Source organism: Coregonus clupeaformis, chromosome 24, assembly GCF_020615455.1.
Source record: "Coregonus clupeaformis isolate EN_2021a chromosome 24, ASM2061545v1, whole genome shotgun sequence".
NCBI classification, from domain to species: Eukaryota; Metazoa; Chordata; class Actinopteri; order Salmoniformes; family Salmonidae; genus Coregonus; species Coregonus clupeaformis.
In genome coordinates this window covers 47,300,695-47,372,783 of record NC_059215.1, presented here as the reverse complement: position 1 = coordinate 47,372,783, position 72,089 = coordinate 47,300,695, and the positions used below count along the sequence as shown (strand labels likewise).

The 72,089-nt window shown below is 41.9% G+C and overlaps 1 protein-coding gene, 2 long non-coding RNA genes and 1 other non-coding gene across 4 annotated transcripts; 3 read left to right on the top strand and 1 right to left on the bottom strand.

Moving 5' to 3' along the window:
- Positions 1-27,475: 27,475 nt before the first annotated feature.
- LOC121537748 lies at positions 27,476-42,211 on the top strand. The gene is made up of 4 exons (XR_005995125.2): positions 27,476-27,744; positions 39,656-39,753; positions 41,134-41,253; positions 41,625-42,211. It is a non-coding gene; the product is annotated as an uncharacterized LOC121537748 (long non-coding RNA).
- Positions 42,212-44,563: 2,352 nt separating this feature from the next.
- LOC121537747 (pancreatic progenitor cell differentiation and proliferation factor B) lies at positions 44,564-52,929 on the bottom strand. Its single transcript, XM_041845358.2, has 5 exons — positions 52,761-52,929; positions 50,500-50,588; positions 49,600-49,677; positions 47,216-47,315; positions 44,564-45,119 (listed from the first exon to the last, which is right to left on the bottom strand). The coding sequence occupies exons 2-5, from the start codon at positions 50,552-50,554 to the stop codon at positions 44,999-45,001; spliced, it is 354 nt and encodes a 117-aa protein (XP_041701292.1). The 5' UTR covers positions 50,555-50,588; positions 52,761-52,929; the 3' UTR covers positions 44,564-44,998.
- A 1,038-nt stretch (positions 52,930-53,967) lies between these two features.
- trnae-cuc lies at positions 53,968-54,039 on the top strand. The gene has a single exon. It is a non-coding gene; the product is annotated as a tRNA-Glu (tRNA).
- A 6,753-nt stretch (positions 54,040-60,792) lies between these two features.
- Positions 60,793-61,545, top strand: LOC121537361. Its single transcript, XR_005995047.2, has 2 exons — positions 60,793-60,984; positions 61,096-61,545. It is a non-coding gene; the product is annotated as an uncharacterized LOC121537361 (long non-coding RNA).
- Positions 61,546-72,089: the final 10,544 nt, after the last annotated feature.

Here is a 72,089-nt window from a genome sequence, read left to right as displayed (position 1 = left end):
TCTATACTATACTGTCTATACTATACTGTCTATACTATACTGTCTATACTATACTGTCTATACCATACTGTCTATACCATACTGTCTATACTATACTGTCTATACTATACTGTCTATACTATAATATACTGTCTATACTATACTGTCTATACTATACTATACTGTCTATACTATACTGTCTATACTATACTGTATATACTATACTGTCTATACTATAATATACTGTCTATACTATACTGTCTATACTATACTATACTGTCTATACTATACTGTCTATACTATACTGTCTATACCATACTGTCTATACTATACTGTCTATACTATAATATACTGTCTATACTATACTGTCTATACTATACTATACTGTCTATACTATACTGTCTATACTATACTGTCTATACCATACTGTCTATACCATACTGTCTATACCATACTGTCTATACTATACTGTCTATACTATACTGTCTATACTATAATATACTGTCTATACTATACTGTCTATACTATACTATACTGTCTATACTATACTGTCTATACTATACTGTCTATACCATACTGTCTATACCATACTGTCTATACTATACTGTCTATACTATACTGTCTATACTATACTGTCTATACTATCCTGTCTATACCATACTGTCTATACCATACTGTCTATACTATACTGTCTATACTATACTGTCTATACTATACTGTCTATACTATACTGTCTATACCATACTGTCTATACCATACTGTCTATACCATACTGTCTATACTATACTGTCTATACCATACTGTCTATACTATACTGTCTATACTATACTGTCTATACTATACTGTCTATACTATACTGTCTATACTCCCTATACCATACTGTCTATACTATACTGTCTATACTATACTGTCTATACTATACTGTCTATACTATACTGTCTATACTATACTATACTATCTATACTATACTGTCTATACTCCCTATTCTATACTGTCTATACTATACTCCCTATACTATACTGTCTATACCATACTGTCTATACTCCCTATTCTATACTGTCTATACTATACTCCCTATACTATACTGTCTATACTATACTGTCTATACTATACTGTCTATACTATACTATCTATACTATACTGTCTATACTATACTGTCTATACTATACTATCTATACTATACTGTCTATACTATACTGTCTATACTATACTATCTATACTATACTGTCTATACTATACTGTCTATACTATACTATCTATACTATACTGTCTATACTATACTGTCTATACTATACTGTCTATACTATACTATCTATACTATACTGTCTATACTATACTGTCTATACTATACTATCTATACTATACTGTCTATACTATACTGTCTATACTATACTATACTATCTATACCATACTGTCTATACCATACTGTCTATACTATACTATACTATCTATACCATACTGTCTATACCATACTGTCTATACTATACTATACTATCTATACCATACTGTCTATACCATACTGTCTATACTATACTATACTATCTATACCATACTGTCTATACTATACTGTCTATACTATACTATACTATCTATACCATACTGTCTATACCATACTGTCTATACTATACTATACTATACTATACTATCTATACCATACTGTCTATACTATACTGTCTATACTATACTATACTATCTATACCATACTGTCTATACCATACTGTCTATACTATACTATACTATCTATACCATACTGTCTATACCATACTGTCTATACTATACTATACTATCTATACCATACTGTCTATACCATACTGTCTATACTATACTATACTATCTATACCATACTGTCTATACCATACTGTCTATACTATACTATACTATCTATACCATACTGTCTATACTATACTATACTGTCTATACTATACTGTCTATACTATACTATACTATCTATACTATACTGTTTATACTATACTGTCTATACTATACTGTCTATACTATACTGTCTATACCATACTGTCTATACCATACTGTCTATACCATACTGTCTATACTATACTGTACTGTCTATACCATACTGTCTATACTATACTATACTGTCTATACTATACTGTCTATACTATACTATCTATACTATACTGTCTATACCATACTGTCTATACTATACTATACTGTCTATACTATACTGTCTATACTATACTATACTGTCTATACTATACTGTCTATACTATACTATACTATCTATACTATACTGTCTATACTATACTGTCTATACTATACTGTCTATACCATACTGTCTATACCATACTGTCTATACTATACTGTACTGTCTATACCATACTGTCTATACTATACTATACTGTCTATACTATACTGTCTATACTATACTATACTATCTATACTATACTGTCTATACTATACTGTCTATACTATACTGTCTATACTATACTGTCTATACTATACTGTCTATACTATACTATACTGTCTATACCATACTGTCTATACCATACTGTCTATACTATACTGTCTATACTATACTGTCTATACTATACTGTCTATACTATACTGTCTATACTATACTGTCTATACTATACTGTCTATACTCCCTATACCATACTGTCTATACTATACTGTCTATACTATACTGTCTATACTATACTGTCTATACTATACTATACTATCTATACTATACTGTCTATACTCCCTATTCTATACTGTCTATACTATACTCCCTATACTATACTGTCTATACCATACTGTCTATACTCCCTATTCTATACTGTCTATACTATACTCCCTATACTATACTGTCTATACTATACTGTCTATACTATACTGTCTATACTATACTATCTATACTATACTGTCTATACTATACTGTCTATACTATACTATCTATACTATACTGTCTATACTATACTGTCTATACTATACTGTCTATACTATACTATCTATACTATACTGTCTATACTATACTGTCTATACTATACTATCTATACTATACTGTCTATACTATACTGTCTATACTATACTGTCTATACTATACTATATATACTATACTGTCTATACTATACTGTCTATACTATACTATCTATACTATACTGTCTATACTATACTATACTATCTATACCATACTGTCTATACCATACTGTCTATACTATACTATACTATCTATACCATACTGTCTATACTATACTGTCTATACTATACTATACTATCTATACCATACTGTCTATACCATACTGTCTATACTATACTATACTATCTATACCATACTGTCTATACTATACTGTCTATACTATACTATACTATCTATACCATACTGTCTATACCATACTGTCTATACTATACTATACTATCTATACCATACTGTCTATACCATACTGTCTATACTATACTATACTATCTATACCATACTGTCTATACTATACTGTCTATACTATACTATACTATCTATACCATACTGTCTATACTATACTGTACTATCTATACCATACTGTCTATACCATACTGTCTATACTATACTATAATATCTATACCATACTGTCTATACCATACTGTCTATACTATACTATACTATCTATACCATACTGTCTATACCATACTGTCTATACTATACTATACTATCTATACCATACTGTCTATACTATACTATACTATCTATACTATACTGTCTATACTATACTATACTATCTATACTATACTGTCTATACTATACTGTCTATACTATACTGTCTATACTATACTGTCTATACTATACTGTCTATACTATACTGTCTATACTATACTATCTATACTATACTGTCTATACTATACTGTCTATACTATACTGTCTATACTATACTGTCTATACTATACTATACTGTCTATACTATACTGTCTATACTATACTATACTATCTATACTATACTGTCTATACTATACTGTCTATACTATACTGTCTATACTATACTGTCTATACTATACTGTCTATACTATACTGTCTATACTATACTGTCTATACTATACTCCCTATACTATACTGTCCATACTATACTGTCTATACCATACTGTCTATACCATACTGTCTATACCATACTGTCTATAATATACTGTCTATTCCATACTGTCTATACTATACTGTCTATACTATACTGTACTATCTATACTGTCTATACTATACTGTCTATACTATACTGTCTATACCATACTGTCTATACTATACTGTCTATACTATACTGTCTATAATATACTGTCTATACCATACTGTCTGTACTATACTGTCTATAATATACTGTCTATACCATACTGTCTGTACTATACTGTCTATAATATACTAACAAATATATATACTGTCTATACTATACTGTCTATACTATACTGTCTATACTATACTGTCTATACTATACTATACCCCCTTTACTATACTGTCTATACTATACTATACTGTCTATAATATACTGTCTATACTATACTGTCTATACTATACTCCCTATACCATACTGTCTGTACCATACTGTCTATACTATAATGTCTATACTATACTGTCTATACTATACTGTCTATACTATACTGTCTACACCATACTGTCTACACTATACTGTCTATACTATCCTGTCTATACTATACTGTCTATACTATACTGTCTATACTATACTCCCTATACTATACTGTCTGTACTATACTGTCTATACTATACTGTCTATACTATACTGTCTATACTATACTATACCCCCTTTACTATACGGTCTATACTATAATATACTGTCTATACTATACCGTCTATACTATACTGTCTATACTATACTCCCTATACTATACTGTCTATACTATACTGTCTTTACTATACTGTCTATACTGTACGGTCTATACTATACTCTCTATACTATACTGTCTATACTATACTGTCTATACTATACTCTCTATACTATACTGTCTATACTATACTGTCTATACTATACTGTCTATACTATACTCTCTATACCATACTGTCTATAATATACTCACAAATATATATACTGTCTATACTATACTGTCTATACCATACTGTCTATACCATACTGTCTATACCATACTGTCTATACTATACTGTCTATACCATACTGTCTGTACTATACTGTCTATAATATACTCACAAATATATATACTGTCTATACTATACTGTCTATACTATACTGTCTATACTATTCTGTCTATACTGTACTGTCTATACTATACTGTCTATACTGTACTGTCTATACCATACTGTCTATACTATACTGTCTATACTATTCTGTCTATACTATACTCCCTATACTATACTGTCTATACTATACTGTCTATTCTATACTGTCTATACTATACTGTCTATACTATTCTGTCTATACTATACTCCCTATACTATACTGTCTATACCATACTGTCTATAATATACTCACAAATATATATACTGTCTATACTATACTGTCTATACTATACTGTCTATACTATACTCCCTATACTATACTGTCTATACTATACTGTCTATGCCATACTGTCTATACCATACTGTCTATACTATACTGTCTATACTATACTGTCTATATTATACTGTCTATACTATACTGTACTATCTATACTGTCTATACTATACTGTCTATACTGTCTATACTATACTGTCTATACTGTCTATACTATACTGTCTATACTATACTGTCTATAATATACTGTCTATACCATACTGTCTATACTGTCTATACTATACTGTCTATACTATACTGTCTATAATATACTGTCTATACCATACTGTCTATACTATTCTGTCTATACTATACTCCCTATACTATACTGTCTATACTATACTGTCTACGCCATACTGTCTATACCATACTGTCTATACTATACTGTCTATACTATACTGTCTATATTATACTGTCTATACTATACTGTACTATCTATACTGTCTATACTATACTGTCTATACTGTCTATACTATACTGTCTATACTGTCTATACTATACTGTCTATACTATACTGTCTATACTATACTGTCTATAATATACTGTCTATACCATACTGTCTATACTGTCTATACTATACTGTCTATACTATACTGTCTATAATATACTGTCTATACCATACTGTCTATACTATACTGTCTATACTATACTGTCTATACCATACTGTCTGTACTATACTGTCTATAATATACTGTCTATACCATACTGTCTATACTATACTGTCTATACTATTCTGTCTATACTATACTCCCTATACTATACTGTCTATACTATACTGTCTATTCTATACTGTCTATACTATACTGTCTATACTATTCTGTCTATACTATACTGTCTATACTATACTGTCTATACCATACTGTCTATAATATACTCACACATATATATACTGTCTATACTATACTGTCTATGCCATACTGTCTATACCATACTGTCTATACTATACTGTCTATACTATACTGTCTATACTATACTGTCTATACTATACTGTACTATCTATACTGTCTATACTATACTGTCTATACTGTCTATACTATACTGTCTATACTGTCTATACTATACTGTCTATACTATACTGTCTATAATATACTGTCTATACCATACTGTCTATACTGTCTATACTATACTGTCTATAATATACTGTCTATACCATACTGTCTGTACTATACTGTCTATAATATACTGTCTATACCATACTGTCTATACTATACTGTCTATACTATTCTGTCTATACTATACTCCCTATACTATACTGTCTATACTATACTGTCTATACTATACTGTCTATAATATACTGTCTATACTATACTGTCTATACCATACTGTCTGTGCTATACTGTCTATAATATACTGTCTATACCATACTGTCTATAATATACTCACAAATATATATACTGTCTATACTATACTGTCTATACTATACTGTCTATAATATACTGTCTATACTGTACTGTCTATACCATACTGTCTATACCATACTGTCTATACTATACTGTCTATACCATACTGTCTATACCATACTGTCTATACTATACTGTCTATACTATACTGTCTATACTGTACTGTCTATACCATACTGTCTATACCATACTGTCTATACTATACTGTCTATACTATACTGTCTATACTATACTGTCTATACTATACTGTCTATACCATACTGTCTGTACTATACTGTCTATAATATACTGTCTATACCATACTGTCTATAATATACTCACAAATATATATACTGTCTATACTATACTGTCTATACTATACTGTCTATACTATACTGTCTATACTGTACTGTCTATACCATACTGTCTATACCATACTGTCTATACTATACTGTCTATACTATACTGTCTATACTATACTGTCTATACTATACTGTCTATACTATACTCTCTATACTATACTGTCTATACCATACTGTCTATACTATACTGTCTATACTATACTCCCTATACTATACTCCCTATACTATACTGTCCATACTATACTGTCTATACCATACTGTCTATACCATACTGTCTATACCATACTGTCTATACTATACTGTCTATAATATACTGTCTATACCATACTGTATATACTATACTGTATATACTATACTGTACTATCTATACTGTCTATACTATACTGTCTATACTATACTGTCTATACCATACTGTCTATACTATACTGTCTATACTATACTGTCTATAATATACTGTCTATACCATACTGTCTGTACTATACTGTCTATAATATACTGTCTATACCATACTGTCTATACCATACTGTCTGTACTATACTGTCTATAATATACTCACAAATATATATACTGTCTATACTATACTGTCTATACTATACTGTCTATACTATACTGTCTATACTGTACTGTCTATACCATACTGTCTATACCATACTGTCTATACTATACTGTCTATACTATACTGTCTATACTATACTCCCTATACTATACTGTCTGTACTATACTGTCTATACTATACTGTCTATACTATACTGTCTATACTATACTATACCCCCTTTACTATACTGTCTATACTATAATATACTGTCTATACTATACCGTCTATACTATACTGTCTATACTATACTGTCTTTACTATACTGTCTATACTATACTGTCTATACTATAATATACTGTCTATACTATACTGTCTATACTATACTATACTGTCTATACTATACTGTCTATACTATACTGTATATACTATACTGTCTATACTATAATATACTGTCTATACTATACTGTCTATACTATACTATACTGTCTATACTATACTGTCTATACTATACTGTCTATACCATACTGTCTATACTATACTGTCTATACTATAATATACTGTCTATACTATACTGTCTATACTATACTATACTGTCTATACTATACTGTCTATACTATACTGTCTATACCATACTGTCTATACCATACTGTCTATACCATACTGTCTATACTATACTGTCTATACTATACTGTCTATACTATACTGTCTATACTATACTGTCTATACTATACTGTCTATACTATACTGTCTATACTATACTGTCTATACTGTCTATACTATAATGTCTATACTATACTGTCTATACTATACTATACCCCCTTTACTATACTGTCTATACTATACTATACTGTCTATACTATACTGTCTATACTATACTGTCTATACTATACTCCCTATACTATACTGTCTATACTATACTGTCTTTACTATACTGTCTATACTGTACTGTCTATACTATACTCTCTATACTATACTGTCTATACTATACTGTCTATACTATACTCTCTATACTATACTGTCTATACTATACTGTCTATACTATACTGTCTATACTATACTGTCTATACCATACTGGCTATAATATACTCACAAATATATATACTGTCTATACTATACTGTCTATACCATACTGTCTATACCATACTGTCTATACCATACTGTCTATACTATACTGTCTATACCATACTGTCTGTACTATACTGTCTATAATATACTCACAAATATATATACTGTCTATACCATACTGTCTATACCATACTGTCTATACTATTCTGTCTATACTGTACTGTCTATACTATACTGTCTATACTGTACTGTCTATACCATACTGTCTATACTATACTGTCTATACTATTCTGTCTATACTATACTCCCTATACTATACTGTCTATACTATACTGTCTATTCTATACTGTCTATACTATACTGTCTATACTATTCTGTCTATACTATACTCCCTATACTATACTGTCTATACCATACTGTCTATAATATACTCACAAATATATATACTGTCTATACTATACTGTCTATACTATACTGTCTATACTATACTCCCTATACTATACTGTCTATACTATACTGTCTATGCCATACTGTCTATACCATACTGTCTATACTATACTGTCTATACTATACTGTCTATATTATACTGTCTATACTATACTGTACTATCTATACTGTCTATACTATACTGTCTATACTGTCTATACTATACTGTCTATACTGTCTATACTATACTGTCTATACTATACTGTCTATAATATACTGTCTATACCATACTGTCTATACTGTCTATACTATACTGTCTATACTATACTGTCTATAATATACTGTCTATACCATACTGTCTATACTATTCTGTCTATACTATACTCCCTATACTATACTGTCTATACTATACTGTCTACGCCATACTGTCTATACCATACTGTCTATACTATACTGTCTATACTATACTGTCTATATTATACTGTCTATACTATACTGTACTATCTATACTGTCTATACTATACTGTCTATACTGTCTATACTATACTGTCTATACTGTCTATACTATACTGTCTATACTATACTGTCTATACTATACTGTCTATAATATACTGTCTATACCATACTGTCTATACTGTCTATACTATACTGTCTATACTATACTGTCTATAATATACTGTCTATACCATACTGTCTATACTATACTGTCTATACTATACTGTCTATACCATACTGTCTGTACTATACTGTCTATAATATACTGTCTATACCATACTGTCTATACTATACTGTCTATACTATTCTGTCTATACTATACTCCCTATACTATACTGTCTATACTATACTGTCTATTCTATACTGTCTATACTATACTGTCTATACTATTCTGTCTATACTATACTGTCTATACTATACTGTCTATACCATACTGTCTATAATATACTCACACATATATATACTCCCTATACTATACTGTCTATGCCATACTGTCTATACCATACTGTCTATACTATACTGTCTATACTATACTGTCTATACTATACTGTCTATACTATACTGTACTATCTATACTGTCTATACTATACTGTCTATACTGTCTATACTATACTGTCTATACTGTCTATACTATACTGTCTATACTATACTGTCTATAATATACTGTCTATACCATACTGTCTATACTGTCTATACTATACTGTCTATACTATACTGTCTATAATATACTGTCTATACCATACTGTCTGTACTATACTGTCTATAATATACTGTCTATACCATACTGTCTATACTATACTGTCTATACTATTCTGTCTATACTATACTCCCTATACTATACTGTCTATACTATACTGTCTATTCTATACTGTCTATACTATACTGTCTATACTATTCTGTCTATACTATACTCCCTATACTATACTGTCTATACCATACTGTCTATAATATACTCACAAATATATATACTGTCTATACTATACTGTCTATACTATACTGTCTATACTATACTGTCTATAATATACTGTCTATACCATACTGTCTGTACTATACTGTCTATAATATACTGTCTATACCATACTGTCTATAATATACTCACAAATATATATACTGTCTATACTATACTGTCTATACTATACTGTCTATACTATACTGTCTATACTGTACTGTCTATACCATACTGTCTATAATATACTCACAAATATATATACTGTCTATACTATACTGTCTATACTATACTGTCTATACTATACTGTCTATAATATACTGTCTATACCATACTGTCTGTACTATACTGTTTATAATATACTGTCTATACCATACTGTCTATAATATACTCACAAATATATATACTGTCTATACTATACTGTCTATACTATACTGTCTATACTATACTGTCTATACTGTACTGTCTATACCATACTGTCTATACCATACTGTCTATACTATACTGTCTATACTATACTGTCTATACTGTACTGTCTATACCATACTGTCTATACCATACTGTCTATACTATACTGTCTATACTATACTGTTTATACTATACTGTCTATACTATACTGTCTATACCATACTGTCTGTGCTATACTGTCTATAATATACTGTCTATACCATACTGTCTATAATATACTCACAAATATATATACTGTCTATACTATACTGTCTATACTATACTGTCTATACTATACTGTCTATACTGTACTGTCTATACCATACTGTCTATACCATACTGTCTATACTATACTGTCTATACTATACTGTCTATACTATACTGTCTATACTATACTGTCTATACTATACTCTCTATACTATACTGTCTATACTATACTGTCTATACTATACTCCCTATACTATACTCCCTATACTATACTGTCCATACTATACTGTCTATACTATACTGTCTATACTATACTGTCTATACTATACTGTCTATACTATACTGTCTATAATATACTGTCTATACTATACTGTCTATACTATACTGTCTATACTATACTGTACTATCTATACTGTCTATACTATACTGTCTATACTATACTGTCTATACCATACTGTCTATACTATACTGTCTATACTATACTGTCTATAATATACTGTCTATACCATACTGTCTGTACTATACTGTCTATAATATACTGTCTATACCATACTGTCTATACCATACTGTCTGTACTATACTGTCTATAATATACTCACAAATATATATACTGTCTATACTATACTGTCTATACTATACTGTCTATACTATACTGTCTATACTATACTGTCTATACTATACTGTCTATACTATACTGTCTATACTATACTGTCTATACTATACTGTCTATAATATACTGTCTATACCATACTGTCTGTACTATACTGTCTATAATATACTCACAAATATATATACTGTCTATACTATACTGTCTATACTATACTGTCTATACTATACTGTCTATACCATACTGTCTATACCATACTGTCTATACCATACTGTCTATACTATACTGTCTATACTATACTGTCTATACCATACTGTCTATACTATACTCTCTATACTATACTGTCTATACTATACTGTCTATACTATACTGTCTATACTATACTGTCTATACTATACTATACCCCCTTTACTATACTGTCTATACTATACTGTCTATACTATACTATCTATACTATACTGTCTATACTATACTATACCCCCTTTACTATACTGTCTATACTATACTATACTGTCTATACTATACTGTCTATACTATACTGTCTATACTATACTGTCTATACCATACTGTCTATACTATACTGTCTATACTATACTGTCTATACTATACTGTCTATACTATACTGTCTATACCATACTGTCTATACCATACTGTCTATACCATACTGTCTATACTATACTGTCTATACCATACTGTCTATACCATACTGTCTATAATATACTCACAAATATATATATACTGTCTATACTATACTGTCTGTACTATACTGTCTATACTATACTGTCTATACCATACTGTCTATACTATACTGTCTATACTATACTGTCTATACCATACTGTCTATACTATACTGTCTATACTATACTGTCTATACCATACTGTCTATACTATACTGTCTATACTGTCTATACTATGCTGTCTGTACTATACTGTCTATAATATACTCACAAATATATATACTGTCTATACTATACTGTCTATACTATACTCCCTATACTATACTCCCTATACGATACTGTCTATACCATACTGTCTATACTATACTGTCTATACTATACTGTCTATACTATACTCCCTATACTATGATGTCTATACTATACTGTCTATACTATACAGTCTATACTATACTCCCTATACTATACTGTCTATACTATACTGTCTATACTGTCTATACTGTCTGGCAGCTGAATGAAAGGTATTTCCTGCTTGTCCTGTCCAGCCTTTCCCTTCACAGCTGTCTGTCTGTCTGTCTGTCTGTCTGTCTGTCTGTCTGTCTGTCTGTCTGTTTCTCTTCACCTCCCTCCTGATGATGCAGCATGTTTAGGGTCTGCCCAGTCCTGTCACTCCTCAGCATGACACACACACATACATAGCTCCGAGTCACCGAGTCACCGAGTCACGAGTCACAGAGTCACCAAGTCACTGCAACCTGTGGAGGGCTAATGGATATTGTGATGTGGGTGAGTGTGTGTAATAGCCAAGGTAAGGAAATATTTATTATCTGACCCAGGACACTGGAGATCCTGAGACTGCCATTGGCTGGTGCTCTGCCCACATGATCAGAGGAGGTCAGGAAGCAGAAATAGAACCATCGCAGCCGCTACCCCTGCCAAGGCCTGGGGATCTGGAGGAGTGAGGAAACAGGGTGGAATCTATCTGTCAGGAGATCTGGAGGAGTGAGGAAACAGGGAGGAATCTATCTGTCAGGAGATCTGGAGGAGTGAGGAAACAGGGAGGAATCTATCTGTCAGGAGATCTGGAGGAGTGAGGAAACAGGGAGGAATCTATCTGTCAGGAGATCTGGAGGAGTGAGGAAACGGGGAGGAATCTATCTGTCAGGAGATCTGGAGGAGTGAGGAAACGGGGAGGAATCTATCTGTCAGGAGATCTGGAGGAGTGAGGAAACGGGGAGGAATCTATCTGTCAGGAGATCTGGAGGAGTGAGGAAACAGGGAGGAATCTATCTGTCAGGAGATCTGGAGGAGTGAGGAAACAGGGAGGAATCTATCTGTCAGGAGATCTGGAGGAGTGAGGAAACAGGGAGGAATCTATCTGTCAGGAGATCTGGAGGAGTGAGGAAACAGGGAGGAATCTATCTGTCAGGAGATCTGGAGGAGTGAGGAAACGGGGAGGAATCTATCTGTCAGGAGATCTGGAGGAGTGAGGAAACGGGGAGGAATCTATCTGTCAGGAGATCTGGAGGAGTGAGGAAACGGGGAGGAATCTATCTGTCAGGAGATCTGGAGGAGTGAGGAAACAGGGAGGAATCTATCTGTCAGGAGATCTGGAGGAGTGAGGAAACGGGGAGGAATCTATCTGTCAGGAGATCTGGAGGAGTGAGGAAACAGGGAGGAATCTATCTGTCAGGAGATCTGGAGGAGTGAGGAAACAGGGAGGAATCTATCTGTCAGGAGATCTGGAGGAGTGAGGAAACAGGGAGGAATCTATCTGTCAGGAGATCTGATGGGCGAGAGAGATGGATGTGGGGTGGGTATCTGTCAGTGTGTAAGAGGTGTCTATAGGTATTTGTGTTAGCCAGTTGTGTCCACGTGTAAGTGTATGGTGTACAGTGTATGGTGTACAGTGCATTCAGAAAGTATTCAGACCCCTTGACTTTTTCAACATTTTGTTACTTTACAGCCTTATTCTAAAATGGATTAAATTAAATGTTTTCCTCATCAATCTACACACAATACCCCATAATGACAAAGTAAAAACAGGTTTTTAGAAATGTTTGCAAATGCATTGAAAATAAAAAACAGAAATACCTTATTTACATAAGTATTCAGACCCTTTGCTATGAGACTCGAAATTGAACTCAGGTGCATCCTGTTTCCATTGATCATCCTTGAGATGTTTCTACAACGTGATTGGAGTCCACCTGTGGTAAATTCAATTGATTGGACATGATTTGGAAAGGCACACACCTGTCTACATAAGGTCCCACAGTTGACAGTGCATGTCAGAGCAAAAACCAAGCCATGAGGTCGAAGGAATTGTCCATAGAGCTCCGAAACAGGATTGTGTCGAGGCACAGATATGGGGAAGGGTACCAAAACAATTCTGCAGCATTGAAGGTCCCCAAGAACCTAGTGGCCTCCATCATTCTTAAATGGAAGAAGGTTGGATCCACCAACACTCTTCCTAGAGATGACTGCCCGGCCAAACTGAGCAATCGGGGGAGAAGGGTCTTGGTCAGGGAGGTGACTCTGACAGAGCTTTAGAGTTCATCCGCAGAGAATGGGAGAACCTTCCAGAAGGACAACCATCTCTGCAGCACTCCACCAATCAGGCCTTTATGGTAGAGTGGCCAGACAGAAGCCACTCCTCAGAAAAAGGCACATGACAGCCCCCTTGGAGTTTGCCAAAAGGCACCTAAAGGACTCAGACCATGAGAAACAACATTCTCTGGTCTGATGAAACCAAGATTGAACTCTTTGGCCTGAATACCAATCATCACATCTGGAGGAAACCAGGCACCATCCCTACGGTGAAGCATGGTGGTGGCTACATCATGCTGTGGCATATTTTCCAGCGGCAGGGACTGGGAGACTAGTCAGGATCGAGGGAAAGATGAACGGAGCAAAGTACAGAGAGATCCTTGTTAAAGACCTGCTCCAGAGTGCTCAGGACCTCAGACTTGGGCAAAGGTTCACCTTCCAACAGGACAACGACCCTAAGCACACAGCTAAGACAATGCAGGAGTGGCTTCGGGACAAGTCTCTGAATGTCCTTGAGTGGCCCAGCCAGAGCCCGGACTTGAACCTGATCAAACATCTCTGGAGAGGCCTGAAAATAGCTGTGCAGCAACACTCCACATCCAACCTGACAGAGCTTGAGAGGATCTGCAGAGAAGAATGGGAGAAACTCCCCAAATACAGGTGTCCCAAGCTTGTAGCCTCATACCCAAGAAGACTCGAGGCTGTAATCGCCAAAGGTGCTTCAACAAAGTACTGAGTAAAGGGTCTGAATACTTCCCTAAATGTAGTATTTCATTTTTTTTGTTTTTAATACATTTGCAAAAATTTCAAAAAAACTGTTTTTACTTTGTCATTATGGGGTATTGTTTGTAGATTGATGAGGGGGAAATGTTATCCATTTTAGTATAAGGCTGTAACGTAACAAAATGTGGAAAAAGTCAAGGGGTCTGAATACTTTCCGAATGCACTGTAAGTGCATGGTGTGAGTGCATGGTGTAAGTGCATGGTGTAAGTGCGCGCGTGTCTTGGGGGAGTGAGTGCTGGCTTGCATGCATTGTACATGTGTATGAGCATGTTGTGTCACTCGTGGCTTTAGCTGTAGGAGTTGAGGATGTAGTTACCCATGGTGGGGTGTTTTTTTAATCACGGTGACACTGGAGCGGAACGGGGCATCTCTGGTATGTCACTAGGAAGACGAGAAGCCCTTCTCAGTCACTCTCCCTCTGATGCTGTGGTGGTGGTGGTGTCTGGTGGATTCATTCCAAAGGGCACCTTTAATATACAGTGCATCAGGAAAGTATTCAGACCCCTTGACTTTTTCTACATTTTGTTACGTTACAGCCTTATTCCAAAAATGATTAAATTGTTTTTTTTCTCCCCTCATCAATCTATAAACAATACCCCATAATGATGAAGAAAAAACTGGTTTTTCGAAATGTGTGCAAATTTACAATAAAAAAAACAGAAATATCACATTTACATAAGTAATCAGACCCTTTACTCAATATATATTGTCACGTTCGTTAAGGAACGGGTCAGACCAAGGCGCAGCGTGATAAGCAAACATGTTTATTTGAACCGAATAAACACAACGACAAAACAACAAACTAAACGAAACGTGAAGTCCAAGGTAGCACACACAACATACCTTTCACGGAACAAAATCCCACAACTAGACTGTGCCAATAGGCTGCCTAAGTATGGTCCCCCAATCAGAGACAACGAGCGACAGCTGCCTCTGATTGGGAACCACACCGGCCAACATAGAAATATACATACTAGATAGAAAACATAGAACTACACAACATAGAATATACACACCCTGACTCAACATATAAGCGTCCTCTGCGTCAGGGCGTGACAGTACCCCCCCACCAAAGGTGCGGACTCCGACCGCACAACATACACATAACAGGGTAGGGGCCGGGTGGGTATTCCGCCTCGGAGGCGGATCCGGCTCAGGGCGTGACGACCTCTCACTCTTCGCCTCCCTGTTGCGCCCCTGGTCTGGTCTGGACCTCAGCGCGTTGCTTCCCCTCTCCTTCCTCCCACGATACTCCAAGCCCTGTCTGGACCCTGGTGTGGGAGACCCCGAACCTGGAGAGGGGCTGATGTCTGGGTCTGGACTGGAGCCGCTGACCGGAGCTGGACTGGGCACCGTTGGAGCGGACTGCTCTGGCTCCGGAGTGGAGCCGCTGACCGGAGCTGGATCAGGCACCGGTGGAGCGGACTGCTCTGGCTCCGAAGTGGAGCCGTTGACCGGAGCTGGATCAGGCACCGGCGGAGCAGACTGCTCTGGCTCTGGAGTGGAACAGCTGACCGGTGCCTGTGGAACGGGCACGGGCCATGCCGGACTGGACAAACGCACCACTGGTCTGGTGCGAGGAGCAGGCACGGACCGGGCTGGCGACGCGCACCACTGGCTTGGTGCGAGGGGCAGGAACAGGCCGGGCCGGGCTGGCGACGCGCACCACTGGCTTGGTGCGAGGGACAGGAACAGGCCGGGTCGGGCTGGCGACGCGCACCACTGACTTGGTGCGAGGGGCAGGAACAGGCCGGGCCGGGCCGGGCTGGCAACGCGCACCACTGGCTTGGTGCGAGGGGCAGGAACAGGCCGGGCCGGGCTGGTGACGCGCACCACTCGCTTGGTGCGAGGGAAAGGAACAGGCCGGGCCGGGCTGGCGACGTGCACCACTGGCTTGGTACACTTTCCTTCTCCCTTTTAGCCTCCTGTAGCGCCTCCCTCTGACCGAATAACTCCTGCTCCCTCTGAACCAATAGCCCCCGTAACATGGTGGCCTCCTCTCCTAACCTGCAGACCCGCCCTTTAACGGCCTCCTGCTGCCTCGTCGTCCACACCGTGTGCCCCCCCCCCAAATGTTCTTGGGGTTGCCTCTCGGGTCTCCGTCGTCGGCACTGTTGGCGCCGTTTCTCCTCTCTATACCGGGCCTCCACTGTCTCCTCCCAAGGACAGCGATCCATCCCAGCCTGAATCTCCTCCCAAGTCCAGGATCCCTTACCGTCCAGGATCTCCTCCCAGGTCCAGGCTGTCTGCTCCTGGACACGCTGCTTGGTCCTCGTTTGGTGGGATCTTCTGTCACGTTCGTTAAGGAACGGGTCAGACCAAGGCGCAGCATGATAAGCAAACATGTTTATTTGAACCGAATAAACACAACGACAAAACAACAAACTAAACGAAACGTGAAGTCCAAGGTAGACACAAACAACATACCTTTCACGGAACAAGATCCCACAACTAAATAGTGCCAATAGGCTGCCTAAGTATGGTCCCCAATCAGAGACAACGAGCGACAGCTGCCTCTGATTGGGAACCACACCAGCCAACATAGAAATACCCATACTAGATAGAAAACATAGAACTACACAACATAGAATATACACACCCTGACTCAACATATAAGCGTCCCCTGAGTCAGGGCGTGACATATATATATATTTTTTATTTTTTTCAGGTGGTAGATCAGCTTTAATATTGCAGATTGTAACTTCCATCAATGTAATTGTCTGCATCACTTCCAAGCCCCCATATGTTTTTTTCTTGCATATATATATATATATATATATATATATATATATATATATATATATATATATATATATATATATATATATATATACAGTGGGGGAAAAAAAGTATTTAGTCAGCCACCAATTGTGCAAGTTCTCCCACTTAAAAAGATGAGAGAGGCCTGTAATTTTCATCATAGGTACACGTCAACTATGACAGACAAATTGAGGAAAAAAATTTCAGAAAATCACATTGTAGGATTTTTAATGAATTTATTTGCAAATTATGGTGGAAAATAAGTATTTGGTCACCTACAAACAAGCAAGATTTCTGGCTCTCACAGACCTGTAACTTCTTCTTTAAGAGGCTCCTCTGTCCTCCACTCGTTACCTGTATTAATGGCACCTGTTTGAACTTGTTATCAGTATAAAAGACACCTGTCCACAACCTCAAACAGTCACACTCCAAACTCCACTATGGCCAAGACCAAAGAGCTGTCAAAGGACACCAGAAACAAAATTGTAGACCTGCACCAGGCTGGGAAGACTGAATCTGCAATAGGTAAGCAGCTTGGTTTGAAGAAATCAACTGTGGGAGCAATTGTTAGGAAATGGAAGACATACAAGACCACTGATAATCTCCCTCGATCTGGGGCTCCACGCAAGATCTCACCCCGTGGGGTCAAAATGATCACAAGAACGGTGAGCAAAAATCCCAGAACCACACGGGGGGACCGAGTAAATGACCTGCAGAGAGCTGGGACCAAAGTAACAAAGCCTACCATCAGTAACACACTACGCCGCCAGGGACTCAAATCCTGCAGTGCCAGACGTGTCCCCTGCTTAAGCCAGTACATGTCCAGGCCCGTCTGAAGATTGCTAGAGTGCATTTGGATGATCCAGAAGAGGATTGGGAGAATGTCATATGGTCAGATGAAACCAAAATAGAACTTTTTGGTAAAAACTCAACTCGTCGTGTTTGGAGGACAAAGAATGCTGAGTTGCATCCAAAGAACACCATACCTACTGTGAAGCATGGGGGTGGAAACATCATGCTTTGGGGCTGTTTTTCTGCAAAGGGACCAGGACGACTGATCAGTGTAAAGGAAAGAATGAATGGGGCCATGTATCGTGAGATTTTGAGTGAAAACCTCCTTCCATCAGCAAGGGCATTGAAGATGAAACGTGGCTGGGTCTTTCAGCATGACAATGATCCCAAACACACCGCCCGGGCAACGAAGGAGTGGCTTCGTAAGAAGCATTTCAAGGTCCTGGAGTGGCCTAGCCAGTCTCCAGATCTCAACCCCATAGAAAATCTTTGGAGGGAGTTGAAAGTCCGTGTTGCCCAGCGACAGCCCCAAAACATCACTGCTCTAGAGGAGATCTGCATGGAGGAATGGGCCAAAATACCAGCAACAGTGTGTGAAAACCTTGTGAAGACTTACAGAAAACATTTGACCTGTGTCATTGCCAACAAAGGGTATATAACAAAGTATTGAGTAACTTTTGTTATTGACCAAATACTTGTTTTCCACCATAATTTGCAAATAATTCATAAAAAATCCTACAATGTGATTTTCTGGAGAAAAAAAATCTCATTTTGTCTGTCATAGTTGACGTGTACCTATGATGGAAATTACAGGCCTCTCTCATCTTTGTAAGTGGGAGAACTTGCACAATTGGTGGCTGACTAAATACTTTTTTCCTCCACTGTATATATATACACATACATACACATACATATACAAATAAAACATATACATACATATACATATCCTTAAAAAAAAAAAAAATCTCCCTTTTTTACTTTCCAACCCCACCACCCCTTCCCTAATTGGAGTAAACTAGTGAACAACAATGCTTAGGTCTCTACTTCCAGCTTATTTTGTTTGTTTTTACTCCTGAACCTCCTCTCCCTTTAACCTCTCCGATCATTTTCATGATGTCCATCCGGTTTGCTTCTATATGCCATATCTTTCTAACTGTGCTCTTTCACAAAAGCTCTCAACCTATAACCTACAGTTGAAGTCGGAAGTTTACATACACCTTAGCCAAATACATTTAAACTCAGTTTTTCACAATTCCTGACATTTAATCATAGTAAACATTCCCTGTCTTAGGTCAGTTAGGATCACCACTTTATTTTAAGAATGTGAAATGTCAGAATAATAGTAGAGAGAATGATTTATTTCAGCTTTTATTTATTTCATCACATTCCCAGTGGGTCAGAAGTTTACATACAATCAATTAGTATTTGGTAGCATTGTCTTTAAATTGTTTAACTTGAGTCAAACGTTTCGGGTAGCCTTCCACAAGCTTCCCACAATAAATTGGGTGAATTTTGGCCCATTCCTCCTGACAGAGCTGGTGTAACTGAGTCAGGTTTGTAGGCCTCCTTGCTCGCACACGCTTTTTCAGTTCTGCCCACAAATGTTCTACAGGATTGAGGTCAGGGCTTTGTGATGGCCACTCCAATACCTTGACTTTGTTGTCCTTAAGCCATTTTGCCACAACTTTGGAAGTATGCTTGGGGTCATTGTCCATTTGGAAGACCCATTTGCGACCAAGTTTTAACTTCCTGACTGATGACTTGAGATGTTGCTTCAATATATCCACATAATTTTCCTTCCTCTTGATGCCATCTATTTTGTGAAGTGCACCAGTCCCTCCTGCAACAAAGCACCCCCACAGCATGATGCTGCCACCCCCGTGCTTCACGGTTGGGATGGTGTTCTTCGGCTTGCAATCAACCCCCTTTTTCCTCCAAACATAACGATGGTCATTATGGCCAAACAGTTTTATTTTTGTTTCATCAGACCAGAGGACATTTCTCCAAAAAGTACGATATTTGTCCCCATGTGCAGTTGCAAACCGTAGTCTGGCTTTTTTATGGAGGTTTTGGAGCAGTGGCTTCTTCCTTGCTGAGCGGCCTTTCAGGTTATGTCTATATAGGACTCGTTTTACTGTGGATATAGATACTTTTGGTACCCGTTTCCTCCAGCATCTTCACAAGGTCCTTTGCTGTTGTTCTGGGATTGATTTGCACTTTTCGCACCAAAGTACGTTAATCTCTAGGAGACAGAACGTGTCTCCTTCCTGAGCGGTATGACGGCTGTGTGGTCCCATGGTGTTTATACTTGCGTACTATTGTTTGTACAGATGAACGTGGTACCTTCAGGCGTTTGGAAATTGCTCCCAAGGATGAACCAGACTTGTGGAGGTCTACAATTTATTTTCTGAGGTCTTGGCTGATTTCTTTTGATTTTCCCATGATGTCAAGCAAAGAGGCACTGAGTTTGAAGGTAGGCCTTGAAATACATCCACAGGTACACCTCCAATTCACTCAAATGATGTCAATTAGCCTATCAGAAGCTTCTAAAGCCATGACATAATTTTCTGGAATTTTCCAAGCTGTTTAAAGGCACAGTCAACTTAGTGTATGTAAACTTCTGACCCACTGGAATTGTGATACAGTGAATTATAAGTGAAACAATCTGTCTGTCAACAAGTGTTGGAAAGATTACTTGTGTCATGCACAAAGTAGATGTTCTAACTGACTTGCCAAAAATATAGTTTGTTAACAAGACATTTGTGGGGTGGTTGAAAAATGAGTTTTAATGACTCCAACCGAAGTGTATGTAAACTTCCGACTTCAACTGCATATACTTAGTATGGACACAGTGTGCTTTACATTAGTTATCTTGTTGTTATTAGTTGTTGTTAGTTGTTATTAGTCCCATCCTTCAGCTCCATTCAATCCCTCCCATCTATCTCTTAACACCATCCATTTTGGATTTATATTTCCCATATATCTTTCAACTGTACTGTGATGTTTCACAAAAGTTCTGAACCCTTCTATTCTCATTGTTTCTACAGATTGTAAATTGAAAATAAACATTTTTGCTAAAAGTATTATTATATTATTGATCGATTGACTATGACTTTTCAGATCACCCAGTAGTGCTATCTGCAGGGTAAATATTGCAATCCTTCAGCCATTCCTGGACCTGTGTCCAAAAACAAGCTACAAATGGACAGTACCAAAACAAATGATCTAATGATTCTGTCTCTTCGTAGCAAAATCTGCAGAGCTGGTAAGATTGTATCCCCCATATAAATAACATTATATTGGTAGCAAGAATTTTGTATAATAATTTAAATTGAAAAATTCAAAGTTTTGAATCCGGTGTCGTTTTGCGTATCTTTTCATAAACACTATGCCATGGAATCGGTACGTCACAAATCTCTTCCCAACTATTTTGCAATCTATATGGGACGGCTGTCAATCCTTTGGTCCTTAAATGAAACTGGTATACTTTTTTATTTATCACAATTTTCTTTAACCAATTATGTTCTTTAATGCAGGGCCGACAGACAAGTTCCTTACTTTTTCCCCTTCCACTTTCCTCTTCCATTTTTGCGGTAATGCTGCAATTATTTGGTTGTAATTTGGGGTAGAGAAGACATTTCCATATGTTTTTGTGAGCTGCATGTGCGACATAACTCCACCAGTCCTACCGATGATATCATTTACGAAGATTATACCTTTTTTAAACATTCTGTCAAAAAATAAAGGTTTTTTGTCAATTAGTATATTTGCGTTTAACCACAATATTTGTTGCATTATTTGTTCTGTAGTTTCTGGAGGATTAAATTGAAATTGCAACCAACTTTCTATGGCTTGTTTTAGAAATAGTGATATTTGTGAGATAATTTCCTTTTCAAATAACTGAAAGTGAGAGGTTGTAATTTGAATAAAGGGAAAAAGGCCATTCTTGAACATTGGGTGAGACAATCTTACTAATTTGCTAGAGAACCAGTTCGGATTTAAGTATAACTTTTGTATGACTGAAGCTTTTAGTGATAGGTCTAATGCTTTAATATTTAAAAATTTCTGTCCTCCGAATTCATATTCATTATATAAATATCCCGTTTAATTTTGTCTGGCTTGCCGTTCCAAATAAAATTGAATATTTTTTTCTCATATAATTAAAAAAACTGTTCGCTAGGCGTAGGCAAGACAATAAGCAAATAGGTAAACTGGGATAATACTAAAGGGTTAATCAGGGTGATTTTTCCACAAATTCACAGGTATTTACCTTTCCATGGTAGCAATATCTTATCTATTTTTGCTAACTTTCTATTAAAATGTATTGGAGTGAGATCATTTATTTCCTTTGGGATATGTATTCTGAGTATATCCACATCACCATTAGACCATTTTAGTGGTAAACTACATGGTAATGTAAATTCTTTATTTTTAGTGATCCATTACGTCATTTAGTACATTTATCGTAATTTGGTTGTAATCCAGAGAGGTTAGAAAATGTATCTAGATCCTCTATGAGGCTGTGGAGGGATTGAAGTTGTGGATTTAAAAGAAAACATGAATCATCAGCGTACAATGACACCTTTGTTTTTAAGCCCTGGATTTCTAATCCCTTGATATTATTGTTGGATCTGATTTTAATAGCTAACATTTCTATGGCCATAATAAATAGATATGCCGATAGTGGACAACCTTGTTTCACTCCTCTTGACAGTTTAAAACTTTCGGAGAAATAGCCATTATTTACTATTTTACACCTAGGGTTACTATACATGATTTTAACCCATTTTATAAGAGTTTCAATACTTAATTTTTTTGAATATATATTTTTTAAAGTCCCTGTAACTATGACTGTGGCACCCATGTGGATAGACGCAAGTCAAAATTAACCTCATGGCCAGTACTTTCAATACTTTGTTGAGGCACCTTTGGCTGTGATTACAGCCCTGAGTCTTCTTGGGTGTGACACTACAAGCTTGGCACACCTATATTTGGGGAGTTTCTCCCATTCTTCTCTGCAGACCCTCTCAAGCTCTGTCAGGTTGGATGGGGAGCGTGGCTGCACAGCTATTTTCAGGTCTCTCCAGAGATGTTCGATTGGGTTCAAGTCCGGGCTCTGGCTGGGCCACTCAAGGTCCTTCAGACACTTGTCCCGAAGCCACTCCGCCGTTGTTCTGTTGGAAGGTGAACCTTCGCCCCAGTCTGAGGTCCTGAGCGCTCTGGAGCAGGTTTTCATCAAGGATCTCTCTGTACTTTGCTCCGTTCATCTTTCCCTCGATCCTGACTAGTCTCCCAGTCCCTGCCGCTGAAAAACATCCCCACAGCAAAGAGTTCAATCTTGGTTTATCAGGCCAGAGAATCTTGTTTCTCATGGTCTGAGTCCCGTAGGTGCCTTTTGGCAAGTGGGCTGTCATGTGCATTTTACTGAGGAGGGGCTTCCGTCTGGCCACTCTACCATAAAGGCCTGATTAGTGGAGTGCTGCAGAGATGGTTGTCCTTCTGGAAGGTTCTCCCATCTCCACAGAGGAACTCTGGAGCTCTGTCAGAGTGACCATCGGGTTCTTGGTCACCTCCCTGACCAAGGCCCTTCTCCCCCGATTGCTCAGTTTGACCGGGTGGCCAACTCTAGGAAGAGTCTTGGTGGTTCCAAACTTCTTCCATTTAAGAATGACGGAGGCCACTGTGTTCTTGGGGACCTTCAATGCTGCAGACCTTTTTTGGTACCCTTCCCCAGATTTGTGCCTCGAAACAATCCTGTCTCGGAGCTCTATGGACAATTTCTTCGACCTCATGGCTTGGTTTTTTGCTCTGACATGCAATGTCAACTGTTGGACCTTATATAGACAGGTGTGTGCCTTTCTAAATTATGTCCAATCAATTGAATTTACCACAGGTGGACTCTAATCAAGTTGTATAATCATTTCAAGGATGATCAATGGAAACAGGATGCACCTGAGCTCAATTTCGAGTCTCATAGCAAAGGGTCTGAATACTTATGTAAATAAGGTATTTCTGTTTTTTTGCAAACATTTCTAAAAAACTGTTTTCGCTTTGTCATTATGGGTGGGTGGGGGGATATTGTGTGTAGATTGATGAGGAAAAATGTTATTTTAATCAATTTTAGAATAAAGCTGTAACATAACAAAATGTTTAAAAAAGTTAAGGGGTCTGAATACTTTTTGAATGCACTGTATCATATCATCTCAAGGCCAGTGAAGCCAGAATCAAAATGTCTACCAAGTGCCTCAAGCTCTCCCAGGCCAGGCTGATCCATCAACAGCCAATGCAGTGACACACTACAATTGGGGGTTTGGGAAGCATCACGAGACAAGAATTGACAGGTTTGGAAAGCATCAATAGACAAGAATTGACAGGTTTATAAACTGCTATTAAACCATGAATAAACGATTTATTATTCACTAAGTATACTGTGTTCATATTGTCTTTTTCCAGACAGACATGATTTGGTATGCACCTCACACAGGCTATTGAATACACCTCAGGACTACTTCCTCCTTATAAAGTCTTTTTCCAGACAGACATGATTTGGTATGCACTACGCCCTCATCAGCATTTCACTCAGGCTTACTGGAGGAGACCTATGGGCTGAAGAAACAGGTTCATTCATTCATTCGGGCCTTACTGAGGGAGACCTATGGGCTGAAGAAACAGGTTAATTCATTCATTCGGGCCTTACTGAGGGAGACCTATGCCTGGAGCCTTAAAGGATCTTATGTAAGTCTGGAGCAGACCGTGGGAACAGCTGAAGGAGCAGGTTTATTCATTTGTCCTCAGGGTACTGTTCAACTCTGTACAGGAAAACCTTCACACTCCATAAAGACGTGTCAAAAGAGATAGAGAGCGAGTGAGAGAGAGAGAGAGAGAGAGAGAGAGCGAGAGAGAGAGAGAGAGAGAGAGAGAGAGAGAGAGAGAGAGAGTTGGCTTATGATTTGAGTTAAAGGCCCAGTGCCGTGAAAAACATGATTTTCCTGTGTTTTATATATATTTCCACACTATGGTTGGAATAATACTGTGAAATTGTGAAAATTATGATAATTTAAGAGCTGAAAAGACTTGCTGCCTGTTTTGGTGGGATGGAGTTTTGGCCTCCCCGCAGAGACCACTCCCAAACAGTCCTAGCAAAATTATTGCTCTTTGCTAAGAAGCTATTTTTGGTTTATTTTTTTACAATTTTAATTTAAAACGATCATAGTAACGTACTTAATTGAGATAAAAACGGCTGCACTGGACCTTTAAGCAAATTCTCTCTGCTATGTATGGAATGTAAGCTCCTGTGAAGTTATGAAATGGAGAGAGAGAGAGAAAGAGAGAGAGAGAGAGAGAACAAGAAAGAGAGAGAAGAGAGAGAGAGAGAGAGAGAGAGAGAGAGAGAGAGAGAGGGAGAGAGGGAGAGAGAGAGAGAGAGAGAGGGGTAGAATGCAATGGGCCTAGAGTACTAACAAAGTCTAGATAACAATGTGACCGATGTGCTGAATCTCAGCCATAAAGATAAATGCTAGTAGATTTTTATGTTATGTCAATAAATATTTAATCAGCTAAATTAACTTCATGTTGAACTTTGACACATCTCAAATCTTGCCAGCTTTGACTTTCACCTCCTTTCTTGTAATCAGGGAAGAACAGAATCAACTTCTTTGTTGTTGTTACAGAAAGAGAGAGGGAGGGATGTCTTTAAACATACTTCAGCAGGGTTTTTTTTACCCCACCTTTCCCTCCCGAGCCAAGAAGCCCTACCAAAAGGTCAAGAACGGGGGTGATCCGACAGGGCAGCCTCCTCAGCCAATGGAGAGCGTGTATTGGGTGTCAGTGCTGCTAGTGGCACATGAGGAGGGCTGTTGATAATATGAAGTTCTAGTCCGTCTGGAGAGTTGACTGTGTGCTGTGGGTTTCCTCTCTGCTCCACCACCATTTTAGTCATTTAGCAGACGCTCTAATCCAGAGCGATTTACAGGAGCAATTACGGTTAAGTGCCTTGCTCAAGGGCACATCGACAGATTTTTTCACCTAGTCGGCTCAGGGGATTAGAACCAGCGACCTTTCGGTTACTGGCACAACGCTCTTAACCACTGAGCTACCTGCCGCTCCCTGACTACCTTCCTGTATTGTACTGTACTATTGCTACGCTAAAGCTGACATCTCTGTTCCTGGTTCAGGTTCCTGAGCTGTCTGACTGATTTAATGAAGCGCTCACTTCTCAACTGAACAGAGGACAGTTTTAAAGAAGGATATAAAGCATTTGGAAGAAGGATTTAAAACACTTGGAAGGTAAGCATCCTGTGGTCCTGTGTGGCTCAGTTGGTAAAGCATGGCACTTGCAATGCCAGGGTTGTGGGTTCAATTCCCATGGGGGACCAGTATGCACAAATATGAAAATGTATGCAGTTGCTCTGGATAAGAGCGTCTGCTAAAATGTATTATTAAAAAGAAAATCCTGTAGCATGCCTTCAAGCAGTCTAACCAAGTGTTTGTTTTTTTTAATGTTTTTTTTTTGGTGGGGGGGGGTTAGATCAGCTTTAATATTGCAGATAGATTGTAACTATGTAATTGTCTACATCACTTCCAATCCCCCATATGTTTTTTTCCCCATAAATATAAATATATATATATATATATATATATATATATATATATATATATATATATATATATATATATATATATATATACATATACATACATATATATATACATATACATACATACACATACATATACACATACACACATATATATATATATATACATATCCTTTTTTAAAATATATTTCCTTTTATTACTTTTCAACCCCACCACCCCTTCCCTAATTGGAGTAAACTAGTGAACAACAACGCTTAGGCCTAACCAAGTGTTGGTTTATAGGGTCCTGATTGTTGCACCTTGACTTGTTAGCGTGTTTTTAGACTGAGGGAGCACCCAGGTAAGGTGTAACACTACTCTGGGTTACCAAGTATTCCTGGTTCCAGATCTGTTTGTGTTGGTCGTTGTCAGAGCAAACAGAACTGGGACCAGGCCAGAAGAAGAGTCCTGCCTTCTATCCACTCAGTGTTAACCAGGAGAGACGGGTTAATATGGTGGGTGAGAGGGGTCAGGGGTCACTATGGTGGGTAATAAGAGAGAGGTCAGGGGTGACTATGGTGGGTGAGAGAGGTCAGGGGTCACTATGGTGGGTGAGAGAGGTCAGGGGTCACTATGGTGGGTAAGAGAGAGAGATCAGGGGTCACTATGGTGGGTAAGAGAGAGAGGGGTCAGGGGTCACTATGGTGGGTTAGAGAGAGAGGGAGGTCAGGGGTCACTATGGTGGGTAAGAGAGAGGGAGGTCAGGGGTCACTATGGTGGGTAAGAGAGAGAGGGGTCAGGGGTCACTATGGTGGGTAAGAGAGAGAGGGGTCAGGGGTCACTATGGTGGGTTAGAGAGGGAGGTCAGGGGTCACTGTGGTGGGTTAGAGAGGGAGGTCAGGGGTCACTATGGTGGGTTAGAGAGGGAGGTCAGGGGTCACTATGGTGGGTAAGAGAGAGAGGGGTCAGGGGTCACTATGGTGGGTTAGAGAGGGAGGTCAGGGGTCACTGTGGTGGGTTAGAGAGGGAGGTCAGGGGTCACTGTGGTGGGTTAGAGAGGGAGGTCAGGGGTCACTATGGTGGGTTAGAGAGGGAGGTCAGGGGTCACTATGGTGGGTAAGAGAGAGGGGTCAGGGGTCACTATGGTGGGTTAGAGAGGGAGGTCAGGGGTCACTGTGGTGGGTTAGAGAGGGAGGTCAGGGGTCACTGTGGTGGGTTAGAGAGGGAGGTCAGGGGTCACTGTTGTGGGTAAGAGAGAGAGGGGTCAGGGGTCACTGTTGTGGGTAAGAGAGAAGGCCTGGAGGGTCTGGTGGACCAGCCCCAAGAAAGCAACACCAGGAGACCTGTAATAAACAGTTATGACAAGCTGGTTCTGAATTAGCAGTTTAGTAGTAGAGGGTCAGCAGCATGTCATTTACTAGAAGCTCAGACAAAATCCATATTCTAGGACAAAAACAGAAACATGTCACATGATCTCAAAATCAGAAACAGCACAGCTGGGATTAAAAGTCTAAAGTCATCAAACAGGATCCGAAAAAAACACGACATGGGAGAAAAGGAGGGTAGAGAGAGTTTAAGGGGCTTTGTGTGTGCAATGTTGTGAGAATGTTTTGTGTGGCAACAGGGCCCATGTGGGGGGGGTTGGGGGGGGTGTTGGGGGCTAGCGAGGGGGTCTTTCAGCAGAATCACTCTGGACCTAGTTTCAGAAAGCCTCAGCTCTATTGCAAGCAGAAGTAGGTCAAAGAAAGTGGGTGACTGGGTTTCAGAATGTGTCCTCAGTGTAGGCAGGAAGTGGGCGGGCTGTCTGCCGTGTGTGACCTTTCCCCTACATATCCTGAAAACATTGGCTTATACAAGTGTAACGTCTCGGTCACTCTGTCTCTGTGTGGGTTTGGGTTACACAACCCAGAGAGACTCTATGGTTTACACAACCCGGAGGGACTCTATGGGTTACACAACCCGGAGAGACTCTATGGGTTACACAACCCAGAGAGACTCAATGGGTTACACAACCCGGAGGGACTCTATGGGTTACACAACCCGGAGGGACTCTATGGGTTACACAACCCAGAGAGACTCTATGGGTTACACAACCCGGAGGGACTCTATGGGTTACACAACCCGGAGAGACTCTATGGGTTACACAACCCAGAGAGACTCAATGGGTTACACAACCCGGAGGGACTCTATGGGTTACACAACCCGGAGGGACTCTATGGGTTACACAACCCGGAGAGACTCTATGGGTTACACAACCCAGAGAGACTCAATGGGTTACACAACCCGGAGGGACTCTATGGGTTACACAACCCGGAGGGACTCTATGGGTTACACAACCCGGAGGGACTCTATGGGTTACACAACCCAGAGAGACTCTATGGGTTACACAACCCAGAGAGACTCTATGGGTTACACAACCTAGATGGACTCTATGGGTTACACAACCCGGAGGGACTCTATGGGTTACACAACCCGGAGGGACTCTATGGGTTACACAACCCAGAGAGACTCAATGGGTTACACAACCTAGATGGACTCTATGGGTTACACAACCCAGAGAGACTCTATGGGTTACACAACCTAGATGGACTCTATGGGTTACATAACCCAGAGAGACTATATGGGTTACACAACCCAGATGGACTCTATGGGTTACACAACCTAGATGGACTCTATGGGTTACACAACCCAGAGAGACTCAATGGGTTACACAACCTAGATGGACTCTATGGGTTACACAACCCAGAGAGACTCTATGGGTTACACAACCTAGATGGACTCTATGGGTTACACAACCCAGAGAGACTCAATGGGTTACACAACCTAGATGGACTCTATGGGTTACACAACCCAGAGAGACTCTATGGGTTACACAACCTAGATGGACTCTATGGGTTACACAACCTAGATGGACTCTATGGGTTACACAACCTGGAGGGACTCTATGGGTTACACAACCTGGAGGGACTCTATGGGTTACACAACCCAGATGGACTCTATGGGTTACACAACCTGGAGGGACTCTATGGGTTACACAACCTGGAGGGACTCTATGGGTTACACAACCTGGAGGGACTCTTTGGGTTACATAACTCTATGATATTGAGGGGTGAAGAAGCTGTATGTAACAGCGATGCAATGAGAACCACTTTGAGTGAGAGAGAGGGGAGATTAATCAAATGAAAGTACCAGAGGCCTGCGGGTGTCACTATGTCTCTGACCCAAATGCTGGTTCAGGTTTAGTTAATTTTTTAATTAAAAATAACAATAAATTGGGGTCGGTTCGAGGTGCGGAGGAGGATTATTTAAGATACTGTTTGAAAGAGGTAGGGTTTCAGGTGTTTTCGGGAAGAGGGTCTGGGACTCCTATGTTCTAGTTTCAGGGGGAAACTGTTCCACCATTGGGGTCAGAGAAGAGCTTGGACTGGGCTGAGTGGGAGTTGCCCTCCCATAGAGGTGGGAGGGCCAAGAGACGTGAGGTGGCGGAGTGGAGTGCTCGGGTTGGGGTGTAGGGTTTGAGCATAGCCTTACGGTAGGGAGGGGCGGTTCCTCTTGCTGTTCCATAGGTAGGTACCATGGTCTTGTAGTGGATGCGAGTTTCGACTGGAAGCCAGTGGAGTGTGCGGAGGAGCGGGGTGACATGAGAGAACTTGGGAAGGTTGAAAACCAGTCGGGCTGCAGCATTCTGGATAAGTTGCAGGGGTTTGATGGCACAAGCAGGGAGCCCAGCCAACAGCGAGTTGCAGTAGTCCAGACGGGAGAGGACAAGTGCCTGGATTAGGACCTGCACCGCCTCCTGTGTGAGGTAGGGTCGTACTCTACGGACGTTGTTGAGCATGAACCTGCAGGAGCGAGTCACTGCTTTGATGTTTGCAGAGAACGACAGGATGTTGTCCAGGGTCACGCCAAGGTTCTTTGCACTCTGGGAGGGCAACACTGTGGAGTTGCCAACCCGTGATTGGAGATGTCTTTGCGCGGGCAGGCCTTCCCCGGGAGGAAGAGCAGCTCCGTCTTGTCGAGGTTGGGCTTGAGGTGGTGGGCTGACATCCAAGTTGAGATATCTTCCAGGCACGCAGAGATGCATGTCACCACCTGGATGTCAGAAAGGGGGAAGGAGAAAAGTAGTTAAGTGTCATCCGCATAGCAATGATAGGAGAGACCATGTGAGGATATGATGGAGCCGAGTGACTTGGTGTATAGAGAGAAGAGGAGAGAGCCTAGAACTGAGCCCTGGGGGACACCAGTAGTGAGAGGACGTGGTGCAGACACAGATCCTCTCCACGTCAACTGGTAGGAGTGGCCTGCCAGGTAGGATGCAATCCAAAAGTGTGCAGAGCCTGAGACGCCCAACCCTGAGAAGGTGGAGAGGAGGATCTGATGGTTCACGGATTTGAAGATACTAGATCTAGGAGGATGAGAACAGAGGAGAGAGAGTCAGCTTTGGTAGTGCGGAGAGCCTCCATGACACAGAGAAGAGCAGTCAAGGTTGAGTGACCCGTCTTGAAGCCTGACTGTTTAGGGTCAAGAAGATCGTTCTGAGAGAGATAACGAGAAAGTTGATCAGAGACAGCATGCTCAAGTGTTTTGGAAAGAAAATAAAGAAGGGATACAAGTCTGTCGTTTTTGACATCAGATGAGTCGAGTGTTGGTTACTTGAGGAGGGGAGCGACTCAGGCCATTTTGAAGTCAGAGTTGATGAGGGAAGTGAGGAATTTGAGAAGGTCTTCAGAGATGATCTGGAAAAGGGAGGAGGGGATGGGGTCAAGCGGGTAGAATGTCGGGCGGCCAGACCTCACTAGTCGCATGATTTCATCTGGAGAGAGAGGGGTGAAAGAGGTCATGGCGTAGGGTAGTTCTATGTGAGTGAGACCAATGGACTCAATAGGCTGAGTGAATGAGGAGCGGATGTCATCAACCTTCTTTTCAAAGTGGTTGACACAGTCATCCGCAGAGATGGAGAAGGTGGAGGATTAAGGAGGGAAGAGAAGATGGAAAATAGTTTCCTAGGGTTATCTTGAAATTTAGAGTGGCAGCAAGGGGCTTTAGCAGCAGATACAGAGGAAGAGAAGGTAGAGAGGAGGGAGGGAAAGGATGATAGGTCCTCCGGAAGTTTAGTTTTCCTCCATTTTCGCTCAGCTGCCCGCAGCCCTGTTCTGTCACTCAGCTGCCCGCAGCCCTGTTTTGTCACTCAGCTGCCCGCAGCCCTGTTCTGTCACTCAGCTGCCCGCAGCCCTGTTCTGTCACTCAGCTGCCTGCAGCCCTGTTCTGTCACTCAGCTGCCCGCAGCCCTGTTCTGTCACTCAGCTGCCCGCAGCCCTGTTCTGTCGCTCAGCTGCCCGCAGCCCTGTTCTGTCACTCAGCTGCCCGCAGCCCTGTTCTGTCACTCAGCTGCCCGCAGCCCTGTTCTGTCACTCAGCTGCCCGCAGCCCTGTTCTGTCACTCAGCTGCCCGCAGCCCTGTTCTGTAAACTCGAAATGAGCAGGAGGGGAGGGCCAAGCCGGCCGGGAGGAAAGGGGACAGTGCGAGTCATAGGATGCGGAAAAGGAGGAGAGTAGGGTCGAAGAGGCAGAATCAGGAGACAGGAGGGAGAAGGATTTAGCAGAAGGGAGAGATGATTAGGATAGATGAGGAGAGAGTAGTGGGAGAAAGAGAGAGCAAAGATTGCCACGGCGCATGACCATCTGGGTAGGGGTTGAGTGGATAGGGTTGGAGGAAAGGGAGACAGAAAACAACGTAGTAAAGATGAGGTCAAGTGTATTGGGAAAGAGTGAGGTCAAAAGAGGCAAGGAGGGGAAAGAGAGAGTTGGAGAGAAATTAATCGAAGGCATACGTCAGGAGGTTGAAGTCGCCCAGTACAAAGAGCGGTGAGACATCGTCAGGAAATTAGCTTATCAAGGTGTCAAGCTCATTGAGGAACTCTCCAACGGCACCTGGTGGGCGATAGATGACAATAATGTTAAGCTTGAGTGGACAAGTGAGAGAGGGAGAAAATGAATAACTCCGCAGAACAACTTGGCAGAACCGTCTTTGTTTTCGGCGACGATCTTAGTTTTGTACCTGCATTTTATTTCAATTTAATTTTAATACAACATTGCCACAACTTGTGCAGGCCAGACACTTTTGAGCAACAGGAAGAAGTCTTTGCCAGGTAGTGCCTGTTTATCCGAGCATCGGACAGAAAACTAATATTTTGAACGGCCCCCATGAGGATACACAGAACCACTGTTATCTAGAGTAAACCATGTTCAGCTTTTTTTTTAGCAGGAGGGCAGCTGGCTGATTCTAGATTTGGTTGACTCCAGACTTTAGGAGACATTGTGTCATTTTTACACAACCAGCATCAACAACATACCCAAGACAGAAAAACTCTAGACCTGCTACATTTCTATTACATTTGACCTTCAAGCTTTCAACCACTAACACTGACAGTAAATTCCTCCTACAGTACATGATTTTCTTCATTATATGAAAATGGCTTTATTGGGGTGGCACGTTCAATGGAACACTGTGACACGTTTCAGCGTATCAAGCCTTTGTCAGGGAGAATAATCACAACGTTCAATGGAACACTGTGACACGTTTCAGCGTATCACGCCTCTGTCAGGGAGAATAAACACAACGTTCAATGGAACACTGTGACACGTTTCAGCGTATCACGCCTCTGTCAGGGAGAATAAACACAACGTTCAATGGAACACTGTGACACGTTTCAGCGTATCAAGCCTCTGTCAGGGAGAATAAACACAACGTTCAATGGAACACTGTGACACGTTTCAGCGTATCAAGCCTTTGTCAGGGAGAATAAACACAATGTTCTCTTTCATTATCACAAAGACCTTGCATGAGTCAAGTGAGTTATGCAACAAGTCGAGGATACAGACTATTTTATTAGTGTGTCATGTCAAACTTCATTTAATTTCAGTGGAGCGATTAGTATCACTGAGACAACAATCTGTTCGTACACTTGACAGATTTACACTTGATTTCCTCAGTGACTAAAGGAGTATATTTACTAGGAACTGGGACAGACACACAATTCAAGTCTATGTACAGTTCATTCGGAAAGTATTCAGACCCCCTGACTTTTTCCACATTTTGTTATGTTACAGCCTTATTCTAAAATTGATCAAATTGTTTTTCCCCTCATCAATCTACACACAATACCCCATAATGTCAAAGCAAAAACAGGGTTTTAGAAATGTTTGCAGATAAAAAATAAAAACAAAACTGAAATATCACATTACATAAGTATTCAGATCCTTTACTCAGTACTTTCTTGAAGCACCTTTGGCAGCGATTACAGCCTTGAGTCTTCTTGGGTATGACGCTACAAGCTTGGCACACCTGTATTTGGGGAGTTTCTCCCATTCTTCTCTGCAGATCCTCTCAAGCTCTGTCAGGTTGAATGGGGAGCGTTGCTGCACAGCTATTTTCAGGTCTCTCCAGAGATGTTCGATTGGGTTCAAGTCCGGGCTCTGGCTGGGTCACTCAAGGACATTCAAAGACTTGTCCCGAAGCCACTCCTGCGTTGTATTGGCTTTGTGATTAGGGTCGTTGTCCTGTTGGAAGGTCAACCTTCGCCCCAGTCTGAGGTCCTGAGCGCTCTGGAGCAGGTGTTCATCAAGGATCTCTCTGTACTTTGCTCCGTTCATCTTTCCCTCGATCCTGACAAGTCTTCCAGTCCCTGCCGCTGAAAAACATTCCACAGCATGATGCTGCCACCACCATGCTTCACCGTAGGGATGGTGCCAGGTTTCCTCCAGACGCGATTCTTGGCATTCAGGCCAAAGAGTTCAATCTTGGTTTCATCAGACCAGAGAATCTTGTTTCTCATGGTCTGAGAGTCCTTTAGGTGCCTTTTGGCAAACTCCAAGTGGGCTGTCATGTACCTTTTACTGAGGAGTGGCTTCCGTCTGGCCACTCTACCATAAAGGCCTGATTGGTGGAGTGCTACAGAGATGGTTGTCCTTCAGGAAGGTTCTCCCATCTCCACAGAGGAACTCTGGAGCTCTATCATAGTGACCATCAGGTTCTTGGTCACCGCCATGACCAAGGCCCTTCTCCCCTGATTTCTCAGTTTGGCCGGATGGCCAGCTCTAGGAAGAGTCTTGGTGGTTCCAAACGTCTTCCATTTAAGAAAGATGGCGCCGGAGAAGATGGCTGCCGTTTTACAGCCCTCTAACCTGTTGCACTATTGTGTGTGTTTTTTCGCGTTATTTGTAATTTATTCTGCACATAATGTTTCTGCCACCGTCTCTTATGACCAAAAAGAGCTTCTGGATATCAGGACAGCGATTACTCACCTCGTACTGGACGAAGATTTCTACAGACACCCGACAAGGCCCAAATCCCCGTCATTCGCATGAGGAAGAGACGGAGATATCGTGGACGTAGGTCGTGGTGCCTTGTAAGGATCCGACGGCGAGCGAGTAAACTGCCTCTTCCAACAAACAATAACAAGATAACTAATAATGTAGGCACGCTGTGTCCATAATAAGTGTATGGGTTGTAAGTTGGGAGCTTTTGTGAAGGAGCACAGTTAGAAAGATATGGCATATAGAAGCAAACCGGATGGACATCATGAAAATGATCGGAGAGGTTGAGAGTAGAAGAAGTTCAGGAAAAAGAACAAACAAAATGTAATTACTGTAAAATTGACTGTGTCCATAAAATGTAGATAGTGGGTATGGGCTGGAAGTAGAGGCCTAGGCGTTGTTGTTCACTAGTTTACTCCAAGTGGGGAAAGGGTGGCGGGGTTGGAAAGTAATAAAGGGGAATATATATATATTTTTAAAGGATATGTATGTGTATGTGTGTACAGTGAGGGAAAAAAGTATTTGATCCCCTGCTGATTTTGTACGTTTGCCCACTGACAAAGAAATGATCAGTCTATAAGTTTAATGGTAGGTTTATTTGAACAGTGAGACACAGAATAACAACAAACAAATCCAGAAAAACGCATGTCAAAAATTTTATAAATTGATTTGCATTTTAATGAGGGAAAAAAGTATTTGACCCCCTCTCAATCAGAAAGATTTCTGGCTCCCATGTGTCTTTTATACAGGTAATGAGCTGAGATTAGGAGCACACTCTTAAAGGGAGTGCTCCTAACCTCAGCTTGTTACCTGTATAAAAGACATCTGTCCACAGAGCAATCAATCAATCAGATTCCAAACTCTCCACCATGGCCAAGACCAAAGAGCTCTCCAAGGATGTCAGGGACAAGATTGTAGACCTACACAAGGCTGGAATGGGCTACAAGACCATCGCCAAGCAGCTTGGTGAGAAGGTGACAACAGTTGGTGCGATTATTCGCAAATGGAAGAAACACAAAATAAATGTCAATCTCCCTCGGCCTGGGGCTCCATGCAAGATCTCACCTCGTGGAGTTGCAATGATCATGAGAACGGTGAGGAATCAGCCCAGAAGTACACGGGAGGATCTTGTCAATGATCTCAAGGCAGCTGGGACCATAGTCACCAAGAAAACAATTGGTAACACACTACGCCGTGAAGGACTGAAATCCTGCAGCGCCCGCAAGGTCCCACTGCTCAAGAAAGCACATATACATGCCCGTCTGAAGTTTGCCAATGAACATCTGAATGATGAGGACAACTGGGTGAAAGTGTTGTGGTCAGATGAGACCAAAATCAGGCTCTTTGGCATCAACTCAACTCGCTTTGTATGGAGGAGGAATGCTGCCTATGACCCTAAGAACACCATCCCCACCGTCAAACATGGAGGTGTCCACGTCTAATCAGCCTGATCACCACTCTCTCTCTCTCTCTCTCTCTCTCTCTCTCTCTTTTCAGGTAATTGAAGCGTCGACTGGCCGACCAGCCGACCAGAAGCACCATGACTAATACTTATCCAGTCCCATCCATTCAGCCTCGGTCTATAGTACATCCTTATCCCATCCATTCAGCCTCGTTCTATAGTACATCCTAATCCCATCCATCCAGCCTCGGTCTATAGTACATCCTAATCCCATCCATCCAGCCTCGGTCTATAGTACATCCTAATCCCATCCATCCAGCCTCGGTCTATAGTACATCCTAATCCCATCCATCCAGCCTCGTTCTATAGTACATCCTAATCCCATCCATCCAGCCTCGGTCTATAGTACATCCTAATCCTATCCATCCAGCCTCTATCTATAATACATCCTAATCCCATCGATTCAGACTCGGTCTATAGTACATCCTAATCCCATCGATTCAGCCTCGGTCTATAGTACATCCTAATCCCATCCATTCAGGCTCGGTATATAGTACAACCTAATCCCATCCATCCAGCCTCGGTATATAGTACATCCTAATCCCATCCATCCAGCCTCGGTCTACAGTACATCCTAATCCCATCCATCCAGCCTCGGTCTATAGTACATCCTAATCCCATCCATCCAGCCTCGGTCTATAGTACATCCTAATCCCATCCATCCAGCCTCGGTCTATAGTACATCCTAATCCGATTCATCCAGCCTCGGTCTATAGTACATTGTATTGTACCTGTTGTATTCGGCACATGTGGCAAATAACATTTGATTTGATTTGATGGAGGCCACTGTGTTCTTGGGGACCTTCAATGCTGCAGAAATGTTTTGGTACCCTTCCCCAGATCTGTGCCTCGACACAATCCTGTCTCGGAGCTCTACGGACAATTCCTTTGACCTCATGGCTTGGTTTTTGCTCTGACATGCACTGTCAACTCTGGGACCTTTATATAGACAGGTGTGAGCTTTTCCAAATCATGTCCAATCAATAGAATTTACCACAGGTGGACTCCAATCAAGTTGGAAACAGGATGCACCTGAGCTCAATTTCGAGTCTCATAGCAAAGGGTCTGAATACTTATGTAAATAAGGGGTATTGTGTGTAGATTGATGAGGGAAAAAAATGAATTTAATCTATTTTAGAATAAGGCTGTAATGTAACTAAATGTGGGAAAAGGGAAGGGGTCTGAATACTTTCTGAATGCACTGTATGTGTATCAGTATCATAACATTAATAGGACCCACAGTATTCTCACCATCATCATCATCGGTTGTTTGGCCGTACTGCATCTCAGTGTTGTGACCGTCAACTTGGAGAAGAGCATCTGAAAAAGGACTGAAACGTCCTGAAAAGGAAATAGCTCAAAATAGCAGCAGAGGTTGCTGTGTCATAGGTTAAACAAACTGTTCCAGAGTTCAGGCTGATTAGAGACATGATTCTCTGTTTGTCCACGTCTAATCAGCCTGATCACCTCTCTCTCTCTCTCTCTCTCTCTCTCTCTCTCTCTCTCTCTCTCTCTCTCTCTCTCTCTCTCTCGTTCTCTCTCTCTATACCTCTCTCTCTCTCTCTCCCTCTCTCCCTCTATCCCTCTCTCTGTCTCTCTGTCTCTCTGTCTCTCTCTCTCTCTGTCTCTCTCTCTCTCTCTCTCTCTCTCTGTCTCTCTCTCTCTCCCTCTCTCTATACCTCTCTCTCTCTCTCCCTCTCTCTGTCTCTCTCTCTCTCTCTCTCTCTCTCTCTCTCTCTCTCTCTCTCTCTCTCTCTCTCTCTCTCTCTCTCTCTCTCTCTCTGTCTGTCTGTCTGTCTCTCTCTGTCTCTCTCTCTCTCTCTCTCTCTCTCTCTCTCTCCAGGTAATTGAAGCGTCGACTGGCCGACCAGCCGACCAGAAGCACCATGACTAGTGTTAACTCCCCCGCCTGCCTCCTGGCTCGCAACCAGTTCTATAGAAGTATGGAGAAACTCTATTTTTAAACCTTGACTTTGTAACTTTGTCTCGTCCATAAGCAAATATTGTACTTGGATGGACCACTGGTTTGGCGTCTGTGTGTGTGTGTGATAGATGATGTGAAAAGTGACAGCTGGACACGTGTTGACTTCATGGTGAATTACTGTCAACCTCTGCACTTTTGAACCATAATGCCAAATACTTAGAAAAGGGTGTTCTTTTATATATCCTGTTTTTGTTGGTTTTTTGGCTGAACGGTAACCTCACTTTGGGACCATGGTGTCAACACCTGGTCAAAAGAATACAGGACTCATTTTTATTGACTGTAGTCTGGTTCATCTCCTATCTATTTAAACAGTAACCTTCTGAAGATTAACTTCAAAAACTAAAGAAGTTTCAGAGTTGGAGATGATCTCAACCTTTTTTAACCAGGTTGTCCCATTGACGTCAAAATACCTCCTTAGCTCACGTAAAAAAAACAAAGAAGACAAGAAATCATTTGATGATGTAAACAACATTCAAATTCACCCCAAGTATTAACATCCAGCCTCGGTCTACAGTACATCCTAATCCCATCTATCCAGCCTCGGTCTACAGTACATCCTAACCCCATTCATCCAGCCTCGGTCTATAGTACATCCTAATCCCATCCATTCAGCCTCGGTCTACAGTACATCCTAATCCCATCCATTCAGCCTCGGTCTATAGAACATCCTAATCCCATCCATCCAGCCTCGGTCTACAGTAAATCCTAATCCCATCCATCCAGCCTCGGTCTACAGTACATCCTAATCCCATCAATCCAGCCTTGGTCTACAGTACATCCTAATCCCATCCATCCAGCCTCGGTCTACAGTACATCCTAATCCCATTCATTCAGCCTCGGTGTATAGTACATCTTAATCCCATCCATTCAGCCTCGGTCTACAGTACATCTTAATCCCATCCATTCAGCCTCGGTCTGAAGTTAATGAACCATGAAACACTGCAGCTTAGAGGACACATGGAATAACATCCTTAACAGGCTTTGGACGGAATAAAAATCTGGCACGGGTTTTGCCTTAAATCAAATCATAGAAGCACAGAAACATATTGGTGTGTATGAGGCTGGAATCTGTGCTATGAGCCAAACACATTTACATATTACTCATTTAGCAGACGCTCTTATCCAGAGCGACTTACAGGAGCAATTAGGCACGCCAGCCTGAAAGGATTTACTATAGATTTCAATCAGCCACGGCAGTCTCAATCGGCTGAGAACAAGGCTGGTTTAGTGACAGACCCTCCTTAACTTTGGCACCCAAGAATGTCCCTGAAGTGCTGCATGTGAGTTTATTTAAAATGTGATAAATGACCTGTTTTATTTCTCTCCTCTCTCCATAGACACCAGAAGCCCTACAGAAAGTACAAGACCTACTACAGTCTACAGCCTCTCTGATTGGTCGACGCTAGCACCCAAACAAAGACAAGTAACGGTCTGGGTGACCATGTCAACACAACCAGGTGACTGAACCGGCCTGATCTCCATACTGCTCCTTTAATGACGACGATCTTGGGTTTTATTTGATCAAAATGAATGAGATTAACGTCACAGTGGTTCGACCGGGCTGGTACTGTCCTGTACAGAGTATTGGCACCTCAAATGTTCTACTGCTTGAGTACCGGCACCGTCTTGTAGACTATTTGCTCTATAATTTGAACCCCAGTACTGTAACATTAAAATTAGTAACTGGAACTTTTAACGTTCCACTTCAAGCACTGACATCACTCAAAATGTAATGCAACCTACGGTGACACTTTACTTAGACCCTACAGGTACGATTATAATGCATCCTTCTTTAACCTTCCTCCCCACCCCTTCATATCCTCTCCAGGATTCCCAGGAGCAGGGGGGATATCTAGAGGACGGCGGGTCAGTGTGGTTTTGGGGAGCTCCACACCCCGTACAGCCCCCGTCAAGAGCCCCCAACCCAGCCAACAGAGCTGTCCAGTAGAGACACACCATCACCAATCAACAGATTGAAACACACAGAGGGAAAGACTCTGGGAAAGACCCAGCCCAATTAGAGACACATCACCACAGAGAGGGAAAGACTCTGGGAAAGACCCAGCCCAAGTAGAGACACACCACCACAGAGGGAAAGACTCTGGGAAAGACCCAGCCCAAGTAGAGACACACCACCACAGAGGGAAAGACTCCAAGAGGAAGATGAGCGAGAAAGACATCTTCCTCTCTGTCTGTCCTCTCAGCACAGAAATATGGACTTGATCAAGCCAGTCAATGTTGGACATGTTTTCCATATTGCTCTGCTCTCTACCCTGACTCCTGCTCCCTGACTCCTGTTTTTGGAGGCAGAAGGAAGGGTGAGAAAAATAAGCAATTTCTGCAAGCGCTCTCTAAAACAGACTATATTATTCAATCCCACCACATACAGCCTGCTAAATGGCATATTATTATTATTATTATACAGCCCAGTAAAGTCCCTTCGCCTCCTCCGCTCTTTAGTTTTTTATTTTATTTAACCTTTATTTAACTAAGCAAGTCAGTTGACGGCCTACCAAAAGTCAAAAAGGCCTCCTGCGGGGACCCCTCTCCCTCCACCCCTCTTTCTTTTTTAATTTCCTCCTCCCTTCTTTTCATAACTTGGCCACATCCTGTCCTCTCCGCAGTACAACTGAAGGAACGAGATGTTCCATTTTCCTGGCTGGTTGCCAGGCAGCAATATGGGAACATTCTTTTACACATGAGTTGAATATAAAAGATCAGATCATCCAACCCTTCTATAGCAAGAACCTACTGACAAGACTCAAATAAGATCTGATTGCAGATCAGATTAACCAATTTCCTATAGCAGGAATCTGTTGAGATGATTCAGATTTGTTTCTTGAAACACGCCCAAAGGTTGGTGGCATTTGCTTTTGGTGCAGCATGTTAGTTGAATAAGATCTGCTTGTACAATGCAGATCCTCAAACCCCTCTTAGCAGACACCTGTTGCTGGGTGCAGAGCTAGAGAGACAGACAGGCAGCAGAAACCTGTTGCTGGGTGCAGAGCTAGAGAGACAGACAGCAGAAACCTGTTGCTGGGTGCAGAGCTAGAGAGACAGACAGCAGACACCTGTTGCTGGGTGCAGAGCTAGAGAGACAGACAGGCAGCAGAAACCTGTTGCTGGGTGCAGAGCTAGAGAGACAGACAGCAGACACCTGTTGCTGGGTGCAGAGCTAGAGAGACAGACAGGCAGCAGAAACCTGTTGCTGGGTGCAGAGCTAGAGAGACAGACAGCAGAAACCTGTTGCTGGGTGCAGAGCTAGAGAGACAGACAGCAGAAACCTGTTGCTGGGTGCAGAGCTAGAGAGACAGACAGGCAGCAGAAACCTGTTGCTGGGTGCAGAGCTAGAGAGACAGACAGCAGAAACCTGTTGCTGGGTGCAGAGCTAGAGAGAGGCTGGCAGGCAGCAGACAAAAACAGCAGACTCAGCAAGAAGGACTCTCCCTCTCTCTCTCTCTGTCGCTCTCTCTCTGTGAGAAGGGCCACACAACACAACCCGTTGACCTGGAAAAACTGCTCCTCGGTCTAAAGATAAAAGCACTTCAGTTCAGGAACATGGACAAATGATCCCTTTCACAACCAGAAGGTCATTTTATGTTTCCTTGTGTTCTATGTGTTTGGTTCCTGGTCAACAGGGGCATGATGTGTTTACATAATCTAAATAGATACAACAGTAGGCTTCCCATCTAGACATACAGTAGCATTTCGTTCACCATTTGTGCAAATGTATCACCTTATATGCATGTAAATGTAATGTATTTTGCAGATAGTAAAATATTATTTCAATTCTGTTTTATGCATCCCAACCTCACGAATAAAAACTTTAACTGAAAAGATATCTGCAGATCATGAGCGTTTGCTCTTCTGAAGAAATGTATTTTCCAGGATAAAGTTGCTGAATGTTGGTTGACAGTTTCCCCCCTCATTGTAAGACAAATGGAACGGTGTCATTGATCATATGGTGTCGTGACTCAATTAGCAATGGTCATTTAAAAACAATTCTAATAAATGCAACAGTTGGGCAACGGATGAAAATACCCCAAACTTGTATAATTATTTTAATCCAATATTTACACATTAACATAAAAGGGGTGGAACAGGGCCGCAACCATTAAACACTTGCTCTGTCTAGGCTTACCTGCACTCACATGCGCTGTCTAGACTGCCTCATTAATTACTGTGGTCATGTACTGCTGAATAATTCGACAAGTGTCAATAGCAGGATACCCTCGGATGAAAAGCCAACAGGCTTTGCTCTAGATCACACCGATCTATACATACAGTACTTTCAGTGGCGACCCGTCATTAGGGCTGTTTTGAGCCCCCCCCCACAAAAAATAAAAATAATTTAAAAAAAAATCCCCCTCAAAAATTGCAGTGAAATCTCTGGCTGTACTGTACAGTCCTAGGACATCAGGTTACTTAAGGTAACTTCCTCAAACGCCACAGCATGGCAGGAACGGAATGAGAGTCCCCATTTAAAATGTTTATTCTGTACTTAGCAGAATGGTCTATTACCAGTACTTCGGCAGGAAAGAGTTGGACATTGAGTGCCAAGTTAATGTTGACGCTGTGCTTGGCATACAGAGATGGTTTCCAGTATTTCAGAGCGATCGATTCCATCGAAAAGAAACAAAAATGACAGACAAGTCAATAATCCGTCTGCTTGACCACTTTTACTGGAATCACAGGGTGACCAAGTTAACAAAAGTTGTGTGTGTGTACCGCGGTGTTACAGACAAGTACAAATGTAATACAAATAAATAGTTTGTCCTCATTTTATTTTTAGTCAAAGATAATACAAAAACTGGATACAAAAAAAAAACACAACGTTCATTGGCAGCCTGTCCTACTAAGACAAACTAAAGTGGTCTGTTCCAATATCCATACTACTTAGCATGGAGCAACGCAACAGGCATGCATTCTATGTAGTTTGCTAATGCGAATGTTGGAACATGGCTACATCCCAAATGGCACCCTATATAATGAATTAGTGCACTAAATAGGGAATAGGGTGGTATTTGGGACACACCCATAGTTGAGGGTTAAAGGGTGTCTGTCCCAATATCTACGCTAGCATACTACCTAGTATGAAACGACGTATCAGGCATACATTCTATGTAATGTGGAGGTTGGAACGGATTCAAGGGTTTAGGGGACAGGGACGCAGCCTCCGTCTCCTAGCGTTGGTCCCTTGCCTTAGGAGAGGGGTGGACTCCCCGGCTCGGACCTCCCGGCGTCGCTGACCTGCCTCTTCATCATCATCATCTCCCTGGCAACGCAGGTCACCTCGCCGTTGGTCACAGTCATGGCCGCCGCCCTGGAAGAGAGAGAGGAGGAGGGAGAGGTTGAGTGCGAGTGCAAAGAAAACCAGGGTTGTGTTCGACAGGGTGCAACTTGCAGATAGAACTGCGGTGATTACGCCTTACTCTGTGCCAGAAAGGCATGCCTGTTGTAGGGAGGTACCCAGGAGGGAGTGTTCAGGAAGCAAGACTACGCCCTAATATGGGTTTGGAGATGCCAGCTAACGAGTACAACCTGTACCCGTTGAAATAGTTTTCGCAACACTTCTAAAGAGCTGGTGCTTTGGATTGTCAAATGAGGTGACAGAGATATATATATATATATAGTAGCCTTACTGCATTTAGAGTGATAATGTTGGTCAGCCCGTTTCCCCCTCACTATGACAGCCAGTTCGTTCCCCACACTTCTCCCCCTGGTATACATCCTTCTCCCCCTGGTATACATACTTCTCCCCCTGGTATACATCCTTCTCCCCCTGGTATACATCCTTCTCCCCCTGGTATACATCCTTCTCCCCCTGGTATACATCCTTCTCCCCCTGGTATACATCCTTCTCCCCCTGGTATACATCCTTCTCCCCCTAGTATACACACTTCTCCCCCTGGTATACATCCTTCTCCCCCTGGTATACATCCTTCTCCCCCCTGGTATACATCCTTCTCCCCCTAGTATACACACTTCTCCCCCTGGTATACATCCTTCTCCCCCTGGTATACATCCTTCTCCCCCTGGTATACATCCTTCTCCCCCTGGTATACATCCTTCTCCCCCTGGTATACATCCTTCTCCCCCTGGTATACACACTTCTCCCCCTGGTATACACACTTCTCCCCCTGGTATACACACTTCTCCCCCTGGTATACACACTTCTCCCCCTGGTATACATCCTTCTCCCCCTGGTATACATCCTTCTCCCCCTGGTATACATACTTCTCCCCCTGGTATACATACTTCTCCCCCTGGTATACACACTTCTCCCCCTAGTATACACACTTCTCCCCCTGGTATACACACTTCTCCCCCTGGTATACATCCTTCTCCCCCTGGTATACATCCTTCTCCCCCTGGTATACATCCTTCTCCCCCTGGTATACATCCTTCTCCCCCCTGGTATACATCCTTCTCCCCCTGGTATACATCCTTCTCCCCCTGGTATACATCCTTCTCCCCCTGGTATACATCCTTCTCCCCCTGGTATACATCCTTCTCCCCCTGGTATACATCCTTCTCCCCCTGGTATACATCCTTCTCCCCCTGGTATACATCCTTCTCCCCCTGGTATACATCCTTCTCCCCCTGGTATACATCCTTCTCCCCCTGGTATACATCCTTCTCCCCCTGGTATACATCCTTCTCCCCCTGGTATACATCCTTCTCCCCCTGGTATACATCCTTCTCCCCCTGGTATACATCCTTCTCCCCCCTGGTATACATCCTTCTCCCCCCTGGTATACATCCTTCTCCCCCTGGTATACATCCTTCTCCCCCTGGTATACATCCTTCTCCCCCTGGTATACATCCTTCTCCCCCTGGTATACATCCTTCTCCCCCTAGTATACATCCTTCTCCCCCTGGTATACATCCTTCTCCCCCTGGTATACATCCTTCTCCCCCTGGTATACATCCTTCTCCCCCTGGTATACATCCTTCTCCCCCTGGTATACATCCTTCTCCCCCTGGTATACATCCTTCTCCCCCTGGTATACATCCTTCTCCCCCTGGTATACACCCTTCTCCCCCTAGTATACACACTTCTCCCCCTAGTATACACACTTCTCCCCCTAGTATACACACTTCTCCCCCTAGTATACACACTTCTCCCCCCTAGTATACACACTTCTCCCCCTAGTATACACACTTCTCCCCCTAGTATACACACTTCTCCCCCTAGTATACACACTTCTCCCCCTAGTATACACACTTCTCCCCCTAGTATACACCCTTCTCCCCCTAGTATACATCCTTCTCCCCCTTAGTATACATACTTCTCCCCCTAGTATACACACTTCTCCCCCTAGTATACACACTTCTCCCCCTAGTATACATACTTCTCCCCCTAGTATACATCCTTCTCCCCCTTAGTATACATACTTCTCCCCTTAGTATACATACTTCTGCTGGACCTCCTCAGGCAGAGTGGTCATTCCTGGTTGGTTCTGCTTCCCGAAGAAGAAGCTGGACCACCAATGTCCCGAGTCTTGTTTGGGCAGACCTAGGAACAGATTACGACAAAAAGGTCAAACACTACAAAAAAAAAAAAAAAAAGGCCTCAGTCTATAGAGAACAATAACATCTTAGCGGAGGGTTTACTTTGAGGGTGTAGTACGCATTACTAAGCAGTCGCTGTAGAGTTCTGAGGTATTATCACTCGAGGGAGTAATGATTGAATGTACAGTACATTAGGTTCCCAGGTTTCAACTGGTCATTGCTCAAAAAAAGTGCCATGTCACATTGAACAACTGCAGTTCACCGTGTCGGCTAATAGATTACAAGTCAACTGACTGAGCTAGGGTGGCCACATTTAAAAAATACCCAAATGCGGGACAAACTGATAATTGTGCGGGACAATGTAGCCTACATGAATAAAAAATAAAAAATATGAATACCATTATAAAATAAATGTATATCCTTCTGACTATGCCAACACATTGTCTCACTCAAGAATACAATCCATTTTCAATACCCTCAAAAACACCAAGTTAGGCACACCCAATTTCAAAAATAAGCCACGGCATAAATCACGGTCAATCATGAATGATAATTCGTCACGTTTTACCAGTGAAATGTCCAAACTGTCTCTGCGTGTCAATCATTTGATCTCAAATCAGTTTCATGGGAATATGCATTTAGATCATCTTGAATTACTTTTTTTTTTTGTGAGCAAATTAAGAGCAGATGGTGTTAAACTATATAGCCTTCCTGTATTTTGTTTCAGTCACAGCATATTCTGCCTAATGGTGTGCACGGTTTAGTTTTGATCACTTTTTGGACTATTCAGCTAACCATCCTTTAAAAATGTGGTGTTTTTGGTGTGACAGTAACATTATGCTATGCTATTATATTTGGTTGTGTTATGTAGAATACTAATTAAAATCACTATGTGATCTTCCAAGACATTGATTCAGCTTTGATCTAACATTACTAAACGAACACCATTTTGAGAAGCGGCCGAGTGGCGCGCCGGTGTGCTCCGGCAGCGCTGCGCCCCTGCAGTCCGCTGAACCCAACGGCAGCGCTACGCCCCTGCAGCTCTGAACCCAACGGCAGCGCGCTACGCCCCTGCAGTCCGCTGAACCCAACGGCAGCGCGCTACACCCCTGCAGTCCGCTGAACCCAACGGCAGCGCTACACCCCTGCAGTCCGCTGAACCCAACGGCAGCGCGCTACACCCCTTCAGCTCTGAACCCAACGGCAGCGCTACGCCCCTGCAGCTCGCTGAACCCAAAGACCAATTGATGCAGAAACGAGAGACTACATGTATGGCTGTTTTATGAAAATCTGAATATTTGGCAGAGGAAACATTTGTTTGGTCTCAGGGAATGTAAGACAGTTAGGGGGAAAAAATATGTAAAAAAAATTATAGATTGTGTGAAATAGCAGCAAATATGTTGAATGAGCAACTAATGAGTAGTGATGGGGAAACTAAGCTTCCTGAAGCATTGCGGGTTTTCCTGCCAATTGTGTCGAAAATAGGTTCATTACTCAAGGCTTGATCAACAGTGCACACTAGTGGCACCTGCTGGTGAAAATAATTTAGAGCAGCCAAATTATTATAGATTACGTCCCACACCCCGTAGCGAGTGCACTTCATAGCCTCGGTCTTCTACCAAACCAATCAGGTGGTTGTTTAACGAAACAAAAGCGTCGGACGGCATTGATCACGTGCATCTGATAAAGTGACACTGATTCGGAGTACGCTGCTTAGCGATTGACGCAATGCCTCGCAGCTCCAGTTGCAAACGTAACTACTAAATGAGCAACGAGAGCCTCACAAGTTTGACAAAAATCACCTGACATCTTCCAGTCTAATACGGCTATTTACTTCTCTAGCACTACGTCAGAAGCACGTTTTCTGTACGTAGTTAGGCCCCAACTGTCCTCTCCAAGTTCAGCCCGAAATGATTTGAGAAATATGATTGTTTTGACGATGGGCCAACGTCATAGGGCGCCACCTCGTCTTGCGCTGCACAGAAGCTGCACGTCAACAACGATTGGAGAAGTGTTTAACGTCGCCAGTAGCTTCAGCGGTGTTAAGAATTTGTTAATTGAAATTGCAGGACATGATTGTTTGGTTGCGGGGCCAAAATGGAGGACTTTCCCGCACAATCTGGGACACGTGGTCACCCTATACGGAGCCGACGCATTGTCCGATTCCGCTCACAGCGAGGCGACCTTACCAGTCAAGATGCTCAAATAATAGCACCTCCCCCTGAACACGGTCCCTTCCCCCGTCAGACACATGTCCCACCGTCGCCCCATATGCTTGCTTTATGTACCTGGATGGTGTGGAATGACTTCCCCGCTGTACTCTGAACTACCACAGGAGCTGCTGCTGGAGGTGGAGCCGATGCGCCCTGGGAAAAAAAACAACACGATAGGAATGTAACGGTTTGGAGAGGATGCAACGCAATAAAAATTCAAAACACCCTCACAAGCTCTTTCCCAGGATATTAATCAACAGAATTCATCCATACTCCCGTCACTGTATCAGGATAGGAGTGGACAATACAATCCTTCATGACCAAGATGTGTGATCCCAACAAGTTCATACTGCTCGGTCTCAGACAATCCACTCTTCTGTTTGTCTGTCATGGTCTAGGGATAGATAGGGCAATACAACCCATTCACCTCACAAGCCCCCTCTACCTAATACAAGAGAATCCACTTCTGTCTGTCACATAAGGCAGGGTTTCCCAAACTCATTCCTGGGGGCACGTTTTGATTTTTGCCCTAGCACTACACAGCTGATTCAGATGACCAACTCATCAAGCTTTGATTATCTGAATCAGCTGCAAAAAAACAAAAAATGTGCACCCAGGGGGGCCCCAGGACCGAGTCTGGGAAACCCTGACACAAAGTACAGGCAAGAGATACGACTAGCATGAGTCCCAGATCTTTTTGTGCTGTCTGTCAACTCCTTCCCTGTCACATTTGGTGTGACAGTGACAGAATTATTGGCAAGATGGCACAAAACAGATCTGGGACTCCGGCTAGGTTCAGAGTATATGAGAGGGCTTGAGAACACAAACTACTGTTGAAGGCTGAAGCGGAAGTGAATTTCCATGACCGATTCAATCCTTCTGAAGACAAAGGAAAATCACACTGACAGAGCTTGATTGCGTTAGGGCCTGAGGGCTAAGTCTGTAAAGACATGCCCCGGCCCGAGAGCTACTCACTTCGGTAGTAGTCATGGGTAGCCACAAGAGAACCGCCTGCGTTGATCGCTGCCATTCTGCCGATCTTGTTGAATCATGCGTTAGAAACCCTGGAAGAAAGGGGGTTTGAGTCAGACACATTGGTACATAGACTATGGAACGATTTCCGTGCCAACAGAAGTTGTATTTGAATTCCACACTTTTGCATTAGGATAATTATTTTTTATTTTGTAATGTGTAAATTGAAATCATAAAATTGAACTTGTATTATATGATTTGAAACAGAATTGAATGAATATTGCATTAAGTTTAAAAATTAAATACTTAAATTCAATATTTAGTTTGAAGATGCATTCAGACACTGGGCAAATGTTTTACCAGCCACCCAGTCATGACTACCCTTGCCAGAGACTTGGAACCAGGGGCGGACTGGGACCAATAATCGTCCCTAGCATTTCTAACACAACGGACCATTATTTTCCTTGAGGCCCCCCATTATTAGCCAGCTCATTTTGCACAAAAAAAAAAATCACAAGTTGGACAGGCCCACTGGCATTTGACCGAAATACATGAATGTTCTCTACACCCGGTAGTCAGTCTGGTAATCACATGCATGGATCACAATCCCCCCCCCCCCTGTTGCACTCATTAAATGAAGTGCACAGACCCTCCTGCTTGCCGCAGAAAGTGTTGTGCAGTACGCCTGATTTCAAACCCAGTCAGTTATATTGGTGCTGTGATCTCTGAGTATGAGGTCAAAGGTGGGTGAAATGTATCTAAGGTGGTTCGATGAACCACACCCTTGATGAGTAACCTTGCTGGAGACTTTAAGACTTGTTAGCTTCCTGAACTCATCCCTATGGGCTTTAGCTAAGTGTGCTAACAGTCGTGACATGCAGGAGACCTGGTTAGAACCCGGTTAGTCACAAGATCACGATTAAATAGGGTGTGAAAAGGTTATCCTTCGAAGGGCTATTCAACTATTCTTATGGGTGCCAAATTGCGTTTTTTTTGGGGGTGACACTCCCTTCTAACGCTGCCTATGAGCACCATAGAGGGGAACAGAAAGCACATCCATGTTCCACAGAGTCTTAGCTTTCCGGAATGGGGTCATAACAGTTTATAGCCAAAGCGTTTGATTCTGTGTTCTCCTCTACCTTTCCTGGCAGGCAAAGTGCCAGCATGTTGTCTCTGGTTTTGAACCTGAATTTAAAAACGGAATGGATCTGAGAAGGTTAATATATGAAACATTGATTAACTTGAAATGATAGTTTGTAAACTTGATACACAGACAATGGCTGCAATATCTACCATATTGAAACGGAATATATAAATATTGCATTTCATAAAATAAAAAATGTAAACTTCATGAATATTCATTCAAGTTCAAATAATTACCTACAAGTTCAATATATGAATTCAATCATTCAACTTCTGCATTACAAATGAACAAATATTAAATTCAATATCCTAATAAATTATACAATTCAAATACTGAAATCGCTCCATAAGACATTACTGCACACGTTTCTGCAAGGATGTAGCTCCTAGTCAGCTCTTCAGAAAACATGGGTGGTTAAGTACAAACAGTAACAAGCAATAATAAAAATAGCTAACGGTTACTTCTCTCACACTTCGCTATATGATAAATATTTACGCAATCATTACTGGCAATGCTGCCTCAAATTGTTAGTGTGTAGGCAGGCTACCATCTGTTCTGTGACTTTTAGGCATCCAAGACTACCGAACACAAATGACTAGGTAAAATATTTTCCATATGAAAATGTATCCCTGACGTGGGGGGTACTAAACCCAGATCATGCTCCCTAAATCAATCCCATGATTTCAAATCAACAGCAGTCATTCGCTGCGGTACATAACGTTAGCAAAGGTAGCTAGCTACTGTAGATAACATTACGTTAGATAACTAGGCGCCTAGCTTTGCTAGCTAGCTACAATGTTCGCATTCTTGGGAATTTGGGTGAAAATGACAAACTCGGGTTTAGAAAAATAACGGAACATAATTTGGTGGTCTGTGTAACTATGCTGAAGAAAACAAAAAACTATCTCGACTAACGTTACCTAGCTAGCTAATTTTAGAAGAACATGATCTGTCCATGGCATTTGTTGTTGAAAATGGACAAAATAAAACCAAATCTTGCCTGGCAGCGCTGGTCAACAATAACATGAACATGAGCGTATATACAAATGTCCAAAACCAAGCATAACAAATCGGGCATCTTCGCTGCAGTCATCAAACAGCCGTTTCAAGCAAATCTCACCTTTTTGTTACCCAGACGTGCTGATGTTCAATAGCACCCAACTCAACAGGCGAGGCTTGGGGGAGTAAACGCTAGGCGACGGGGCCCATTTGAAAGTATGTTTTGGGTAAATAAAACCCTCCAACGTCCTACGATATATCTGCAGTAAATGTCTAGCCTGTCTGAAGGGGTGGCGAGGACTTTTTATACTACGACGTGACGTCTACAACCCTCACGGAGAGACTAGGCGGGACTTCATCTTAGGTACGGTGCAGTTGGTTGGCTGAGTAGTTTATTTGCTCAGAAAAAAAAAGTTCGCGCAAATACAGCAATCTCTAGGACGAAAATATTTTACAAATAAATTAAGAAATAACTATACAGAACAAAAATACAAACGCATCATGTAACGTTTTCATTCCATGTTTCATGAGCTGAAATAAAAGATCTCAGAAATGTAATATGCACAAAAAGCTTATTTCTCTCAAATTGTCTGCACAAATTTGTTTACATCCCTGTTAGTGAGCATTTCTCCTTTGCCAAGATAATCCATCCACCTAACATGTGTGGCATATCAAGAAGCTGATTAAACAGCATGATCATTACACAGTTGCACCTTGTGCTGGGGACAATAAAAGGTCACTCTAAAGTGTGCAGTTTTGTCACACAACACAATGCCACAGATGTCTCAAGTTTTGAGGGAGTGTGCAATTGGTATGCTGACTGCAGGAATGTCCAACAGAGCTGTTGCAAGAGAATTGCATGTTCATTTCTCTACCATATGCTGCCTCCAATGTCGTTTTAGAGAATTTGTCAGTATGTCCAACCGGCCTCACAACCGCAGACCACGTGTAACCACGCCAGCCCAGGACCTCCACATCTGGCTTCTTCACCTGCCACCCTGACAGCTGACGAAACAGAGGAGTATTTCTGTCTGTAATAATGCCCTTTTGTGGGGAAATACTCATTCTGATTGGCTGGGCCTGGCTGCCCAGTGGATGGGCTTAGCTCCCAAGTGGTTGGGCCCCTGCCCAGTGATGTGAAATCCATAGATTAGGGCCTAATGAATTAATTTCAATTGACTAATTTCCTTCTATGAACTGTAACTCAGTAAAATCTTTGAAATTGTTGCATGTTGCGTTTATATTTTTGTTCAGTACAGTTATCAACAACTATCGTCTACAAAATATGAATGGTTTATAAACATTTACAACTACATTAATAATCACCTTCCCTGGTGGTCTAGTGGTTAGGATTCGGCGCTCTCACCGCCGCGGCCCGGGTTCGATTCCCGGTCAGGGAATGACTGTTTTATCACTGTTTTAGATGCATCCACATTATATAGTTAACTGCCTAAAAAATAAAGGAGCCACCCCCCTGACAACGGTAAATCTAGGACATTTCTGGTTGCGACAACTAATCATTTCACCGTCTGCAACCAAGAAATACTCAAGAATTGTACTCGCCAACCAATCCGAGACGCCAGTGCAACCAATAATTGACGAATGAGGATAGAGCTACGGCGGGACTCTAGAAGAGGACCATGGAAGAATATATTTCCTTTCAGGAAAATTATCTTTATTTTCTAAAGTAGCTAAACATTTGTTGCCTGCTGTTTTCGTTGATCATCATCGTCGATCTAGCAGGTAAGATCAGTGTATTAGGTAATATGTTAGCACAGTTAACAAGATTTACAGTGTAGCTACAGTAACGCTATCTAACGTTAACAAACGGGTGTTTTGGCACTGACACTGGTGACCCAGGTTATCGAAGTAGCTATCTTTAACGTCCGATGACTGACCATCAAAATAGTCTGTTAACCCCACTATTTCCATACTAAGCTGGAGTTATTATTTTCTTATTACCGTACCGTAGCTAGTTATCTAAACAAAGTGTGATTTTATGTTTTGTGACTCAACTCAGCATAAGCAAACCTCTCCTTTTCTCTTTTAATTAATTTACTGTCGTAGTAAATATATTATGTTATAGCTTGGTCTGACTAAAATCATGTGCATGACCCATCTTGTGTTGGGGCTTCGTATTTAATACAATGCACAAAGACTTCTATCTTGTCGGCCTTATCAGCAGGTGGCTATGGACAACACCCACGCCATAGGTCTCTCAGTTCACCCAAACTCACGAGTTATTGCTCTGAGGACATACACACACACACCCCCCCACACACACACACATACACACACACACACACATCATCATTGTTAAACATACACACATACATACACACATACACACACACACACATACACACACATACACACACACACACACACACATACACACACACATACACACACACACACATACACACACATACACACACATACACACACATATCATTGTTAAGCACACACACACAAAAACCCCCTTCTTTTAGGCTGAACATCTGAAGACAGACAACCCGACTCAGAGCCAATGCAATGGAAGTGACCTCGACCAACTCATCAGGACCAATCAGAAGATCAGAACTACTAGAATCAACCTACTTTATTTTATTGTATAAAATGTCAGCACACAATGTTTAGAGGCGCGCTCTCAGATATCTCCCTACGAGGTTGACGAACGGGTCCGTGCACGCTATTTACAGATATCTTTACCTCTGAATAAACTGCCTCATATTATACAATTATCCACCGTGTCCGAAAGTCTCTACTTGGTCTCCGTTCTCCAGTAAACTTGTGATCATCAACATTACCTAATTGGAATATACATAGCTATAGGGCAAGCACTGTCTTGATATTAAATAGGCTAGGGTCATCGTGTTAATTATGAATTAAAATGCACGAGGGATATCCTATGCTTATAATAATAATATGCCATTTAGCAGACACTTTTGTCCAAAGCGACTCACAGTCATGTGTGGATACATTTTTACGTATGGGTGGTCCCGGGGATCGAACCCACTTCCCTGGCGTTACAAGCGCCGTGCTCTACAAATTGAGCTACAGAGGACCACACTTACGCTGGTGTGTCTGTGTGTGTTGGAAATGTGCTTTAGCAAGTAGCCAGAGATGACAAGAGAGTTAAATACACTTCATTTTATATTGTTCCATCTATTAATCCAGTCTGCTCACTGTGATTAAAATGGATATCGTTTATCAATCAATTTTTTCAATCAATTTTATTTTATATAGCCCTTCTTACATCAGCTAATATCTCGAAGTGCTTTACAGAAACCCAGCCTAAAACCCCAAACAGCTAGTAATGCAGGTGTAGAAGCACGGTGGCTAGGAAAAACTCCCTAGAAAGGCCAAAACCTAGGAAGAAACCTAGAGAGGAACCAGGCTATGAGGGGTGGCCAGTCCTCTTCTGGCTGTGCCGGGTGGAGATTATAACAGAACCATGCCAAGATGTTCAAAAATGTTCATAAGTGACAAGCATGGTCAAATAATAATCAGGAATAAATCTCAGTTGGCTTTTCATAGCCGATCATTAAGAGTTGAAAACAGCAGGTCTGGGACAGGTAGGGGTTCCATAACCGCAGGCAGAACAGTTGAAACTGGAATAGCAGCAAGGCCAGGCGGACTGGGGACAGCAAGGAGTCACCACGGCCGGTAGTCCCGACGTATGGTCCTAGGGCTCAGGTCTCTCAGTTGGCTTTTCATAGCCGATCATTAAGAGTTGAAAACAGCAGGTCTGGGACAGGTAGGGGTTTCGTAACCGCAGGCAGAACAGTTGAAACTGGAATAGCAGCAAGGCCAGGCGGACTGGGGACAGCAAGGTGTCAGCATGCCCGGTAGTCCTGACGTATGGTCCTAGGGCTCAGGTTCTCAGAGAGAAAGAGAGAACGAGAGAATTAGAGAGAGCATACTTAAATTCACACAGGACACTGGATAAGACAGGAGAAGTACTCCAGGTATAACCAACTAACCCCAGCCCCCCGACACATAAACTACTGCAGCATAAATACTGGAGGCTGAGACAGGAGCGGTCCGGAGACACTGTGGCCCCATCCGAAGAAACCCCGGACAGGGCCAAACAGGAAGGATATAACCCCACCCACTCTGCCAAAGCACAGCCCCCGCACCACCAGAGGGATATCCTCAACCACCAACTTACAATCCTGAGACAAGGCCGAGTATAGCCCACAGAGGTCTCCACCACAGCACAAACCAAGGGGGGCGCCAACCCAGACAGGAAGATCACGTCAGTAACTCAACCCACTCAAGTGACGCACCCCTCCTAGGGACGGCATGAAAGAGCACCAGCAAGCCAGTGACTCAGCCCCTGTAACAGGGTTAGAGGCAGAGAACCCCAGTGGAGAGAGGGGAACCGGCCTGGCAGAGACAGCAAGGGCTGTTCGTTGCTCCAGAGCCTTTCCGTTCACCTTCACACTCCTGGGCCAGACTACACTCAATCATATGACCTACTGAAGAGATAAGTCTTCAGTAAAGACTTAAAGGTTGAGACCGAGTCTGCGTCTCTCACATGGGTAGGCAAACTGTTCCATAAAAATGGAGATCTATAGGAGAAAGCCCTGCCTCCCGCTGTTTGCTTAGAAATTCTAGGGACAATTAGGAGGCCTGCGTCTTGTGACCGTAGCGTACGTATTGGTATGTACGGCAGGACCAACTCGGAAAGATAGGTAGGAGCAAGCCCATGTAACGCTTTATAGGTTAACAGTAAAACCTTGAAATCAGCCCTTGCCTTAACAGGAAGCCAGTGTAGGGAAGCTAGCACTGGAGTAATATGATCAAATTTCTTGGTTCTAGTCAGGATTCTAGCAGCCGTATTTAGCACTAACTGAAGTTTATTTAGTGCTTTATCCGGGTAGCCGGAAAGTAGAGCATTGCAGTAGTCTAACCTAGAAGTAACAAATGCATGGATTAATTTTTCTGCATCATTTTTGGACAGAAAATTTCTGATTTTTGCAATGTTACGTAGATGGAAAAAAGCTGTCCTTGAAACAGTCTTGATATGTTCGTCAAAAGAGAGATCAGGGTCAAGAGTAACGCCGAGGTCCTTCACAGTTTTATTTGAGACGACTTTACAACCATCAAGATGAATTGTCAGATTTAACAGAAGATCTCTTTGTTTCTTGGGACCTAGAACAAGCATCTCTGTTTTGTCCGAGTTTAAAAGTAGAAAGTTTTCAGCCATCCACTTCCTTATGTCTGAAACACAGGCTTCTAGCGAGGGCAATTTTGGGGCTTCACCATGTTTCATTGAAATGTACAGCTGTGTGTCATCCGCATAGCAGTGAAAGTTAACATTATGTTTTCGAATAACATCCCCAAGAGGTAAAATATATAGTGAAAACAATAGTGGTCCTAAAACGGAACCTTGAGGAACACCGAAATGTACAGTTGATTTGTCGGAGGACAGACCATTCACAGAGACAAACTGATATCTTTCCGACAGGTAAGATCTAAACCAGGCCAGAACTTGTCCGTGTAGACCAATTTGGGTTTCCAGTCTCTCCAAAAGAATGTGGTGATCGATAGTGTCAAAGGCAGCACTAAGGTCTAGTAGCACGAGGACAGATGCAGAGCCTCGGTCTGACGCCATTAAAAGGTCATTTACCACCTTCACAAGTGCAGTCTCAGTGCTATGATGGGGTCTAAAACCAGACTGAAGCATTTCGTATACATTGTTTGTCTTCAGAAAGGCAGTGAGTTGCTGCGCAACAGCTTTTTCTAAAATTTTTGAGAGGAATGGAAGATTCGATATAGGCCGATAGTTTTTTATATTTTCCGGGTCAAGGTTTGGCTTTTTCAAGAGAGGCTTTATCACTGCCACTTTTAGTGAGTTTGGTACACATCCGGTGGATAGAGAGCTGTTTATTATGTTCAACATAGGAGGGCCAAGCACAGGAAGCAGCTCCTTCAGCAGTTTAGTAGGAATAGGATCCAGTATGCAGCTTGAAGGTTTAGAGGCCATGATTATTTTCATCATTGTGTCAAGAGATATAGTACTAAAACACTTAAGTGTCTCTCCCGATCCCAGGCCCTCGCAGAGCTGTGCAGATCCAGGACAGCTAAGCCCTGGAGGAATACGCAGATTCAAAGAGGAGTCCGTAATTTGCTTTCTAATGGTCATGATCTTTTCCTCAAAGAAGTTCATGAATTTATTACTGCTGAAGTGAAAGCCATCCTCTCTTGGGGAATGCTGCTTTTTAGTTAGCTTTGCAACAGTATCAAAAAGAAATTTTGGATTGTTCTTATTTTCCTCGATTAAGTTGGAAAAGTAGGATGATCGAGCAGCAGTGAGGGCTCTTCGGTACTGCACGGTACTGTCTTTCCAAGCTAGTCGGAAGACTTCCAGTTTGGTGTGGCGCCATTTCCGTTCCAATTTCCTGGAAGCTTGCTTCAAAGCTCGGGTATTTTCTGTATACCAGGGAGCTAGTTTCTTATGACAAATGTTTTTCGTTTTTAGGGGTGCAACTGCATCTAGGGTATTGCGCAAGGTTAAATTGAGTTCCTCAGTTAAGTGGTTAACTGATTTTTGTCCTCTGACGTCCTTGGGTAGGCAGAAGGAGTCTGGAAGGGCATCAAGGAATTTTTGTGTTGTCTGAGAATTTATAGCACGACTTTTGATGCTCCTTGGTTGGGGTCTGAGCAGATTATTTGTTGCGATTGCAAACGTAATAAAATGGTGGTCCGATAGTCCAGGATTTTGTGGAAAAACATTAAGATCTACAACATTTATTCCATGGGACAAAACTAGGTCCAGAGTATGACTGTGGCAGTGAGTAGGTCCAGAGACATGTTGGACAAAACAAAGCATGCTTATTAGCAGCATGGTTTTTGAAATCACTCCTCGCTGGCTGAGAGGCAGATACAAACTTTCCCCTTTATTTTCCCAGCAGACATGGAGCCCAGCTTCAGAAAACTGCCAAATGGAAGACTTGTCTTAACGGACAGTAAGGATTCCAGGACTTACAGGACAAAAACTACTAAAAGAGCGTGGAGCAGGGCTGTGTCTCCAGACAAAGTGGTGGATTCAGCCAGGAGGGCTGTACTGCTCAGAGGTGGCAACCCAGCAAGCAGGGCACATTTGCTGGGTCAGCATGAGATGCAGTTTGGCCTTTATAAGGAGCTGACCTTCAAGTGGGTGGTTGAAAATGTGCTGGGCTGGGTATTTGGTGGCATTGATGCAGAAAGAATCTGCCTCTCAGCCAGCGAGGAGTGATTTCAAAAACCATGCTGCTAATAAGATGGCTTTCAAGGAATATATGGAGCCATCCTCCACCACCCAGCCATCCTCCGCCATCCTCCACCACCCAGCCATCCCCCGCCACCCATTACTACCCAGCCATCCTCCACCACCCAGCCATCCTCCGCCATCCCTCACCACCCACCAATCCTCCGCCACCCAGCCATCCCTCACCACCCACCAATCCTCCGCCACCCACCAACCAGCCATCCTCCGCCACACAGCCATCCTCCACCACCCAGCCATCCTCCACCACCCAGCCATCCCCCGCCACCCATTACTACCCAGCCATCCTCCACCACCCAGCCATCCTCCGCCATCCCTCACCACCCACCAATCCTCCGCCACCCAGCCATCCCTCACCACCCACCAATCCTCCGCCATCCACCACCCAGCCATCCTCCACCACCCACCACCCAGCCATCCCTCACCACCCACCAATCCTCCGCCACCCACCACCCAGCCATCCTCCGCCATCCACCACCCAGCCATCCTCCACCACCCACCCACCCAGCCATCATCCACCACCCAGCCATCCTCCACCACCCAGCCATCCTCCACCACCCACCACCCAGCCATCCTCCGCCACCCAGCCATCCCTCACCACCCACCAATCCTCCGCCACCCACCACCCAGCCATCCTCCGCCATCCACCACCCAGCCATCCTCCACCACCCACCCAGCCATCATCCACCACCCAGCCATCCTCCACCACCCAGCCATCCTCCACCACCCACCACCCAGCCATCCTCCGCCACCCAGCCATCCCTCACCACCCACCAATCCTCCGCCACCCACCACCCAGCCATCCTCCGCCATCCACCACCAGCCATCCTCCACCACCCAGCCATCCTCCACCACCCACCACCCAGCCATCCTCCACCACCCAGCCATCCTCCACCACCCACCACCCAGCCATCCTCCACCACCCAGCCATGCAAAGACCAGATGACCACTGGTTCCCAGCGGTCCTCAACCTCCTCGCTCAGGTCATTGCTGGTTGGAAAACCATGCCCCTCCCAGAATCTTGACAGGAAAATAAGGAAGCTCATGTCTCCTCGGAAGGTTCAGCCTAGTAAGCTCTATATTATGTTAATTTAAGTTGAGATTTAGCTTATGGAGATAATAGATCGATAAGGATCGTCTTTTAATGGTGTTTAATCTATTGATCTAATGTATTTAATAGTTCTACTTTTCAGCCCTTCCAGCCTCTGAGCCTGATGATGGTGAGCTGCGTATGGCAGCAGAGCAGCTTGAGTCAGACCTGCCAGTTGTGTCCAAATAAATGTCTCTAGAAAACAGCTTAAACAAATGAAGCTACTGTTGTTATTCTGACTGCACTTTTTGACATGACTAAGTTAGCCATAGTTGACTAAGTTAGCCATAGTTGGCTAGCTATCAAGGGATAAGAATGTTGCCAGCCAGTATGGCAATGGAACATTAAGAACGAACGACTGGGTGGCGTCCATAGATACAGAACAAAAAGACTGAACGACTGGGTCGCGTCTTTGGCAACCGAACGACCAGCCAGCTTGGGTAGTAAACCCTAGCCGGCTTGGGTAGTAACCCTAGATTTGTGTCGGGACTATATCTTGTGGAAGGATGAATTAGTATGAATAAATTCATCAAAATAACATTTTTAATGAAAATATGTCAATCATTATTTGAATATGTTGGTAACCCTTTGTATAAAAGTGATAATGCCCGAGAAGCCGGTGTTTAGAGGATATATTGGCACGGTTTGCCGGCCCTCGACTTCATCTCTGGTTTAACAACACCCGTGCCAATATATCCTCCAAACACCGGCTTCTCGGGCAATATCACTTCACTGTGGGCACGCCCCATCTACCTAGCGGGGCGGTATCTGCATTCGCTATGAATGCTGGACTATGTGGTTCACTATGAGCAGCCGACTACACAGGAAGTTGAAACTTCCCGATGCTACCCGTGAAATGATGAAAATGCGCTCGTTCTAGCTTGTGGTTTGGATAATTTTGATGTTTATGACAAAAAAACATAATGTGGTTCATATAGTAATGACTATATGTTGTGGCAGAGCCAAGGTGAAATTTCCGTTTAATGCTTGTTGGTGAAACCTAGCCAATTTATCAGGTAATCTTTTGTGAAGATAATTACATTTCAGTAAAAAACGTATTAAACACATTAACCAGGTCTCCATCCAACCTTTTATGCAAGCAAATTACATGTCAGATAAAAAATGTCATGAAAGACCTGATGGAAAAATATTTTTTTTCGGTCAACTTTCCAAATGTCGACAAAATTAAGATGCACTAGACAAGGTGCGATCTTTTTGTGTCGGTAAAATGAATTAATGCGAGAAATGTAGGTGTAAACGCTTATGCAGCAAAAAAACCATCATATCGAAGTAAACTTGGGAGTCACGTGATGACATGTTGTGCGGTCCTCCCACTAAGCGATGAGTCACGTGATGACATGTTGTGTGGTCCTCCCATTACGACTCGTTGGGGAAGTTTATTAGGCTACAGATTAAATAAATTATGATTACTGCATTGTTTGGTTTAGAGCTGGCAAGAAAGGCATTTCACTGTACTTGTGCATGTGACATTAATACGTGAAACTTGAAGATGAAATAAATTATGATGAACTTCACAAGGTGGTGAACTTGATGCTCCTTTCCAGTAGAGTTGAAAATATGATGGAAACCCATTCAACCAATTCAACTTGTATTTTTTATTCGGTACATGGAAAGTTAACCGCAAAAATGTATTTTTATGTGCACTTCGTCATCACGCACAGCCTTTTATCTGCAGCAAGTCCCTTTGATGGAAACATCTCCTGATGGGAAATACCCACCAATTTACATATTGTTTTTAAGGAGATTTTAGAATATTCACATGAATGGAAATTGGATGGAAACCTAGCTAGTGTTTGGAATGATATACCAAATTGATTCTGCATTGACCAAATAAAATACCAAATTGATTCTGTATTGACCAAATTAAATATAAAATTGATTCTGTATTGACCAAATGAAATACCAAATTGATTCTGTATTGACCAAATTAAATACTTAATTGATTCTGTATTGACCAAATGAAATACCAAATTAATTCTGTATTGACCAAATGAAATACCAAATTAATTCTGTATTGACCAAACATCTTTTCAACCAATTGACCTTGAACGTGTTATTTATGTCAACATAACATCCTACACACTTCTCAGTAGTTGCCATTCAGCTATTACTACAAGCTTCGGAGTGTTGCAATGTTGGTTTTCGTCACAAAAGGGGGCATCTCACATTCAACATGCTTTTTACTACCTGAAAATTGAGACAAGCTGTTTCATTCTGTCCGTAGCGTGGGGACAGTGTTGTCGCTTGGTTCTTTGATCTGATCGATAGGCTATTCATCAAAGTAGCCTATTTTTGCATTGATAACCAAATATAATCTCAGCGACTGTTGAAACAATAAACCAAACAACAAAAATCCACCCAAAAAGGTATTTTATTTAGAAGTAGTAGCTAGTGATTACAGGGTACTGTAATGGTAGAACCTGCTGTAGACAACTAGCTAGTGTCGTAGTAAATATTAAAATGTTATAGCTTGGTCTGACTAAAATCTTGTGCATGACCCATTTTAATGTTAGGAGCTTGTTTTCAATCAATGCTGTTCCTATGCAAGAACAATGGACAGAGCCACTATCTTCTCAAGGACAACACCCACGCCACAGGCCACAATCTGGTTGCTCCCACGAGACTTTCCTTTGAGAACATACACACATTCACACACACATCTCCATGCATACGCACACTCATCCTCATGCCTCACGAGTTACGCACACACACACACTGCACTTCTTTCTACTGGTCGGGTGCCTAGGGCAGAGGACTCTGCCGTGCACAAAATGGGGCTTCTACTCTGGACAGAGCAGACCCGCCTCCTACGCCTCCGGAACCAATCAAGGGACTAGAAGAAGGACCCCTTCCTTTGTGTTGCATTGTATAAAGTAATGCTGAAAACTCTGTTTTTGATCCCTTTTCAACTGTCTCCATAAGAGGCAACTGAAATGGGTCCATGCATGTAGCTTGAGCAGATACCAGCTATCTCTGTGTTTAATAAACTGCCTTTTGCTTAAACATATTCCTCTCCGTCTAGCGTCGTTGGTTCTGTACTTCCTCTCCTGTATGGTTTCACCAACAAAAATGGTAGCAGAGGATGGTTTTTAATTCGATCTAAAAGTTGGTGCGAGAGGAAAAGGCAAATAATCGATCTAAAAACAGACGGAAGAGTGACCTGAAAATCCTGGAGAAATCAACTATTCGTCTTGGCTCAGGAACCTGATCAGAGCGCGCTCTTCTAAAAAGGTATGCAGAGCCTGTTAAAACGAAATCTTGCATATTGTATTATAGACCAATACCAAATTATGATCAGTAGTACTGAGCGTGAGTATGAATACTTGTTAAATAATTTTCCATCCTAATGAATTAAGGCATACATGAGATATCTGGTACTGTGTTTTATACTAAGGAATTAAGGAATAAGGAATAAGGAATAAGGAATAAAGATAAACGTATCCAGAATGTGTCGAACTACGGATTGACGCATTGGTGGATAAGATTTGACCCACAACTAGATTCCTAAAGGGACCCAGTTTGAACTGAGACCTTTTGCATAAATCCTATTAGGGGAGGTCCTACCCTATAGGTTGCGAGGAGGTAGAAGTTTAACTGTGGCAGAGTTCTAGACATTAGGTGGGGGAGAATCACCGAAAATTGACCAGAGGTATTAAATTCCCGGGGATGCCAGTTATCTCTGTGATTTCACACTTAAAACGTTCCATATAAATGGTTGTGTGAAAGGTACAATTAAGCTGAGATTAAGTCTTTCCTAGTGATTGAGTTGTCTAAAGAAAATCCTTTGATAGGGATCCAGTTGCTTCTGTGACTTCACATAAGTATAAGGTTGTGTGAAGGGTGGCAGTTGAACTGAGACTATGTTTTAGGACGCTCTGGTAACCTAAATTTTTTAAGGTATTGTATTCTAATTGGCAGTTTTGTTTTGCTGTGTTTATATTTTAACGTGTCTGTGTTTTTATGTATTATAACGTGTAATGGATGATGGGAAGTTATAGTGAGACTTATGAGACCGAACACCAATCTGTGGAATTGAGTGAATTTGACCTAGGGTTTCAGGAACCGGGGACTGGGGAGACTGATATTGAAGTTGTGCATGATTCTAGAACAAGCGTGAGATAACTAAAGCGTGGTGTGTGCTGTGTGTAGAGATTACTGCATTGGTATATGTGACTGGAATTCTGATTCTTATGTTAATAATTGCATTACAAATTATATAAATTAGCCTCTTTATATGCGAGGGTGTCATACATGAGATAAGTCTGTATTTGATACCGATAATACATCCAAGATAGAGAAAGCAAGATGGCAGGACCAAACATAACCATACCCAAATTCAATGAATACTTAGAACAACGAATGACCAGGAGAGTAATGCCAGGTCCACCAAGGGAGGGAGGTCATATGCCCGCCCTTGATGTACAACAGATAGAAATGACTGATTATGTGTAGAAATTGACAGAATTTTCTGCAGCACTCTCTTCTCAGGCGCAGAAGGCCCAAAAGGGGGAGCTGTCGGGAAGTACGCTGCCGCTGAAGGTAAACGTGGGAGACTGGGTGAGGGTTAAAGTCCACAAGAGAAAGTGGCTGGAACCCAGGTGGACTGGACCGTACGAAGTGAAGGAGGTTACTTCACACTCAGTCCAGGTCAGAGGTAAATCAGGCGCACCCTGGCACCATCTAACACACTGTACTCCAGCCCCCACTCCTTCCAGACCATTGTCTGAAGTAAGAGCTGATTTGAGCAGCGAGAACCAATCCTGACAACACAATGAAGAAACCCTAATGGGAACAACAATCTCACTCAGGGTGAAGAATAACTTTTTCCCCCTGGGAGAGATTGGGAGTGTCTGAATGTTTGTATGTATGTTTTCTGATAGGTATTGGACTCCTGCTGGGCACTCCTTATGAGGTGTTGTTGTGTGAAGCTATTTTGAATTACTTGTTAAATTGACTTGTAATATAGAAGAGGTGGCTAAGGGATTTTTAACAGTACCAACCATGGGGGGGGGCAAATCCTCACAAGAGGTCCCAGAATTTACTGGGGACGAGAAATGTTTGATGTAATTTAAATGGAATCCAGGAATAGAAGAAATCTCCATTATATAACCAAAGGAGGGGGCCAGTACCCACTGATAGCCTTACCTAATCTATTGGCGGGGAATGAAAGGGGCCCCAGCAACCTTAGATGTATACAGTAATAATAATAATATGCCATTTAGCAGACAGGCCATGAACACAGAGGACGTGGCCAGAGCGGTAGAAAGAATGACCCACCCCATGACAGGAATAGTAAGGTTTGGGCTGCCGTTAGAGGGCAGTGGGTTTCAGGGGATGCCCATAGGACACTTTTGCCATGGGCCGATTACGGAGAGTATGTTGGGAAAATAACTGAATTGTGTAATAGCCTCAGAGAGACATGCAATCCATCATGAGAGAAAGTCAGACAGGAGAGAGGAGAAGAGAGAGAGAAGTCCATCCCCCAGCTTTGAGTGTGAGAAAGAGGAAGATAAGGCGTGACTAGTCCTTGAGGGAGAAATAGTAGACTCTAGTGGGGGAAAGACTAAGGAACCCTTTGATCCAAATTGTGAGGTGTTTGAATTGGCTACTATTGACTTAGCACTTCAACAGGAACAGAGAAACCTAATTTGGCATTGACAGTAATGGGTATGAAAATTAATTGGATGATGGGGTTTTGTGTTGAATTAGAGACAGTGAGACTATTAGTCAACACCTAGGAGAGAAGAGAGGTTACGGTAGCAAAGACAGACAAGAAGGAAATAGTAATAGTGGAGACAGGAGTGAGTGGAAGTGTTACAATTGTGACAAAACGGGACATTTTGCTAGAGAATGTGAGGAACCGTGTAGTTACTGCAAGGAAAGGGCACCAGTTAAGAAACTGTAGGCAGAAGGGGAAGAGAGAAATCAGGAGTCCTCATGACCTGGCTGTTTGGTTGTTGTTTTTTAATTGGGGTTTTCAAATAGAAAACAACACACCTAGTATGATGTTAATAAAGTCTTGTTGTTTCAATTTTGGAGGGTTTTCAGCAGGTCAAGGGTTATAGGTCTTAAAGGTGCACACAGTGAATTTTATGGATTTTTTAGGTTTTGGCTGAGTTTGGGGTATATATGATTTCTTATGAGAATGAATGTCATGAGGACTTAATGAACACTTGGGATAACTAACATTTATGAAATATTTAGAATAATGGTAATTGTTTAGTATACTATGGGATTAAACAGTTCGTTAAATGATTTCAATGGCCTCTGAACTCTGTTTTAACATTCTGGTGTTAATTAATCATCCACACTAGTACATTCTAAAGGCATGAGAGGAAGACTTTAAGATAGTTTATTTTACTAAGTTGAGGGTAATTTATAGTACTGTGAAAATTGTGAAGAAGATTATAATTTGGTAATAATATATTTGATTTGAACCATAAATAACAGAAGAGAGAGTGGAGGAATGGCAATTGGATAATGAAATACCAATATTAACTAAAGTGATTGTTTAGGTAGGTGGTAATATTGACACATGGCCAAATCATGTGTCAAAGAGGGGGATGGTTGGATTAAATATTAAATATATACGAAGGAGAGGACAAAATACTTTAAAAAAAACAACATGTATGATAGTTTATTAACCACACCTGTATGTCAGAGGTTTTGTGCCCCACAGGTGAACTAAAGGAGAAGGTGACCCACTCTATCTAACCAGGAGACTGAATCAGGCCTGGCGGGAAGGGCCCTACCAAGTACTGCCTTTGCCAGCAGAATAGCTGAGAGATCCATCTGGGTGCATGTCACACACTGTACAAAACCAGCTACACCTGACGAACAAACACAGAGTTAGGAGAAAGATCCGATCACCACTATGGTTCGGGGGTTGCCTCCTTAACGAAGATTCCCTTACCCTGTCTGATCATCCCTGTGTGAGGTCGATAGAAGGTAAAGCAATGGGTTGGCCTCTGGCATCTGACATGTTCTCAGGGCAAGGGTGGGGATTCACAGGTCTCCCCGACGGTAGGTAGCTGTCTGATTGTGGGGGCCATATTCCTAACACACACGGACCCTCCTGTTTCAGCCAGAAGTGGTAGTTAACCTAACACAAGTTGAAAAGGCATAGGAGACAGCTAGACGTAGGGAAAGGGGAAATTCTAGAGTAAACCTCTCTGAGGGAGGTAGTGAGACCGGGGCTGTGATAAAGATAGTGCAAAACTATGGACCTGGAGGAAGTAGTACAGGTGGAAACGGGGTATAGAAATCTTAACCTGTGGTTGGAATGGATTCAGTATACGGAAAAAAACTATGTCTAAAGAGGACTGTTTTGCCTGTAGGACAGCCAAACCAGGGATAACAACTACTCCGTTCCCTCTTGACAGGCTTTAACTCTCTGTCAGGTTTTTCCTCCATGCAAGCCACCTGGGAATGTGGTGAAAGAGTCTTATGGTAACTTGCACTATCTGTTTCCCCCCGATAACAAAATCATCCCGACCTGGGTTGCCTCAGTTTGAAGTCACAGGGGATTCTAAATTGTTTTTCTAGGACTAGTAAGGATAGGATACAGGGTAGGGCATCTTAGCTCCTGCTCCCACACAGAGAATATCACAACTAAAAGAGACCATGATTAATCTCTCCTCTTTGTTGCAGCCAGAGGATTATAGGAGCCAAAAAACCAGACCCGTGCTGACATCTGATGGATGTGTGGTGATAACTGATTGTGAACTCACCTACATAAGCAAACAATCAAACGTGTCAGAGACTGGTGAGTTGTCACATAGAAAGTAGGACCTCCTCCCGGGATCCGTTGATGAAAGGATATATATTGATGGGATCCACAATCAGATCGCAGCTGGGTTTGAATCAAGTATTTTCTGGTGGTCAAACAATTAATAAAAATGAAAATTGGATAAATTATATTTAATATAACCAGCAAAAGATTTATTAACCACACTCGTGATGCAATAAAGGGATTAGCTGAGCAGACAGCAGCAACTAGCTTAATGACATGGCAGAATAGAATAGCTTTAGATATGCTTTTGGCTGAGCGGGACGGGGTTTGTGTTCTGTTTGGATATATGTGTTGTACTTTCATCTCCAACAATATAGCACCGGACGGGCCCGTGACCAAAGCGCTTGAGTGACCATCACCACGCTGGCGAACGAACTGGTTGAGAACTCTGGTATTGATAGCTCCATAAACGGTTGGTTTGATAACGTATTTGGTAAATGGAAAACTATTGTTGTGACTATTCTGGGTGAAGTTATGGCCTCTATGGGTATACTTGTTCTTTGTGGATGTTGCCTTATTTCCTGGCTGAGTGACTGGTTTGGTGAGTACTCTACTATGGTGGTTACTGGATTTCTGACCCTAGTAATTGTGTTTTTGCTGTTAATGTGTTGTGCTGCTTGCATCGTCCCCTGTCTCAGGAGGTCAGTGGTAGGAGTGGTGCAGGCGTCGGGTATGATGCTGTTGTTACCGGCCCAGGATGATGCAGGTGACTCTGCTACTGACTCTGAGACCAAGCTGGATGATCCATGTTTTGCCTAGTAAAATACATACACGCATTTATTTTCAGTTCTTGCTCATTTATTACCTTATGTTTTTACTAACCACTGTGATTGTTTATTCTTCCTGATGTGAAGGTAAAGGATTCCTGGGTGGCTGGTAGCCAACTCAGTACATGTTAGGTGTAGGGGAGGAATAGAGGGTTAAAATTATTATTTTTATTTTTTATTAACATTAAATGTTGTGATTTAATTTCCATATCCTGTTATTCTTAAGGGTGATTATACTCTGTTTAGAGTGACACCATAAAATTGTTGGGTTTTATTTTTTGGATCTGTATGTGATGAATAGCTTGGAAGGAATGCATTAATGAGGAGCACTGTACTGATATGGATTGTTTCACATAACAGGCTGATAAGAACACACTCTCTTTGTTGTCTGTGAAACTGTCCTTGAACATGGGTACATGGAGTACAGTTTTTGGGGGCTCGTCCTTTTGGGTGCTGACTGTTGCACTATTAATAAAAACGTCGATAGAATTAACTACATACATTAATGTCCAGAAATTAGAAAACTGGACTCAACAAGGTTTTGAGGCTGTTCATGGACAACTAGCTGCAACTTCATTAATGGCTTTTCAGAATAGAATTGCTGTTGATATGTTGCTTGCTGAAAGAGGGGGTGTGTGTGCTATGTTCGGGGAACAATGTTGTACTTTTATTCCTAATAATACTGCTGCAGATGGAAGCTTGACAATTGCTCTAGAAGGTTTGAGGACTCTTAATGGTAAAATGAAGAGCCACTCAGGGGTGGATACTTCAATGTGGGACTCTTGGATGAATGCGTTTGGTAAATATAAAACGCTTGTTTCTTCTATACTTGTATCCATCTCTGTTTTTGCTGCAATTCTAGTGCTTTGTGGATGCTGTTGCATTCCATGCATACGGACGCTGACAACCAGGATTATAACCACCGCTATTGATCCAAATCCTGCAGATAACGGTCAGATGTTTCCTTTGCTTGCTATTGACGATGCTGACCAAGGATATCTGGATGATGAATAGCATTTAAGCTTTTTTGTCACGCCTCTTGTGAGACGTGAAGAGGGGGAATGTAAAACTTTATCTTCTGATAAAGTTTTCCCTATTTTGCCAATTGCAGCATTTAAGCTTTTTGTCACGTCTCTTGTGAGACGTGAAGAGGGGGAATGTAAAACTTTATCTTCTGATAAAGTTTTCCCTATTTTGCCAATTGCAGCATTTAAGCTTTTTGTCACGTCTCTTGTGAGACGTGAAGAGGGGGAATGTAAAACTTTATCTTCTGATAAAGTTTTCCCTATTTTGCCAATTACACTGTTAGCTTGTGTCACGTCTCAAGTTTTCCTTCTTTACTGTTACTTGGTCACGTCTCTGGGGAGACGTGAAGAGGGGGATTTGTCGTAGTAAATATTAAAATGTTATAGCTTGGTCTGACTAAAATCTTGTGCATGACCCATTTTAATGTTAGGAGCTTGTTTTCAATCAATGCTGTTCCTATGCAAGAACAATGGACAGAGCCACTATCTTCTCAAGGACAACACCCACGCCACAGGCCACAATCTGGTTGCTCCCCCACGAGACTTTCCTTTGAGAACATACACACATTCACACACACATCTCCATGCATACGCACACTCATCCTCATGCCTCACGAGTTACGCACACACACACACTGCACTTCTTTCTACTGGTCGGGTGCCTAGGGCAGAGGACTCTGCCGTGCACAAAATGGGGCTTCTACTCTGGACAGAGCAGACCCGCCTCCTACGCCTCCGGAACCAATCAAGGGACTAGAAGAAGGACCCCTTCCTTTGTGTTGCATTGTATAAAGTAATGCTGAAAACTCTGTTTTTGATCCCTTTTCAACTGTCTCCATAAGAGGCAACTGAAATGGGTCCATGCATGTAGCTTGAGCAGATACCAGCTATCTCTGTGTTTAATAAACTGCCTTTTGCTTAAACATATTCCTCTCCGTCTAGCGTCGTTGGTTCTGTACTTCCTCTCCTGTATGGTTTCACCAACACTAGCCATGTGCTTTTCCCCCTCCAAAACATGATGAGGTTCCATTTTTTTTTCTGATATGGGAATGAATACACAAGCAGAATATCAAACTGGGATTGATTGAATTTATTTGACAATTTGTAAAATACTTACATAAGGGCGATCCAGCCGGTGACGCCTTTGCTTTAGGTTACACCGGCAAGTAGAATAATATTTGCCAGAGCATATTGTTTTTTATTATAAATCTGATTATTTCACATGGAGAGGTGGGAAGCTTAAAAGGCTAGCTAGCTTGCTATGTTTTTAGCCAGGCAGCCCAAGTATGACCAGATGGGTCACCGGATGTATAAATCCAAAGCATCCAGTTAGCGTGTCCACTCACCACCAAATATAGTGATGAGAGGAAGCCCAGTGGCTGGCAGTGGGAGAAGATGGAGCGAGATGGATTTTGGCCAACAAGTCTGCTGATTTCCTCATCCGTTAAACAATTGAGCTCAATACAGTTTTGTTTCCAA

Coding starts and splice junctions, on each gene's coding strand:
- LOC121537747 (XM_041845358.2), bottom strand. CDS start 50,554: ATGGCAGCGATCAACGCAGGCGGTTCTCTTGTGGCTACCCATGACTAC. Junction 47,316..49,599: donor AGTCATTCCACACCATCCAG/GTACATAAAGCA, acceptor ATCTGTTCCTAG/GTCTGCCCAAACAAGACTCG. Junction 45,120..47,215: donor CCTGAGGAGGTCCAGCAGAA/GTATGTATACTA, acceptor TCTCTCTTCCAG/GGCGGCGGCCATGACTGTGA.